We start from the raw sequence: 60,948 nt of genomic DNA, 5'->3' as shown, positions 1-60,948 counted from the left end.
GTGAACTTATCTTCTAATTCTACTAGCCCAGGGCACAGTTTACTCCTTTTCAAAAGAAGAGCTTATTGACTGCAAGAACTGAAAAGGACTGTGTTCAACTGTATGAGACAGCTTTTCTGAAAACTTACATTTTAAAAAAAATGCCATTTACATTGTTCCCACTGCACCAGTAACTCAGGCTATGAAGAGTTGGCAAGTGCAAAGCCTTGATACAAAGATCCCGCATTTTATTACGTTGTTCTTTCGAAAAGGACTCAGTACAAAGTCAGTGTAAAAAAATCAATATTCAATTTAAAACAGAAACAGTAATTTCACAAAGTCTGACATTCTCCTATGCAAAGACTGGGAGAGAGAGAAAAGAAATTCCTTAATTTAAACCTTTCTTCACCCCGCTGGGAAGGCAGGCACCAAAGCCATGAATCCAACTTAACCCCTTCTGGACTGGTAATTGAAGACAGGGTTGTAAGCACAGTTTTTAAGAAAGCTGATGGATAGTGTCGTTATTAACCAGATGAATATACACGTATGGCACTTCTATTGCCGGGTTTCTGATGCAGCAGCCTGTGATACATTTAGTCTGGGACAGTATAACCTTTATGCAGCCAAAGTCTCTTATACATTCACCATCCCTTGCCCAGTCTCCCAAAATATATTCCTGAGAAAGACATCAAAAGGAATGTCCGGCTTGAAGGGACCTAAAGGCAAAAATAAGAAGAACAAAAGCACCACGGTTACATGGTATGTGTTTTTCATAAACGGAAACCACGTGTTAAATAGTATGTCTTGGCTTCACACCATACCGACTGGTTTCTCCTTCCTGCTTTTCCAACACATCTTCTTGTTGACCTGAAGGCTGTAGATTCAAGAACGCTGTTTACTTTTTCAGGTACAGGTGTGTGACAAATATCAAAAGCCAATTTTGGTTTAAGACAGTAATAACAAACACTGCACCACTTGTGGAATGCATAAACCAGAAAGGGTACATGCGAACACATACACAAAGAGCATTTGACAGTGTCATCCTTGGCTATAGCAAGGTGACTGGTTACCCTAAACACTGGGGAAAAGCGAGTGAACACTCTGCAAAGGTTTGCTGTGGATACAGGAAGGCAGATGCAGGAACTGAAGGCCGCTGCGGGGCTCTGCCCCTTGGCGCCTCCGCTCGCCCGGCCCGGCTGCTCCCCTGGGCCCGGGCCCAGGCAAGCCCACTGAAACCATCTAAGAAACAGACCAGGCTGGCATCATTCTGGATCACAAGCTCGGCTCCCTACTTTCCTTTCCCCAGATGCTGCAGCTTGCCCATTCCCTCTCCTCACTTAACTGCCAACTACGAGTGATTTAGCACCAGGGCCTAAAGGAGCCCCTGCACGGGTAGTAAGGGGCGGAGGTGATGAGCGCACAGTGACGGTGGTCAGAGTCAGGGGCTGGACGCCGCAGCTGTCCCTTGGCAAGACAGCTTGCTATGGAGCTTTGTGAGGACGTACCTCCAGGGAAATGGAGGCTCTGAGCTGAACTTGCCAGTCCCTGAGTCACAGCGTGGGTCTCCCCCTGGTGGGTGTGGAGCAGTGGGGGGAGGGGCTCCTGCCGCAGCCTGAAAGGGACATCCTAGCTGGCATGCTCTCCCTGGGACCTACCTGGGGGGTACTTCGCCCTTCCCTACGTAAACAAACAATCCGTGTGGCGGACCTGAGGCTGTGCATGGAGCCCGAGGGCACACGTGAAGAGCCAGGTCCTGGGCGGCTCTGAAGGCTGGGCTGCCAGCCAGGTAGGGTGTGGTGTGTTTTGGGAGGGTGGGGGTGGGATGGAGCGGGGTCAGGTAGGCCATCACTGGGTTAGGAAAGAGCTACCTGCTCAAGCTGGTAGGCAAGCAGGTCAAAACCGGGGCAGGTAGATTCTCTCTTTGGGGAAAAAAATCAAATCATTAAGAGCTGTAAACTGATAGTGCACGTTTGTCGTTGTGATCTTTCTCTGCAGAACCCAAGGCAACAGAGAACAAAGACGAAGGCAGGCATCTCGTGAACGGCCCGTGGCTCCCGTGGTGCCGGATGTTTACATATACAAACGCGTGTGGACATGTCCCGTCTGGTTCCCTGAAACAGGACAAAGACGTGTCCCCAGAGGCCCACGAGTGGGATGGCCAGAAGCCAGGGCAGGGCTGGGTGCTGGACGAAAGGCAGGGACGAGTCGTAAGGCGAGGTTCCCAAGAACCTCCAGCTCCGCTTTGGTTTGCAGCTGTCACAGAAACGCCAGGGAACGGCTTCTCGAGAGACGTCCCATCCCCAAGCCAGATGTCATCAGTCACTTTTTTCCAGGACGGACATCTTCTGCTTCCTCCCAAATAAAGTGCAGATGGTCAAAGGACCCTGGTCTCTCATCTGCCAGTTCAGTCAGCAATGAAGAATAATAAAAACAAAGATGCCCCTCTGGTATACATATATATATCTCTATATATTCTTTTTTTTTTTTAATAAAGCCACAAATATAGAACTTTTAAACTGACGTCTCAGACTGTAAGCGAAGGACAAATTTGTGAGACTTGGGGTCTATGAACTCTTCTGAGAGCATGATGAATGGAATTTTCTTCACATTGACTACGAGGCTGAAGTCCAAGCATTTGAGGACAAAAACGAGTCCATCCCGCAGCCCGTTGGTCACGGCCTCATCACTGACGAGCCGCCACTGCATGGCGAGCCAGCGCTCCCGGTCGTACTGCAGCGTGGGACCCGTGCTGAGGTACCGCTCGAGGAAGGCCTGCAAGGACAAGCGGAGATGCTATTAGGGAGGGAGCACCTGCTCCAGGCGGTGCTGCTGGGGGCTGCCTGCTCTCACTCCTGGGAAAACATGTCCTCCCAACAAACCAGGATGGCCCCGCAGATCACACCCAATTCCATCAGGACTGCCCCACGGAGTCCCTGCTGGGGAGGGAAGGCTCCCTTACTTTCTCACTCTCCAACCAGAGGGTGCCAACGGTGGTAAGCAGAGACGCGAGGAAGGCAGGGTGGCTGGTACCCACGTCTGCCCAGAAGCCGTGGCTGAGGCACCAGCCGCCTCTAAGGGCCTGGGTCCCACGGCCCAGGCCACGGCTTGTACCTGTTCATAGGTCGGCCTCCTCCCATCCCGAGAGCTCCTCGGGGCAAGTGCCAAGCATGGAAAAGCACTCTGGAAAAGCAGGTTCAGCGGCCATGGCTCACGGGCCCAGCCGCTCCGCGGCACGTGGGATCTTCCCAGACCGGGGCACGAACCCGTGTCCCCTGCATCGGCAGGCGGACTCTCAACCACTGCGCCACCAGGGGAGCCCGGGAACTATTTTTTAAATTCGGATTTTCCATGTGCCTGGCATATGCTGGGGGGCTCAACAGCGTGTGTGTTATATCAATAAATACATCGATTTAGCTTTGAGAAAGAAGAAGAAAGAATGAACCAGGGATCCAGATAGAAAATATTAGGATAAAACACTCTGGTCCTAAACAGGTCACAGATGGTTTCTAAGTGGTATCCTCCAACCACACCTCACTGCTGCTGCCAGGTACATTATTTCTCATCTATAAGCATATATTCTAAGGCAGAAGGGAGAGTTGTGCCTCTACCACAACACTACTCATATAAAAATAACTCCTATGTGGGCAATTCCTGGCGGCTCAATGGTTAGGACTCAGCGCTTTCACTGCTGGGGCCCAGGTTCAATCCCTGATTGGGGAATTAAGACCCTGCAAGCCACGAGGCATGGCCAAAAAAAAAAAAAAAAAAATACAACTCTTATGAATCATAAGGAAAAGAAACAGCTCAACAGTTAGATAAATGAAATTAATAAGACAATTTATAAAAGAATAGAAAATTAAGATATGAAAAGATGTTCTATCACATTAATAGTTAAATATGACTTCAAATAATAAAAATCTATTTCCCTCCTCTTAGATGGGCAATGATCAAAAAGAATGGTAACACCCAATGCTGGCAAGGGTAAGGGGGAAATAAACGGTCTCATATCCTAAAGGCAAAAGTGTAAAACAGTAACACCCCTTAGAAGGACAATTTGGCAGGATCTGTACCTTTGATCCAGCTGTTCCTCTACTAGAAATTTATCCTTCAGAAATACTTGCATAAATGTACAAACACATATGTAAAAAAGAGATATTCACTGCAACACTGTTTAGACCAGGGATTGGCAAACTTTTCTTTAAATATAAATATTTTTGGTGTTGCAAAGGCATACACTGTCACAACTACTCAACTCTGCTGTAGTAGAAAGCAGCTGTAGACAATCTGTAAACAAAAGGGTGTAGCTGTGTCCCAATAAAACTCGATTAACAAAAACCACCAACCCCTGGTTTAGACTAACGAAAGATCTTAATCCAAATGTGCATCAGTAGGCAATCCATTAAACAAACCACGGTATTCAGTGGAATAAGACGCAGCTATTACAGGGAATGAGTCAGATCTGTGTAACGGAGATTGCGAAGTACTGACATGGAAATATAGCCAAGAGACAGCTTTAAGTGAAAAAAGCAAGTGTCCAAACTTTACCTATATGGTATGAGATCCCATTTCTGTTTTTCTTTTTTTTTTTTTTTTTATCCATTTCTGCTTTAAAAACACACACACACAAACACCTGAAAGAATATTACCCCTACTCTTTATATCAGTAAGAACTGTCTGGGTTAGGGGAATGAAAACTTCGCTTTGTACATTATACTTTTCTTTAACGTTCGGATTTTTATACAAAGATTATTAGTTTTAATTCAGAAAAGTATGCTTTTAAATGAAAAAGAAAGCAACCAGGAAACTTAAAAAAAAAGAAAAAAACCTTGAAAAAGGAAACCACTTCCATTCTATGTGGTACGAGCTATCACTTTGCACATGCAGACATATTGTACTCACTCGTAACCACAGTGTTCAAAGCTTTTTGCATTCTGTTGTTTGTAAATATTCTTTTTTTTGTGTGTGTGTAAATATTCTAACCAAGATTCTTCCATGTTTTAACAGGTGAGACGCTGTACTATGTAAGCCACTGTTCTATTTTTAACTCCAGTTTGGAGTTAATACAGATTATTTTGCAAAAATCACGTGCATATATATTCATGAGTAGAGCTGACTGTGCTGAGTATTTTTTCTAGGAGAGGGATTAGTGAGTCAGAGAATATGGGAAACATTATGGCTTCTTAATGAATATTTCCATATTGCTTTTCTAAGGATCGTTACTGGTTAGTGACAATGCAACCAGCAGTTGTATATTACAAGGCAATGTATGAACACAGGTCCTTATACTAATCATATCACTACCATGTGTTATATGTGTACTATATGCAAGCTCATTTACTTTCTACCTCATGATTTACGTGTCATGCTGCCATATTTAATATAATTCTCATACAACAATCCTATCAGGTAGATACTATTATTATCCCCATTTTATAAAAGAGGAAACAAGTGAAGAGTAACTTAGGCAAAGTCACAAACCAATTAGGTGGTGGAGCCAGGATCTGAACCCACTTCTGTTTGAAGAGAGGTCCTTTGCTGAACCCTTCCTTCTACTTTGCCTCCTCGGCCACAGCCCTCTATTAGATGCATGGTTGTTTCTTGTAACAGCCCCGAAAGTGTGCTCATGTCATAATCCCAGAGAGCATTCAGTAAAACTCACCCCCTAAGAGCCAAAACACCAAAGTGATGGCACGTTTTCTATGGCTGATAATAATGGCTACTTATTTGGTCCTTATATTATGACAGACGCTGTTTTAAGCACTTCATAAGAATGGACTCTCTTAGTTCTCATGACAACCCAATGAGGTAGATATTAGTATTATCCCCAATTTACAGACTAGCAGACTGAGGCACAGAGCCATTAGGCTCTTGGCCCAAGGTTTCCCACTAGTTGGTGGAGGTTCCAGGTTAGAGTGAGTCAACTTGGCCCCAGAATCCGCAGAGTAACCTGAACTACTACCTGGACTGTCTCTAAGTGAAAGTCTTTCCTCTGCTTGAATCTAGAGGCCTTCAAAGGCACATTTTTAAAACGACGGTATCAAAACAACATAAAATAAGTGAGAATCATTAATTCTTATTAGTTGGTGCTTTAGAGAAGCCTTTGATTTTATCATTCCTGGTAATACCCTAAGATGGGACTTTCCAAGCTCGGTGACAAGCCGCACCTTTGGGGTCATGCTGTTGGTGATGCAGAAGGCCAGGTGCTGCAGGATGCTCTCCATGCTGTGGTAGTGCTGCTGCCGGGTGGTGCGCAGGTACTTCTGCAGAGCCCGGGCCATGGAGGGGAAGATGGCCTGGGCGGCCTCCCTGGGGTCCATCACCTCCCCTGGGGCTTTCTGCTGCTCCTCAGCCTGGAGACGCTGGATGTGGATGAAGGCCTCCTCCACTGCAACCACCAGCCTGCAGGCGATGAAACACAGCAGTCAGGACCGTGGTGCAGGGCTGGAGAACAGAGTCACATTGAATGTGGGATGACTCCTCCCAGCCTGCCACCAGCTCACCCAAGGCTCCAGTCCTTAGCTGACACTCCAGATGGTTGGGAGAGGAGGGAAGGGGAAAGGAAGGCAAAGGCAAAAATAATACGTGGAATGGGGGCTCCAGGGTGAGGAGGAAGGAGGCTGGGGGTCGGAGATGACTTCTGTTCTCAATTCTGCCACTAATTTACTCGGGAAACTCAGTTCAGTCCCTTTCATCTTTACAATGAAGGGTTAGATGAAAAGAGTTTTAAGGCCCCTCAGACTCTGGCTACAAAAGGCTCTGCTTGCACTGAGAGGTGGCTGGTGGTGCGGAAGCAGCCTTACAGAGAGCCAGAGCTGTATCCCCGGATCCAGCCGCCCATACCAGCAGCCCCTGGGAGAAAAGAAGGAAGGGGCCCATCTCTGTCCACTTTGGCTAATGTGATCAGATCTTGAAAATCAGCAAGAGCCTGGGGATATAGGGCGGGCCACTCAAAGTGCTGGCTGCGGGCCAGCAGCTTCATCATCAGTTGGGAATTTTAAAGAAATGCAAATTCTTGGGTGGGCCCCACTCTAGACCTTCTGAAAAGTTAAGTATCCGTTGCCGGTAGGGCCCAGAAGCTGAGATTTGTGTTTTAACAAGTCCTCCTGGTGATGCTTTTGAATGCTAAAGTTTGAGAAACACTGGAGCAAGATTCCCTCCAAAGGCCCAAGCAGGTCATGTTTATAAACTGAAATTTCATTCTGGTTAAAAAAAAAGTCTTACAGAGAACAGACTGTGGGTTGCCAAGGGGGAGGGGGCTGGGGGAGGGAAGGAGTGGGAGTTTGGGATTAGCAGATGCAAGCTGTTATATACATAAGATGGATAAACAACAAGATCCTACTGTATAGCACAGGGAACTGTATTCAATATCCTGTAATAAACCATAATGGAAAAGAATACAAAAAAGAATGTATGGATATGTATAACTGAGTCACTTTGCTGTATAGCAGAAATGAACACAACATTGTAAATCAACTACACTTCGATAAAATAAATTTTTGAAAAAGAGTGTTAGTATGCCATTCGAAAGAAAAGTGTGTTACAGGCATGCTAGTTTTGGGGGGTGGGCAGTGTACCTTGCTCTCCGCTTCTTCACCCGCCGTTCATGTTCCGCCTCCTCATAATACAACTCGTTGTGGCTCGAGTCCCTGCGCCGAGCAGCTGCGGCGATCATTGCCCGGGACTGACCAGTGGCGTTATTACTGGGGCCTTTGGGGGAAAGGACGATGGAGGAAGGACAGTTTTAATGCCTTGGGGCTGCGAAACAGAGCAGAAAACTAGTCCACAGTCTGTCAGTACCGTCTGCCCATCCCCTGTGAAGCACATACACAAATCCCAAAAGTAACTTCCCAGAAGGGTGAACAGGACCCCTGCTCTGCGTTCAAAATGCTCACAAGAAGAAGGATATCTCCCAAAACCCCAACTTGATGAGTGGAAATGAAAAAAGAACTCCGAAGGAGATGAAGAACGCTTGACAATTAAAATGCTGGCCAAAAATAGCACAGACTGTGCTGAAGACGTTACTTACCATCTGTTACATAAAGTTCCATTTTGGCCGTAAGGGCAGCTGGAACATTCATTTCAGCGACAAGACAATGGGAGAGGATGAGAGGGATGGGGGGAACAGGACAGAGGAAAAAGAGAGTCAATGGCCATGGAGACATTAACCACACACGTGCTGGAGGGTCATGGTAGCCACAACTTTTACAGAAAATACCCATGCTTGGGGTCTTGCAAAATGTCACGTTTATTAATACACACCTAGAACTCCCGGTCTCGTTCCCCTGACCGTGGACTGCCTTAACTTTTTAGAAGGACGAGGCCGACTGTACGCTTTCTTACGTAGCATCTACTTAATGGCCTGGCTTGCTAGTGGGATTCTGCACTAGGTTTGTGAAATTTACCAATCCTTTAGGATTCACAAGCGACTGCACATCTCATAGAGCCAAAAACAAAAAAAGGGGGAGGATATTGTCACTAAAACTGACACCGCCTATAAATCACTCGACTTGTTAACAATATGATCCTCTTCTAGGTTTTGCAAAGCTCTTGCCCTGACCCAAGGTACCTGGCAAGAAATGACACCGTGTCCTGTTTCTTGCACTTAACCATCTGATAGCCCGAAACACAGCTCTGATGTCCCCAGCCTGGCCTCCGGCCTCCAGCCACCCACTCAACTCTGGTTCTCAGCCAGGACTGACAAATGCCTGTAAGAATCTCACCAGAGGCCTGAATTATAGACTTAATGGATTGGGGTAGCTGAATCTTTGGTAATTTATCCAAATTTTGAAAAGCAGCCTTTTCCTATGAGCTTTCAATGTAAGATGTTCACAACAGGAGGCAGGAAACCCACATCACTCCTGTTTCATGTAGTTTTCATAAAATCCTCAAATGAATGAATCTCCCACATATGCAGACTATCCATCAACATTTCTCTAAAAATATCTTTGTCGGGAAAAAAAAAAAAAGGAAGGGAAAGAAAGAAAGAAAAGACAAAAGAAAAAAGGAAAAATTGTTCTGAAATGAGAATGTACCATAAAGGCAGACCCTGAGAGGGGTAGAACCAAATGGAACATACAGTTTAATCTAAGTACTGGGTTGGCCAACTGCTCCCTGCACCCACCAGAGACACCACTTCAAGGCACGTACCATCTACGTTGTAGACTTTCAGCCCGGCCATGTGCTTGGCTGCTCGGAATTTGGAGGCTGTTAGGAGGTTGGGGTTATAGATGGTGAAATCTTTATAGTAATTTTCCAGAACCACCAATGCTGCTCGCTGGATACTGAGAAAAGAAGGCAAAATTAATGCAGTTTTTCCAAGCAGGTTCTATGTGAAAAAAATACTCTTGTGGAGTCAGGTAAAATAACGGATCACCAAGGATAACCGCATATAGAAGGCTCCTGGGTTTCACCACATCTTTTGTCTCCAGGACAAGAATTTAAAGATGAAACTTAAGTCCCATCGTTCAGTGGCTTCTGTGCCTTCTCCCAGGCTACATCATTAGCCGCATCCCATCTAGCCAATATGCGAGAAAGGAATGTTATACCTTCTAATTTAGATTTGCTTAGGCTACACAGAACGTTCCTCGTTTTCTCAGTTTACAGAGGAGCAAACTGGACCCCAAAAAGGTCAAGGACTTACAGATGGCTGCAGAGCTACTGAGTGAAACAACAAAGTGTAGATTCAAGTTTGTCAGGTCCTAGAGCAGTGTTTCTACCCACACCTTGTTGTCCCTGATGGAAGGAATGTAGGGTTTTCAGTTTTCTGTAGGTCAAAACAACACCCACACAGGGCAAAGTGCACTGGAAAAATACTGGCTGCAAACACTAGTTAATCCTGATTCCTACTCTTCATCCCATCCATCCCAGGCCAGCGAGAGCTCCCTCTTTCAGAGGAAACAAGATCCTTTTCCCTGAGCCCCCTGAGGCCTCGGCTGAGACCTCACTCTTTCTCGGTCTACAAGGCCTCCTGCTCCGTGGGTTGCTGTTTCCAGTCCTCCGCAGGGGTGTGTTAAGAGGACTCCACTTGCCAGTGTCCTGCGATCTCTAACCTGTCACCAGCTTGGCCACTCTGAGAGCAGCAGAGGAGCAGAGAAGAGGTAGCAGGGTGGGTGAAGGGGGCACCCATACTCAGTACTGGTCGCAAAAGAACATGCTCTTGGGCACAGATACAGGACACTCACCCCTTCAAAGAGTGACCTGTAATAACACAGCCAGGGATTTTACATACCTCATCTAATTTGACCCTCACAATCATTCAAGGGAAGAAAACCAAGGCCCAAAAATCTATGACCTGCAAACAGGACACATCTACCAAACAGCAGAGCTGGAACTCCAATCTGTTCCTTCTCCCAGATGTGCGGCCACTGTAGGACAGTGTACGTATGCACTGACCTCTCCAGGTCTCTTAGATGTTCACCAACCACCAGTGTGCTAAACTCCTCATAGCTATTTGTATCTTGCCCTTTATATTTTTCTTCTTGTTTCCCTGCTAAGTAGGTGAGCTTATAAGGATTATTTACGATAGCCTGGGCACCCGGATAGGGCTGCCTTCAATTCCTGGATGACCACACTGCCTTCTACAGCTCTCCGAGTGGCTCAGGGTTCTTCACCCCAAGACAAGACTGCCCCTAACCCATCAGCTTGACACTCTGCCAACCCAGTCCTCAGCTCCCCTTGGGGCTGTGCCCCCAGAGTTTAACATGGAGTCGAAAAACAATCTAGAAGTAAATCAGCTAATCTCCTTGAGAGCAGAGTCATGGCAATGCTTTCTTACTCATATCCCCACAGTGCCTCGATCCGTGATCCGCATTCAGTTGGGGCTTAGTATCAACCTAGATATGCACACTCACGCAGGGCTGGGGAAATCTGGGAAGACCAACTTCCAATAACAGAAGTATAAGATTCCTAAGAGCAAATCCACATTCAAAAGCCCTAGACAGTTAGTCTTCCAGTCGCCCACTCACCACTCTCATATTTAAGAACCTATGTCAGCCAAGCTCTGGGAATGCAAAGATAGGATGGGAGGAGCTTCTCCTTGCCGGCGTTATGTGGAACAGAAGCTCTGTGACCACGAACTGGAATACACAGGGGCTGAGGAAGCGCAGAGGAGGGCTTCTAAGCACCTAGGACTTGGGTAGGCATAAGAGCAACTTCCTGAGGAAGTGAAGTGGCCCTTGAGTTGAGGTCTGTGTCTCATAGATCTTTGTGAAGAAGTCCTCTTGGCTTCCAGACACCCTGCCCGGCGGATCCCCGGCTCAGCATGGCCAGCCTCGGCTCTGTCCCTGTGTCCCGTGACATTCTCCCACGGGCGGGGCACGTGTTGCTTCTCCACCTCCTGCTCCATCCTGAGGCTGACGGCGGCCTCTGCCTGCTGCTCGCTGATCACACACGGACACTCCCTCCTACGCACCTCCACCCGCCTGCCCAGGTACTGCTCTTCCAAAGTCTCTGGGCTTCTTGGAGATGAGAAGCCCCTCTACACAGAAGGAGGTCTGTTCATGAGCACGGACTTGCCTCACGCAGGCTACTTCATCCCAGGCTCCTGTGCTGACATGGACACGTCTCAAGGGGCCTGGATTCCAGCGGAGAAGTATTTCCCTGATCAAGATTTAAAACTTAAAAAGGCAACTCAGAGGTTATGCTCAGGCCCGTCTTCAAAGCAAACCCTCTTGTGGTTGTGGGGTTTGGCTTTTCTGTTCAGCCAGCCCGCAAGGAGGGGCCCAGGGCACCGCACTACCTCAGCCGGGGCCTGCAAGGCAGAGAGGGAACGGCTGGACCGGAGCCTGGCGGCCCTGTTTCCCAACCTCTCTACCCCCAAAGCCACCATGCTGCCCAGAGAAGGGGTGTCTGTCCACACCCAGCTCTGGCAGGAGCCTTGCTCTCCAAACTGGGCAAGTCCACAGTCAGCATTACGCCAGAGCCCTGGGCGGCCTGGGGAGGGCTCAAGGACTGGACAGGAACCTCCCCAGGCTCGGGAGGCTTTGCTCAGAAAACCAAACAAGGGGCAGGGCTCGGGTGATGTTTTCTTCCTTCAGCCCCGTCTCAACAGAGAGGCACCAGAAAGCCCCAGAATCAGCTGTGGACCTGCCCGCCTCCACAGGCTGACAAGCTAACACAGGATCTAAAAAAAAAAAAAAAAAAAAAAAAAGTTGAGATTTGGATTAAAATCCAATCTGCCTTTCTCCACCTTTTTTTTTTTTTGCGGTACGCGGGCCTCTCACTGCTGTGGCCTCTCCCGTGGCGAAGCACAGGCTCCTGACAGGCAGGCTCAGCAGCCATGGCTCACGGGCCCAGCCGCTCCGCGGCACATGGGATCCTCCCAGACCGGGGCACGAACCCGTGTCCCCTGCATCGGCAGGTGGACTCTCAACCACTGCGCCACCAGGGAAATCCCTCTTCACCTTTTTGAAGAGAGCAGACTGTAATATATGATGTAAGTCTTGTTGGTGAGTCAGGGTGATCACCAGCCCCAATGAGGTACTGGGCTGTGCTTTGTATGTATCAGAGGGGAGTGTCAGAGCCCTTAGGAGGCCGGGGTTCCTCCTGGTGCCCATGCTGCAGTCACCTTGAGTACTCACAGCCGTTTTTCTCATTCTTCACCATGTTCTCTCTCACTACTGGCTACCGAAGTCATTCCTAGCTGCTGACAACCTAGCTGCCTCAGGCAATGATCCTCTGTTCTCGTACATCTTCAACCTTGGTATAGAGAAAATGGGCTTTGCGGCACCGGAGTGAGGCGCTCTGCTCGGGCTAAGTGATATCCACTCCAGTACGGCAGTCCGATGTTGATTTCAATCCCAAGTCTAAGGGCTTTCTCATTTCTGTTCTGGCTCCTGATTCATGCTCTGGACTGGCTGAGTTTGTTAGATAACTTCAGGAGAAAAGAAATCTACAACTACTATATCATTTGGCATCTACTGAGGGGACACCACCCTGCAGGGCACCCTAGCATCAGCCTAAGTTATGGCTCCACAATGCCAGGATGCAGGAGCACCCCTGTCCTCAGCCAGTGTTGGGGTTCAGAAGCCCCCTGCCTCTGCTCCTTGGCATCTTCCAAATATGGCATCTCACAGGGCCAAAGCAGGGCTGATTTCTTTCAGGAAGCCTTTTCCAACCCTCCGGTCCCCACTGACCTGTCAGGGGAGTCACACAGACAAGGCTCGCTCTCTAACAAGCCCCGGGAAAGTCCCCCATGCACAGGGACACCTGCGGTGGCTTCCCCACGGTGCACGGTACTTGTTGGCTCAACCTGCACATTTAGGAAACCCTAGTAATTGCCACAGGTACAGGATCAGTTCTGAGCATGTATTTCATAAAACCATGGAGTTTCAGAGGTACAGGGGCCTCAGAGATGAACAAAAGCAAACCCTTCAACTAGCCCCAGTCTCCGGACCAGACTGCCTCTGGGGAAGGAGGGAGGCAAGAAAAACTGAGCTGGTGAGAAATTTGTTGCCTCTCTTATGACTACCACAGTCATAGACAAAAGACAGTAACCTGACTAAATGATCCTCGTGCAGAAACCCCGTATACAGGCAGGCGGAGCCTGATGTCCAGACTGACTGTGGACACGGCCACACCAAAAACCCATGAAAAGAGCACTTTCCCAATATACGGAACTCTGAGCTCAATAATTACACCCTCCCAGGGAAATGCCCCTTTTCACAGACCACATATATTTGTGGAAAACAGCGCATGAATACGCATAGCTCATAACAGAAATTCACTTGAGACCTGCACATAAAAACACAAGTATAGGAATCCCAGATACGCCTAGAAAAGGACAACATGGATGATGGACTAGCCATGATCAGGACCAGAAGAAGTTGATGCTGTTCCCAGTGCGAAAGTAACCCCCTCAACTCTACTTGGTCCAAACTTGAGCTCGTGGATGAGACAGGGCAGCAATGGATCAGCACAAATGTCTGAGGGAATTCAACAGCCACGGCTGAATCTGAAACTCACCCTTGACCACGTTGCCTTACTGGTCTATTTTCTTTTCAGGACAAAGAGGGTGCAATGGGAAATGCTATGTCTAATCAGCTACAAAACATCTTCCAGGGTCAGCGACAACTGTCATACAAAACTGCCACGGCAATGGAGGCGAGGGCTCACCCTCGTGCTACATTTCTAAAACACATTTGGAGAGAAGCACCTCTGAACACAGTTCAAATTTTAGTTCATATAACTCCGAAAGACATGTCTTTGAAAAATAAATTCTGAAAAACAAAACCAAACTAATGCCCTACGTATCTGTACCCCCACAGCCTCTCCACTCTCTCTGACTGTGGGTCTAGGATGCACACTGTAAATGGTGCAGGCTCAGGGCTCAGAGAGCATGACCCTTGACTCTTCCATTTATTCTCTGACCTTGAACGAGTTAACTCATTTCTCCAAAGCTCAGATTCTTCATCTGTAAGATGAGAATATAACAACACAGAAAACCCTGCTATAACACGGTAAGTGGGCTTCAAAAGAGTCAACTGTATACATGTATTACTAAAAGGTTAATGAAGTGACTTGGGCCAGCCCGGTGCAGGTAGCTGGTCAGAAAATCTAGTGACAGACTGCAAGACCCAAATATACAGGTTTGGGCTGAGGTCTGGAGTCACCTGTGGTAATTGTCTCATGAGCTTAAATGTTAATGGGGACAATTCCAAATTCAATGACTTTCTGAGACTTCAACAGTTGGCACTGAGGCCAGGAAAAATACTGGAGACTCAGGAGTCCACCCTCCACCTTCCTATTTCCCAAGGAGAACCTGCCTGCCTGGTTTAGGTTTTTGTTAAAGATTAAATGAGGTAATATATTTTAAAGTGCCTGACCCAAAGCAAACGGCTTATGAATGGTAGCACCGTGAGCTTACGCATCTGTGTTTGTTGGGGAGGCCAATCTGTCCCCTATGTGTACCTGTACTGCCCTCCCCACCAAGGGCTACCACGAGGGCACTACTACAGGAAGTGAGCCAGGACCATTGCTTTCCTTAGGGACTTAGACCATAAAGTCGTGCTACTCTCTGTTTTTATGCAGTATTTGCTGCCAACTCTCAGCCTCCTGAAAAATCAAACCTGTAGCTACTGAGAGGCACCTGTGGTACAAAGAGTAGAAAAAGCACTGCCTTGGAGTCAGAAGGCCTGGATTCCTGCTACTCTGTAAACCATATAAGTTACTTCCCCTTTCTGGGCCCTGTCTCTTGGCTGATGATAGAGAGGGAATACTAACTACTGCATTTGGTCGTCGAGAAGAGCAAATGAAATACTGCCAGTGAAAACATTTATAAACTTACAGGATTATACAAATATAAAACAGTATCATATTACTAACGAGTCTGAGCATTTTGTAGCAAGGGATGGGGTTGGTTGTTGGCTAAGATATTCACACAGTTCCTGGACATAAAAGCATGACCCAATCTCCACATATATATATATATATATTTTTTTTTTTAAATTAATTTATTTTATTTTTGGCTGTGTTGGGTCTTCGTTGCTGCACACGGGCTCTTCTCTGGTTGCGGCGAGCAGGGGCTACCCTTCGTTGCGATGTGCAGGCTTCTCACTGGGTGGTTTCTCTTGTTGCAGAGCACGGGCTCTAGGCGTGTGGGCTTCAGTCGTTGTGGCACACAGGCTCAGTAGTTGTGGCTTGCGGGCTCTAGAGCGCAGGCTCAGTAGTTGTGGCACACGAGCTTGGCTGCCCCGCGGCATGTGGGATCTTCCCGGACCAGGGCTCGAACCCGAGTCCCCTGCATCGGCAGGCGGATTCTTAACCACTGTGCCACCAGGGAAGTCCCTCCACTTATATTAAATCAGAAAATTCTTGAAATGAGAGTTTTAGTGTTCTCCTAAGCATAGACTCAAGAATTGAAGAAATCAGAGTCCATCTAGTCCCAACTCACAATCCAAGCACCAACTCTTTAAAACACCCCAGAAATCATTCAGCCTCTGCTTGAAAAGAAAATACGCTCTCACTTTGTACTGAAATGACCTTATTTTAAGTTCTACCCATTGGTCCACCCACAGCTTCCTTCCGCACCCAAGCCCCTCTTTCTTGTGAAAGCCCATCATATACTTGAAGAAAACAACTGTGGACATAAACCTCCTCCCTTTTAACTTTCCTATTTTGCAGATAAGGGCCCCGAGGCCTAAAAAAGTATGTGCACACCACCCCACCCCCCCATACAGAGTTGTTTATTTCCTATTCATTCACTTTCCTCGGATCTGATTGTGGCTTCTGCAATTAAACTAGCACATGCTATTAAAATCAGAAATATTAAGGCTGGAAGAGCTCACCCAGTCAGAGGCCTCACATTCCGCAGCTTTAAGTTCTCCCAGAGCAGGGAGAAAAGGTGAGATAGGGCCAGGTGGGGAAGCCTTGTTCAGGTTTTAGCCACTTCTTTTCAAATGTTAATTGAGCCCTTGAGCTCTGTCAACAAAAACAGCTTTCCCACTGTGAAAAATGAGCCAGCATTTCCTACATACCAAAGCCCCACATAAACACTAGCTAGCCGCCTTTATTCTGACGGCCTGGGTATGTGCTGACAGGAAAGCTCTGGAGAGACCGTGTACTGGTCACAGAATGAAATCTGCAAAGGCCCCCCTTCAGGGTTAGTGTTCGTTATCCTGCCAGTCAACTAAGGATGCCAACATTCAGAAAGATTCTAATGACCAGCCTTGACCACTCCATCCAAAGGCAAGTAGGAATTAGGAGCACCTGCTAAGTCCTGCTAAGTCCCAAGTGCTGGGATGGATGTGAATGACACCTCAAGGGGCTCAGACTCCCGTCGGTGACAACCACCCAAACAGGGAAGTACAGCTGAGTGACCTGGGGGCCAAGACAGAGCATGTGAGTGGGGGTGGGGAGTGTCAGGTGAAGATCCAAAGTGGAGGCAAAGCTGAGTCTCAAAAGATGAATGATGGTCACACCATGTGGACGACAGCCTATAAAGCCAATTCCGGGCAGAGGAAGCAACGTAGGCAGACACAGGCTGGTGTTCAACAATCCACCTAAATGGCTATAACAAGAGCAATGGGGTCACAGCGCTGAGTCCTAGGACAGCTCTGAGAACCCTGATGGGGTGGGCTGAAGAGCATCTCCCCAAAATCTGCATCTACCCAGAAACTCAGAATGTGACCTTATTGGTCTTTGCAGATGTAATTACAATTAGTTAGTAAGATAAGGTCATACTGGTGTCTATATAAGAAGAAAATAGGACACACAGAGAAGGCCGTGTGATGATGGAGCTGAGACTGGAGGGATGCAGCTACAAGCCAAGGAGCCCCAAGGATTGCAGGCAGTGGCCAGAAGCAAGGAGGAGCAAGGGAGGGCTCTTCCCTAGTGCAGAGGGAACACGGCGCTACCAACACCTAGATTTCAGACTTCTTTGCGGTACGTGGGCCTCTCGCTGTTGCGGCCTCTCCCGTTGCGGAGCACAGGCTCCGGACGCGCAGGCTCAGCAGCCATGGCTCACGGGCCCAGCCGCTCCGCGGCATGTGGGATCTTCCCGGACCGGGGCACGAACCCGTGTCCCCTGCAACGGCAGGCGGACTCTCAACCACTGCGCCACCAGGGAAGCCCTAGATTTCAGACTTCTAACCTTCAAAACTCAGAAAATTGGTTCAAGTCACTCAGTTTGTGGTCCTTTGCCAGTAGCTGCAGGAAGAGAATACACTTGTATTTAGGGAAAGCAGGATGGAGGCAGGTAGAGGGCAAGGCTGAGCTAAGGTTAGGTGGCCGAGGCGCTGCATGAATGGCAAAGGGGAGAGGGTGAGGAGAGAGGACGAGGGAGGGAAAGGTCGGTGGGGGCATGGGGGGTAGCACAGAGGGTGAGCCAGCTGAGAAGACCCAGAGAACAACGGCCGTAAAGGAGCCTGGGTATCACGGCCACCGCGTCTCTTGCTCTTTAAGGCATGCCTACCCAGTAGGTGAATTTTAGGCCGGAACCCAGGTCTTTGAGACAACTTGAAAATGCAGGATCCAAAATGAAAGTTGACTCAGCTTCTTGGGAAAATTCCCACCCTGGGAGAGAGCTTGATGCCCTCGGTTTCACCTGACTGCTACTTCTCCCCAGGAGAGTCAACAAGGGTTACATCTTCCTGAATGTGTGGGTTTCACTGCTCCCTGGACTTGGAGATAAACTGACTTTGTGACCGAGGGTCAGGAGCATTTGCAGTAACATTCGTGTGAGTCCCAGAGAGGCACATATAATTAGCCTCTGAACGTTGCTGCCACCTCCTCTGCTGAGAACCGGACACACGAGTGTTCATACCTCCTGGCCCTCCTGTCCTTCAATCAAAATGTTTGTCTCACAGCTGCATTGGGGGCAGTAGCTTACACAAGTCCTGCACAGATAACAGGCAGTGATCACCTGGGAACCTGAGGTCAGGGAGTGGCAAAAACTGGAATCGGCTCCTGTTTACTGACAGGTCTGGTTAGGATGCAGGAAGATCTGGGAGAATGGCAGGATGTTCTGGGACCTTCTCCTGACAGACCGGGGCGGTGGGGGGGGACACACGTGGCTGCCTGAGATCTTGAGATGCGAGGCCCATCCTGAGAGGGGACAGTGGCCAGCGTCCCTGTCCTGCTGGGGAGGCCCATGGAAGCCCTTCTCCAGGCCACATGGATTCTCCAGGGACCCAGGTTTGCCGGCTCCTCAGCTTCAGCGACCAAGTTCTCTGAATCGAGATTCGAAAACTGGCAGGTGTCCCTGGACGAGGCTTTGAACACCAGCTGCAGACAAGCGCTACAGGGGATCCCCATTGAAAGATAGCAAACAGAGACCAGAAGCCGCATAGTCCTATGGGGGAAGGAGGTGAAATGTGCTATCTGGCGGGGCACACAGGGTACTTCTCCAAGCCCTTTGGTGTCCCGCTTTAAGTTCCTGCTAAGAAAGTGTAACCTGGGAAACACCCTCTCTAAAAGTCACACTGGGAGGAGACCACGTTGCCAGCACCAGGAGTCTGTGAGCACAGAAGTGGCCAACAGCTACATACAACGCCCTGGTCCTCCTGGTCGCAGCAACTGAAAAACGAGAGGTGTGTCATTCCTCTAGGCTGCAACACGGAGAGACCACCGGGTGGTTCTGAGCGTGCTGACGACACTGATGAGAAAGCCCTCACCTAGGGGATGATCCAGTCATATCTGGCTGTCCCATAAGAGAAAGATGCTGGCAGACCCCTTGCGCTGGGAGGACCTACGAGATGTGCTTCCCCTCAAGTGGCAGGTTTGGCTATGGCCACATCTCCCCAGAGAGCTCGCAGCCCACTTCCAGGCCAGGGCACAGGCCCCTCCCACAGGATCTGCACCTGCCATGCCTGCAATGGGAAGTCGGCCTTCCAAGCTTTAAATCACTGAGCTACATCACACCAGATCAAAGACGACCACCTGTTCTGGGTGCCTTGAAAAGCAGATTTAGATCAGGACCAAGAGCAGCCCCAGACCCACCCAAGATGCTCGGCTGGCCTGCTCTTATCCAGCCTCACATCCTCTTGACACCGGTACCTCTGGCCCTGGGAGGAACCGCAGGCACCCAAATGGAGAGGTCTGGAGGCCAAGGGCAACCAGTCTAGCCAACGGATCTCTGCTCACAGAGACCAAGCGAGGCCAGTATGGGGCAGGACAGGGAAAGGGGACCCTGTTCACTTGCCCTCTTGAGTGTTAGTGTACCACACACACTGAACCAAATCACACCCATCAATCCATGCGGGAGCGTGCAGAAAGCCAGGCAGGCCGAGGGGCAAGTCCTTGGGAAAACAGACCACACACCACTCCAGTGCGGATCCACCACCTGCCGCCAGGGGCGGGGGTGTGGGGACGGCACCATGGAAACCAGGTTCACGTCCAGGGCTCCGTCCCGTACTCTCCGCCTCGGAGAGAGGATCTGTGGGCAGACGCCGTGCGAGGGCAGCCTTCCCAGCTGTGGCTGCTGCCAGTAGGCAGCTGAGCAAACACAGGCCCACAGTGTCCGGCACCTTCCACTCTCATTAAAGCCACTTTTAACAGGCACCACGGGGCCAAACCACAAACGGCAGCTCTGAGCCCGCCTTCGAAATTCTCCCACAGGAGAGCAGAGCCTGAGCAAAACTCTGCACACGCTACTCTTTAGCTCTTACTCATTTTCATCCTTTGTTTCCTTAGGGAGTGGGGGTGGGGACTGCTAATATCTTTACTGAAAAGCAGCTACGCAAGAAGGCACATTTCCAAAACTGAGACTGCATGGGAAACCATGATCATAAAAAACATGAACCAAGACCTTTGGCGGTCATTTTAAAACACGCCCTCACTTCACAGGCGATGGAGTCAGGCCCTCCCGCGACAGTTGGTGCCGGTCTTGAACGTGGGAGGGAGGGGCCCACAGCCCAGCGTGACAGCCAAGCCTGATCAGTGGGGTAATCACCAGCTTTGATATCATTTGACCCATAGTCACAGACGCGAGATTTCCAGTGGAGCTGGATATATCCTGGCGTTACTGGAGTAACCTTAACCTCCCCAGGAGACTCTCCTTTTCACACTTCTAACTAGAAAACCAAAGTGCCATCGAGAGAAACAAGGCCCCCACTCAAGCTGGGAAGAGGCAGGTGAGATCTGGAGAGAGGACAATAGGAGCTCTGTTTCATGGGGTTAAGCTCTGCTCATTGATCCGTGGTTTCCTGGGGCTTTAGGGTCAAAGGTCACCAGGGTGCCTAACGTTCCTGTCTTAGCTCGGGCTGCCATAACAAAATACCAGAGACTGAGGGGTTTAAACAACAGAAGCGACTTTTCCTACAGTTCTGGAGCCTAGAAGTCCAAGCTCAAGGTCTGGCCAACTCAGTTTCTGCTGAGGACTCTCTCCCTGGCTTGCAGACGGCTGCCTTCTCACTGTGCCCTCACATGGTATTTCCCCAGTGCGTGTGCACCAGGGGAGAGAGCGTGCAGGCAAGCTCTCTGGTGTCTCTCCTTCTAAGGCCACTAATTTAAAAGATCTATGAACTCCCTTAACCTTAATTACTTCTTTAGAGGTCCTATATCCAAACATAGCCACACTGGGGTTTAGAGCTTCAACCAATGAATTTGGGGGTAACATTCCACCTCTGGTTCCCCCAAAATTCATGTCCTTCCTGCAAAACATAATCCCACCAAGTTCTTTGCCATTTTATTACAAAGGTCACCTTTTCTCCATCATCCAATAACATGTTCCTTGTTTCCTCATTTCTAGCTATGAATTTTTCAAGGAACACATTCAGTCTGTATTAGTTCCTTTTCAACACAATGCTACAATCATACATGATCATAAATTTCCACTGTTTGAAAAGCAATCTAAGAATCATTTCTTCTAAAGCATGGGTGGGTTCTGTGATCAGTAATCAGAACTTTGATTAAATGGTCCACAGTCAATGCCAATTTGTAAGATACTTTTAGTCTCAATGAATGAAGCATTGAGTTAAAAAACCTGCTGGCTGAATTAGGTACAGTGGAGCTTCGGCAATATGAATATCTTACAGAATGGGTCACTGTGAATAGACAAGTTTCCCAGAGGACTGAGACGAGAGTTAAATCTGCTTTTGTGGTTTCTGTCCTTGCTGATGACTACCAGCTATCACCCTCCATTGATGTTCATGTACCTCCTTATAGCAGCTCTTTCCCTGACTTGAAATATGTTACTTCTGGACTCTTGGAGACCTCAAAGTCAATAATTAAATTTTTTAGAGCTCTAAGAATATGCAGACTCTGAGAATGAGGGCCTGAGGCTGTTGTGGGAGCCTGCCACACAGTGAACCCCAATGAACCAATGCTTCCAATATCCCCCACCTGGTGCAGTCTTTGCCCCTTAAATCTGGGCTGGGGCTCTGACTTGCTCTTAGAAGAGGATGCAGTGCAAGTAGTACTGGCCGAGTTCCAGGCCTAAGCCTTAAAAGAGAGCTTAGAGAGCTCTGCTTGTGTGTTCTTAGGAGCCCTGAGAAGTTGTCTAGCTACACTAATGAAGACACTACTCCCCCAGAGGGAAGGCCCTCTGGGGAAGGAGAGAACCACAGAATACCTGGGACAAGAAAGCAGCAAAATCCCAGTGGAATCACCACATGACTGCACCGGGACCACTGGCCAGACCAGCCAAAGAACCTCCCAGCTGAGCCCAGCCCACAGAACTATGAGAAATGATAATAATGTTGCCCTAACTACTAAGTTTTGGGGTGGTTTTAACAGCCATAGTTAAAAGAGGTCTTCTTCGGCAGGGGGACCCAACCCCCAGGCCACAGACCAGTAGCGGTCCTCGGCCTGTTAGGAACCGGGCCGCACTGCAGGAGGTGAGCAGCGGACGAACGAGCAAAGCTTCATCTGCCGCTCCCCATCGCTCGCATTACCTCCTGACCCACCCCCACCCCCACCACCGCTCACATCCGTGGAAAAATTGTCTTCCATGAAACCGGTCCCTGGTGCCAAAAAGGTTGGGGACTGCTATTCTTCAGGACATGTGACAAACAGAAAGTTAAAAATGTTTGACCAGGGGACTTCCCTGGTGGCGCAGTGGTTAAGGATCCGCCTGCCAATGCAGGGGACACGGGTTCGAGCTCTGGTCCGGGAAGATCCCACATGCCACAGAGCAACTCAGCCCGTGCGCCACAACTACTGAGCCTGCGCTCTAGAGCCCGCGAGCCACAACTACTGAGCCCGCGCGCCACAACTACTGAAGCCTGTGTGCCTAGAGCCCGTGCTCCACAAGAGGAGCCACCGCAACAGGAAGCCCCTGCACTGCAACAAAGACTAGCCCCCGCTCGCCGCAACTAGAGAAAGCCCGCGGGCAGCAATGAAGACCCAATGCAGCCAAAAATAAATTAAGAAAAAAAAAGTTTGACCAGACAAAGGTTCAAACCTACTTACTACTGTGGTTATAAGGCAGAGGCTTTGTTTGCTGAGCAACTGAATAAAAGAACCAATGGAGCTAAGGAACGACCATAGAGTGGGTGCCGGCCATCTCTGACAATCCTCTTCACACCCTCCTTTCCAGCCCTGAAGCTATGATTTAAATGAGATAGAATAAGGTGTACAAAAATATCTAGCACCCAGCCTGGTTCATGGTAAGCGCTCAAAAAATGCTTACAAGTCCACTCATGCATTCTTAAAGCAGTGATATGAACATGAACACATCTGTTCAGGGGCACCATGGTGAAACGGTTAAGATCCTTCTGGAACCAGCCTGGGCTCAGATCCTGGCTCCCACAATTACAAACTGTGTGGCCATAGACAACCTACATAACTCCTCCAAGCCTCAGTTTCCTCACCTGAAAATGAGGGTAACAGTGCCTACCTCACAGGATTGCCGTGATGATTCAATGAGTTACATGTTAAGAGCTTAGAAGGTGCCTGGCACATGTTAAGGTCTATGTCAGTGTTAACTGGTAAGGTTTCCATTGTTGTTGCTTTGCTCTGCATCTTGGATTCAGTCAGTCAATTCCACTGGCTGCTATGCTCTAATATTTACAGGATTTACCTTTAAAGATTTCAAAACTGAGAAATCATTAATGAGGATCATTAAATGTCATTTTAAGTCTCTTTTTTCTTCTGGGTTTCTCCCCAGATACAGTCAGATCAAAACCTAGTGCTTGGTGAAATCCTGGAAAAGTTAGCAACTCATTGCGAGAACTTGGCCAAGAAAAGTGACACGTGAGGTATGTGTGGAGAATTACGAACCCAATGTGCCAAGACCCCAGGATGCTGCGGAGAACACAGGGATGGAGTGTGATGCACAGGAAGGCGTTGGTTCCTTGCGGTCTCAAGCAGGTCCCTGAACCTATGGCTCGGGGCCCTCAGTGGTAAAGGGGCGACACCACTACAGCACCTGCCCCCACCCCTGACAGCAGCGAGGAGGGGAAAGGGAGACATCCCTAAGAGCCCTGGTAATCCCTACGGCACTGGGCAAAGGTTAGGATGTATCTTAATCTACTTTGGGGTCTCACTTTGTACAACTGGAACATTTTACATTTCTGAAAGTTTTCAAATAAGCCCAAACTCCCGTTCCTGCCAACAAGCAAGGTCCCTGCAAGTACCTTTTATGAGAGCTAAGGAGAAACATATTTTAAGACACTAAAGAATAGATATTTTTCTGACTATTCTCAAAAATAGCTCAGTTGACTTTATAAAATCACCTTTGAAAACAAAACAACAAAAGAACTCACCATCGCTCTGCATCTCAGCCCAGTAGGCCGCTGCTCCGGGGAGGGCCTTACATAACGGAAGAGTAGACTGGCCTGATTCTGGGAGGGTCTGGGGATGACCTGCTATTCTGATCCCCGGGACCTGCTTTGTGTCTATTCCAATTCCCCCTTCCCTCCTGTTTCGACACTTTACAAAAGGGCTTAGAAGTTCTATTTCTGATCCAGTGACTCTTCCAGCCACCGATGGATTTAGACCAGATTTAGCCCAAGGCTCGGCGGGTGACAGGCCCACAGGGGCCAGCAGGGAGAGATGGGTCCCAAGCCCGCCCCAGATCTCGCAGCCTGGCTGTCGCATGGGTGGCTGGCCCTGCCCGAGGGCTCTGGGAGTAAGGACACCTCTCCTTCCCTGGCCATCTTTCCACCCCACAACCAGGGTCTCCATGTGAGGGGCAAGAGGGGCCTTAGGAAGGCAGGAGAGGAGGAAAACAAATGGTCCTGCAGAGGGGCTGGAAGGAAGATATGGGGCCACCCCCAGGCCGCCTTCCATCTCCCTGGGGAGCTAGGGTGAGTGGCTTCAGGGATAGCAAGTTAAGGACTAGGCAGCTGTTTGGTCATGGGGAGGACAACCCTGAGGGGTCCGCGGCAAGCCCTGGGCCACACGGCACTGTGGGCCCTGCGTCTCCTGCCCAGGTCTACGCCTGGCTGGCGCAGCCACGTGGTGAGGAACCGGGACGACCCACAATTTTCTGAACATACCGTGGCACACTGCCCTGGGGCTGTTTTCTGTGTCCCCTCCCCACCTCCACCCTGATCCCGCACGCAGAGCAAGCAGTCCTAGAGGGAGGAGGGACACGGGAGCCCACGGAGGGAGTCAGCCCCACTGCCTGGACTACCTAAAGTGGGAAGACTCCCTTCCCTCTTCCACCTCTGCAAGTGGGATTCACACAACTAGAGCTGAGCCAAAACACAAAACCACGGCAGGCCTCGCTACGGGCCAGTGTATTAACTACTTACATTTACAGAGTCCCAAATGTCACTCATCTCTCTGTGACCAGAGCTGGATTTCTCTCCACCCTCCTGACCTTTAGCAAAACCTGTCCAATCCTGAGACAGATGTGTGGCCGGGCTTTATCTCCGTCACTGCCTGAAGTCCACCCCATCCTCCTGTGTTCCCGTTGCCCATTCCAAGGCCAGCGTCTGCAACTATGCACTGCACAGTGTGGCACTGGTCCCCCTCCCAGGAGTTCCGGGATACAGCTTCGGAGGCAGCCACCCTGTGTCAATGGAGCCCCCAGGTCCGGGCTCTGTACGCAGCAGACGTTTAATGCAAGTCTGCTGGTCATTCTCCAATGTAAAATATGGGGAAAGAAAGCTGCCTGAGATGGACAAGCAGCAGAGACTTACTTGCCTTCACAGCCCCTCTGGCATCTGCAAAGGACTCAATGCATCTGATTTCGCTGCGTAGAGCCTGTGAATCAGACGTCGATTCCCTCCAAGGATCGGTCCAAGTGGCACAGGCCTTGAATGCTAAACCACCCAGTCCTCAGGCGGTACATCTGAGCCAGAGGAATGAAAGAAGATTCGTGCCAACACCAAGATGGTTCGGCAGTATCACGGACTCCAAACCGGGGTTGGGTCACCTCCCCGGGCCCCAGCCAAAAATATGACAAAGCCCACTGTTCTGATCTCCACTAAGGTGCCCTTGCCATCTTGGCTGCTTTGCAGTATCACAGCAGTAATAGCTACAACCAACAAAGTGCTTACCATACGCCAAGCAGGTTACCCACGTCGACATACATGTTGATGCAGAGGAGGGAGGAGAGCCCTAGGAGAGGACAGTGTCACACATCCCAGGTCATTCTCTCATCCGGTAACCACCTGAGTGCCAACCGTGTGCTATGCTCTAGGCCAGGCACTGAAGATGCAAAGAAGAGTAAGACACAGCACCTGTCCTCAGGGAGCCCACAGTTTGTGGAAGAAAACACAGAAAAATAGGCCAATGACACCAAGTGAGAGATGCCATAATGAGGGCATTAACTTAGGTCTGGCTTCATGGCGTCTAGGGGATCCTGAACAAAGCTAGTCATGTTCTTTTGTATAAATTACTTAAATTCCCTAAATCCCCATCTCTTCATCTGTAATACAGGGATTAATAGTACCCACACCAAAGAGTTCTGTGAAGACAATCTATACAAAGTGCTTACTTCGGGGTACATAAAAACAAAATAAAATAAATAATGATGATCACTCTTTTAGTTAACCACAAAATAATTGATTTTATGCACAGATTTAAAATATGACATCTTAATGTATTTCTAACTTCTTCTCACGCGCATACATTTTTAAAACGCTCAACTCTTCCAAATTTGTACTTTGAGTCTTTACTGGAGGATCACTAAGGTGACCATGTAAGTTGTTGCCCAAACCAGGACACTTCTGAGAGTGGGGAGAAAAGGAATGATTAATAATTCCACTGGGACAATGGGGTAAACCAGATGTACCATTATGAACAAAATGGAACCGCTGATGACTCTATCGTTCACAGGCCAATTTCCGGGGCAAGGTCAGCAGCCATCACTAAGGCTTCCATTCTCCATCATTTTTAAGAGCTGCCAACAACTTTGGAAATAGGCCCAACAAAACTCCAAGCTGGAAGAGAGCCAGTACCTGTGCCACCCCATCTAAAAATCAGGAAAGTCAATGCACATGAACAACCCCACCTCCACCCTGCCATACACACAGCCACACACACACACACACACACAGCCACACACAGCCAGCCAGCCACACACACACACACACACACCCCTCCCAAAACCTGAAAAAAAGACTCAGAGCCCGGTCCTGGCTCTTGGCACCTGCCGTCACCCCTCACTTGTTGAAGACTAGCTGTCTTCTAGACGATCCCCCTCACCTCAGGTGTCCAAAGCTGTAGAAGCGGGACTCGCCATCAGTGGAGCGGACCACCTGCAGCGTGAACATGGGCTGCAGCTGTCTGAGCTCCAGCAGGACAACGGCCAGGTAGTGGATGAAGAGGAGGGCGTCCACGAGGGAGACGGCGTATTGCACGATGCCCTGGTAATTTCGGTCCCGAGAGTCCAAAATGCGGACCCCGTAAAAAAGCCAATAGGAGACCACGAAGAGAAAGATGAGGACCAACAAGAGCGCACGGAACACGAAGATCCGCGGCACGTCGGCTCTCTGCTTGCGGAAGAACAGAGCCCAGGTCCCAATGAGCAGAATCAGGAGCTTGAATGCCATGGAGATGAAGAGTCCCTCGCAGATGGTGCCACAAGGCTCCAGCTCCTCCCGCCACAGGATGGGGGGCAGCAGGATGAAGGCAATGGGGGTGAGGAAGACCAGGAGTCCGAGCACCGTGGCAACGGTGAGGCCCAGGTAGCGTCTGCAGTCCAGCCCCACGCTGTCCTCCATGTCCTTGCTGATGCGGGCGATGTCCTCCTGCGAGATGCTATGCTCCGAAGTGCCTGTGATGGCCGTGGTGGTCTCCCCCCAGTTGTCATCCTGACAGGGAGAGAACAGTGAGGATGAAGAGCCACATGGCAGGTCACGTGTAAAAGCCACAAAGCCCGCGGAGGCACAGGGGACAGGGAGGGCCCACCTCCTTCAACCAACCCACATGAGTGGGCTTCCTGGGAAATGGAGGCTTAGCTCTTTAAATAGAGGAAGTTTTTAACTTTAACAATTTTCACTGAAAATTTTCAAAATGTATTATATATCTACCTTTTCAAACAGAGAAAACATAATTTGACCTGTTTGTGTGTTTGGGTGATTCGTGACTACAACAGTGATTATCATCCACTGTGTTGGCGTCCCTGAGAGGCTCGGGGATAGACGATCCTGCTGTTAGACTACCGTGTGCGAGCGCACCTACCGCCTAAGGAGAGAACCCTCTGCACTTCCTTCTTAATTCACGGCTGGGCGATAAAGCCTTACTTTAAAGCCCAACCCCTGAGTGGGGAGCGTTACTGTGCCCTCCAGGAGCTCTGAGGAGGGAAGATCTTGCACAGGAGGGAAACTTACATGGCTACATACATATCAAAAGCCTCCTGTAGTCGGTACGCACATTTTTTAAAACTCCATGATGTTTTCCGTAAGTATCAAGCAATCTGACAACATTTCTCATTGAACAAGCTAAGCAGATGCAAGTATCTCTGGCCAGGACAGCTCAAAAATTCCTCCCTAAACACATGTTCTCATGGCAAACTAAACATCAAGAGCATAAAAATACTGAGATTGGGCTTCCCTGGTGGCGCAGTGGTTGAGAGTCCGCCTGCCGATGCAGGGGACACGGGTTCGTGCCCCGGTCTGGGAAGAGTCCACATGCCGCGGAGTGGCTGGGCCCGTGAGCCATGGCCGCCGAGCCTGCGCGTCTGGAGCCTGTGCTCCGCAATGGGAGAGGCCACAACAGTTGAGAGGCCCGCGTACCGCAAAAAAAAAGACAAAAACGAAAACAAAAACAAAACTGAGATGACTACAATGTGTGCCTTTTACTTTCTTGCTTTCACTGTCTCACTTTCTCTTGCTTTTTAAAGTCTGAGGTAGTGTGGAGTGATTGTCTCTTCATTTAACATGATCCAGTTGCCAGGGTTTTAAACAATTTCTCTACTTCTCTAGCAACTACGACATCGTTCCAAAGCAACAACAGAGCAAGAAGACAATGAAAAGCCACATTGGGTCCAAAGAGGTTTTTGCCTCAGAAATTTGTGTACGTGACTTAACTTGGAAAAAACAGTCAGCCACGGTGGTAAGTTGGGTGCAACTAATGCGTAAATACCAATTTAGAAAAATCTAAGTTAACAGCTGAATCAGCAAGATAGAGATCTCACAGCCAAACGATAACCTCAAATCTAGTAACAATCAAAAAAATTAGGATTCATGAAACGTATAAGCTATGGCAAGAAATAGTGGTGGCGGCAGGGAAGGTCTGGACCTGCGAACAATAGGTCTTCAACTCGCAAAGTTACAAGTATCAAGTACTATGAGGGAAGTTACTAGTTAAGGTAACAGCCAGAAGCAACCGCTACTCTCACTGCTGGTAGAAGTTTAAAATGGTACAATCACTCTTGAAAACTGGTCTGGTAGTTTCATATATAAATGTAGATTTACACTTAACTGTATGGCCCAGCAATTCTACTCCCAGATTTTTACCCCAGATAAATGAAAACATATGTCCACAAAAAGATTTGAACCAGAATGTTCTTAACATCTTTATTTTCATGCCCAAAACGATGCAACCCAAATGTCTGTCCACCGGGAGAATGGATAACAAATTGTGGTATATTCATACACTAGAACATTATTCAGCAAAAATAAAAAAGAATGAAACACAGCCAAACATGGATGAGCCTCCAAGTTATTATGCTGAGTGAAAAAAAAGTCCAAAACAAAAGAATATGATTCCAATTATATTAAATTCTAAAACAGGCAAAACTAATCTACAGTGATAGAAATCAAAACAGGGCTTGCCTTAGAGGGGTTTGGGGGCAGGGATTGACTGGGAAAGCATAAGAGAACTTTCTAGAGTGAAAGAAATATATCTTGATGGGAGTGTGGGTTATATGGGTTTATTCAGCTATTACAACTTTTCAAACTGTACACTTAAGATCTGTTCATTTCTCTGTGTGAATTTACTTCAATTTTGAAAAAGAAAACAACACAAGCACGAGAAGAAACAGCCACACATTCAAAGATGGACAACTTGCTTTAACATAAGGTGAGTTTACAGATCAGTAAAGTCACTTTGTAACACTCTTAGTGAAGGCAAATATTGGATTCCATGTTTTGTATTGGGCCTAATATTCAGCTGATGATCAGTGTTGAAATAATGATCACTAGTACTGTGGTCACTTTGTTATGTAGCTGATTTAGCTTCTCACCCTTTTTCCTGCCAAAGAGTTGCTAACTAAATCCCCTGTCCATTTTAAGAATATGTGCACATCTGTGCCTAAAAAATGAAGATATCCAACAATCTTCCCAAGACTGAGGTTCTTAGAAGAGAAGGATCTTAGATCTTCTATCTCAATCCCCTGCATTTTCAATGAAGAAACTGAGGCCCACAAAGGTTGTGAATGCCCAAAGTCAAGTCACATAGCCGCTGAGAAGTACAGCCTCCAAATGCCCACTTCAATGCTTTTCCCTGGTGTAAACACCAACGGCTTCCTAATGTAGCTTCCTAGAGAGCTACAAGATGTAGAGAAGATGACAGACGAAATGCCTTCACGGTGGGCCACCAGCACCTCTGAATTCACATCCAGGAGGAAACTGACCCCTGCAGCACTTAAGGGTGGCCCCGTCTTAGGATTGGCCCCATCCATCCAACCATTCCTCTGGCCCTCTGGCTCTCCATCCCTATGACTGCCCCAGAGCCAAGGCAGGCTGTGCAACAGTAAGGACTAAAGGCATTTACTTACCACTGAACAAACCCCACATTCAACCACAACTGCAGCTTTGGCTTCTCAGAGCATCTTGCATGCTCTGAAGAATTCCAATTTCAGTCCATATATCTGCTTATAAATGCACATCTGTCTGTACCCATAGGTACACACAGATACGTGCTTATCTATATCTTTACAGCTGTGTGGGCACACATCAGTTTATTTGGGGCTAAGGCTAGACATGCATATACTTCAAGGGGCTGTGCAAACATGTTTCTGAGTATAGCTCAGATGTTTATTCAAATCAAGTAGACTGTGAGACAGTTGGGACCCAGAGAGAACACACACAATGTTTTAAAAAAATTAATAAATAGTCCATACTTTAAAATTGGATGATTTCACATAAAATCCTAACTTCCAGCTTTTCTTAAATATTGCAAGACCCAGGAACACTTAATTCCTGCATTCCTGGTGTTTCCTTGACAGAGGAAATGCATTCTCCAGGTGCCAGATTCCATCACTCCATGCCACAGCCCTGACACTGACATGCCACACAGATTGCTATTTACTCCCAAGCTAGCCTGATTTATTTTTGCCTCTTCTGTGTAACCCAGGGTCTATTTCACTCACCTATGTTTCCCTAGCAGGCATCTAAGTGTATAGCTCCAGGTTTAGTGAGGCTTCCTCTGGGCTGTCCTAACCTCTCAGCTCTTCTTCCCAACATGACTTAGGGTCTCTGGAGAGCGAGTTTCCTTCTCTCTTACACTGTTCTACTTTGGAATGAGTCTCCAGAGCCTGCAGCCTGCAACTTTCCCTTCTCTGCTCTGTCGTCAGCCTTGCTGGCTTCTTTTCAACACCACTCAAAGGCCAACCAATCACACTTCAGAAGAATCCTCAAGCTAGCCAATGGTAGGTCAGGCTGTCCTTAGACCAACAAGAAACCACAGGATATAGATAAACTAATTAACATGCTAGAAAAATAAAGATAAAAACCCAAGAGAACCTATTACAACAAGACTTAGGAAAACATTTACAGAAAAGAGGCTTGATTGAGTGCCAGTGTACTTACAGACTGCCTTTGATCCTTACCTGAGCTTCCTCCGTCCGAGTAGAATCATTTGCCAACAAGGGCTCTCCGGTGGGAGCTTGAATGGTGACAGATTTTTCTGACCCTCTGCCATCTTTATTCCGGGGTGATTTGTGCCTCTCTCTATTTCTTTCCCTGAAAAAAAATAATAAAAGATAAATCCGCTAGCACATTTATGCCATGTTAATTAACCCTCATCAAAACATGTTATAGGACTTCCTTGGTGGTGCAGTGGTTAAGAATCCACCCACCAACACAGGGGACACGGGTTCAGGCCCTGGTCCGGGAAGATCCCACATACTGGTGAGCAACTAAGCCCGTGCACCACAACTACTGAGACTACGTGCTACAACTACTGAAGCCCGTGCACCTAGAGCCTGTGCTCTGCAACAAGAGAAGCCACTGCAATGAAAAGCCTGTGCACTGCAACAGAGTGTACCCCTGCTCGCCGCAAGTAGAGAAAGCCCGTGTGCAACAACGAAGACCCAACGCAGCCAAAAATAAATTAATTAAATTAAAAAATATATTGTTAAAAAAAAACGTTATAAATTTCATTTTGAATTTAAGAAACTTCTACACACACACACACACATACACAAACACACCCATCCCACCCCCCGGCAAAGAGTAAGCTGATCTTTACTCCCTACCTACTGTTTTCTTTCTGCCACTCCAAGACCCAAAAAAAGACTGTCAATTCTTCTCTATCAACAGTGACCATATTTTTTCAAAGCCTAATACTGTGAACTTTAGAATTTCTGTAGGTAAGGCACATTTCATTGTAAAATTACTGACTTGAGTTGATCATAATTCGCCTAAGCTTATTTTCTAGGACTTTTTTCTGTTGGGACAACACAGCAAAATACTTAAGCTTTGGTCTGTCCAAAAAAATCTGGGACACACTGTCACCCTACACCTTTGGACAAGAAGAGAAGAAAGGAAACCCTAAACCAATACAGAGAATCAGTTACTTCCCATTACTACAAATTCAAAACTAAAAGTCATTCCCATAGATTCTAGATGAACTTAAAGCAGCCACAGAAACAGGCAAAAGTTAGAGCAAATGACCCCAAGAGGTACACACACGTGTGTGTGTGTGTGCGCATGTGTGTGTCTTTTCAGGCCCCCTAAGGAAAGCAGGCTGTTGCATGGTTTTACCCCAGATGAACTTCCTGGGTGGTCTTCCAGGGTGACGGTGAGCGCACCCTGCTGTGGATCAATGCTGAAATTAGGAAAGGAATCAACCACTGTGCAAAGCCCAGGGGTCATGACCTGGCCATTAACCACCTATGGAGACTGGCACCCCTACCCCCAACTGTGAAGAGTCAACCCAGGAGCCCCTCCAAAGGAGCCCCTCAGTGGCCAAGAATAAGTTCCCTCAAACTCCGTCCCGCAGGCCGCCCTGACATCAGTCCTCCTTCCTTCACCTGTGCGCCCTCCTCCCCAAGGTCTCCCAGGCAGGACAGAAGCATCGCACACACACACTACAGAGACAGACGGTCAGATTTTGGTTCTGCCCCTACCTGATGTGTGAGCTTGCACACGTTACTGAACCTGCCAATGAAAGAATGTCGCTCACCAGTGGCTCTAAAAGGATGAAGTCGCTAGCCCCTGCTGTTGCTGACCTTCGACACACCCTGAAAGGAGTTCAGGGCAGAGATCAGGAATGAGGCACTCTGTGCTCTGGGAACACTGGCAGAACAGCCCTTCAGACAGTTAGACGTTTTCAGGAGAAAATGTTCCGAACCCAATTTCTCGCATCTTCTCATACCTAGAAAAGCACTAAAGTCATTAAAGGAGACGTCTGCTCCTCATGACCAGCAGCAACCTTCTACCAAGATGTGTGCCTGCTTGCATGTACCCCTTTCGTCAGGTCATATAGATGCTGACCGCCCCCACTACCTCTTCAGAGTAGTTCCTCAGAGCCATGTGAGAGGCTGTCTCCCAGGCTTTAGTCTTCAGGAAGCCCCAAATAAAAGTGACCTCACAGCTCTCATGTTGTGTTTTATTTCAGTTGACAAGCCTCTGAAAAACCTCAGTTTCATCATCTATGCAATGGGGATAACGATCTCACCACATAGACACAGGGATGTGAAATAATACTGTGGCTATTATTATTGCTATTACTATCCACACATGGCAAAGAATGGTGGCTTGACGTGGTGAAGCAGAGTATGTGTTCCTTGGAGACAGACGAAAAAGCAGCTTTTAACACACAATCAAACCCCCTCCCCCTGCACAGCATCCCTCCTATTAACCTACTACTTAGCTAACAAAACCACATGCAGACTTTCTGTGGTCAAGCTTCTGCTTTATCAGTATCTCCCTAGGATAAGCCCTGGTTAATTCCTTCAAAGGGCAGGGAGGCTTCAGTTGTCCCAGAGACGCTTTCAGTGATACCATCTCTAATCCCTGTAGCGTAATTTATCACTACAATCTATTGCTAAATTAGAGTCCAGAAATAGATGTGTTCTGGTCAACTCTGGTGTTTTATTTTAACTGGGCAACTAAGGAAACAGCTAAGAGATGTTGTTTGTTTATCCAAGGGTGTGTCTCACTGCCAATCACTCCACTGCCCACCCCAATTTAAAGAGCACTTTACCAAGTGCTTTCTTATATTAATCTTGTTCAATCCTAACAATAACCCTATGTGGTATTATTGTCTGCATTTTATAAATGAGGAAACGGAGGCTCACAGAGGTTAAGTGACAGAGCTGGATGTGAACCCACCGCCTCGATTCAGACCCGCTCTGCGGCACTGATTTGAAGAGCAACTGGAAGATTTTGTAGCGTAAGTATTCCTTATGCTCATTCCCACACCCTGAACTTGATGAACTTACCAGAGCTATGGAATCTGCCTTTGAAGCTACTGCTAGAAGTCATGACTGGACCATGACCTTGGAGAACACAAAGCAGTGCACCCAACACTCTGGCTGCCAAAGACAACCACTTCAAAAGGACTCACTGTGAGAAACAATAAGCAATTGGGGAAAGTTTTCCCATGTGTCTGATCAGTCTTAGCTGTTTAGACTAAGTCTGGAATCACTGTTCCCCAGGACCCCCACCTTGGCCAGGCCAGACCGAGGCACTGCTCCTCTTACTGTGTTTCCACTTCCCCAACTGCTCTCACATCTATCACTGTCCTGCCATCTGCCAAGTCACGTGCTCCCCTAACCCATCAATCTCTTCACTAGTCCCACGGGTCAAATCCTGTGACAGCACAAATTCCACTGGAAATCAAAATTCTTCCACCGAGTGCCAATTCCTGCAGGCTGAACACTACCAGGGCCGGAGCGGGTAGGGAACCACCCAGGGCTGGAAACAGCCTCTCAGGGGCCAGCCCTTCCTCGACCCGACCCCAACTGGCCCAGCCTTGGCCCTTAAAGGGCCCGACAGTCCCCAAAGGAGACGCAATCTCTACAGTTCCCCTGGTAACATCAGAGATAAACCAGCCTATTACCTGACAACCCCAGGAAGGTTCCTCATCCTCCAAGCCCCAAACCCTAAACCACTGCTTCTCACACGCGAAATGCGCAGACAAGCCACCTGGGGTGTAGATGAAGTACAGATTCACTGGCCCCATCCCCAGAGAAACAGTCCGGAGGGGAGAGACACCGGGAATCCGCCCTTTTCATCAGCACCCCAGGTGATTAGGAGGCAGGTGGTCCAGGAAACTCTGCCCAAGGCTCTCCCACCCAAATGCTCCTGGGGGAGGAGGTTGTTGGAGCAACTACTCAGAAATTTCCCTGTTTGTAAAATGCCCTGTATACAGCGGGGGCTCAATAATGGGAGATGTGAGTGCAGCGCTCAGCTACACAATGTTGCAGCGTACAGCGTGGCTTCTATACCAAAACAGCATTAAGTGCATGAGGTGGGAGCAGGACTCAGGACAGTGTGCATCAGGCCCAGAGCCAAGAGCCTTCCATTCACTGTCAAGTAAGGGGCCGACGGAAAGCTCACCCTATCCACTCAACGTGGGCTGCATGTCGTGCTGGTCCTTGTCAAGGGAGAAAGACCTGTTGTACAGCTTTTATAAAAATCACTGGTCCTGAATTACTGCCCTGAATTACTGTCTGAGCCCAGACTACATAGAGAAGCCCAACAAAAAAGGCTGCCTTCCAAGTGCTTTCCAGCATGCAGGGCTATGAGCCCAGTATGGCTGCCGCTTCACTGCATCGGTACCCAAACGTTCATCCCCAGAGCTCCAACTGCCGTGATGTCAAGGACGTGCCAAGTACCCTCCAGGAGAGGGCCCGCCAGTGGTGAAGACCACCAGTCCACGGTGTCTAAGAGAAACAGGAGACAGGGAGTAGGCTACCAAACCACTGAAAGGATTTTTCAAACACACGCGTACTTGGTGTTTCTCCAACTCCACCCGAGTTGTCTGGATCAGCTACGCATCTTTGCTGGGCAGGTGTGTCAGCCACAGGAATCCTTGTATCTTTATCTCTGAGCCTGTCTCCATGCATCCTGTGCCCGTATGAGTAAAGATAAGTCAGGGGTTGGGGGCAAGCAGTAACATGCTGGAGGCCTGGGCATGTGTACGTACCTGCACGTGTGTGAGTGTGTAAATGCTTGTTTTCAGGCGATTCCAGAGCTCAGCCCTGGGGGTGCTGCTGTAAAGCCCGTCTCACTCTGACCAGAATTCCCGTCGATTCCTAGACCGTTCCCACTTACAGTCAGCATTTCCTGGGAAGATGATTTTGCCCTCTTTCTGTTGTTCGTCTATTTCTACTTGGGGAAAGCCAGCCCCACCGGTTACTCTTCCCTTTCCTTCTCTACCACCACCCACTACCTGTCCTTTCTCCACCAACTGCGACTGCCGGGGCCTGGCTGCTTCCTCTCGGCACTGCCTTGGGTGCGAGGGCTGGGCACAGGACAAACTGACTTGGAAGCGGCCTCGGAACAAAAGCACAGACCCCCCCCTACCGCTCAGGCAGCCTCTTTCGGACAATGCATTTTAGTACATTAGTCACATGGCTTACCCTCCACTCCCTTTCTTCCCTATCAGTTACTCTGCCGCTCTCCACCCAGCACAGCCCAGGGAGGAAAGCATGGCTTCCAGAGGAGGACTAAATGGGGCCTTAAACCTGAGGGTCTCTACCAACCTCATAACTTCAGGCAAATAGTGCTGTCTTTCTGCGTCTCAATTGTATCACCTGTTGAACGGGGGTCCCACCTCCCACCGGTTCTGGGACTGCTGTGAGGATGGGGGATAACGACCAAGGGTCCTAACAGGCACTCTCAAACTGGTCATGAACAGGTACTGGCAGCCGCTGTATTGAACTCGGGGAACTGGTGCTCCAAAACCCAAAGGTTAGGCGAGGTCGGCTGGAGTCTGTGCCGTTTTCCCAGCAAGTTAACTGGATACCCTCTGGAGATGGCAGGTATCACAAAACCAGACCACTAACCTCTTTGTTAGAAAAGAGTCACTTGTCATCTGCTTAGAACCCAGCCAGTCCTCCAAAGATGATCTCGGTGTCATCAGACAAATCATGTTTGCTGCCCTTCACGATTCCCCGCTGACAGTTCTACCAAGATTCCTAAAGAGCAAGCTCCCTCTCCTTCCCTACTCTGCCATTCAAATTCCCAACAAACCCCTGAGCAAAGCAGCCCTCACAGGGACACTCCTGGCTGACAGAGACCCTCTGCTGGGTCCAGGGCACGCCTGGGGGAGGCTACTACTACTCCCCAATACCACCCCGACAAAGGACTCCTGGCACCTACTCTCTATGGATTACCACCTCTGCCCCACAGTCACTATGCCCTACGGGGCTGCCTGTCAGGGAATCCAACTCAGAGGCTGTTGCTTTTCTAAAGATGCCAGGAAGTTCACCTATAAATCTCGAATCTCTCACCCTGAGCTCTTCTGAGTAGGCATTCAGCAACACCCTTGGTTAACTTATTAAAGGTCTCAGCTTGTATTATTTGCCAAGTACTTTCCGCAGGGGTCCAAGAAGGCCCTCAGAGTTCTGCATGCTGTTTTCATTGAAAGTCACAGTCTCCTAAAGTTACAAGAGCACTGCAGTATCAATTTCTCGGGGCCCCAAGGGGCCTGAGGAAACAGCAGTGCAGAGCAATGACAGTCGGGACACGAGTCTAGATAAAGGAGGCCAGAGATGGTTCCTCCTCTGAACACTGCAAGGCGTCCCTCTCTACTCATCCCCAAGCACCAAGAGAACCCCAAATTCCCACTCCACTCATCACAGTGTAGGATGGGGAAGCTTGGCACACTGACAAGGGAATTGCTTTTTCCAGTTAAGTTCAAAGATTGGACATTTTTACACAGCTGTTTCTAGTATTTTAGAACAAACCTGATATGTTTACCCACTGATTGAAATTTGTGATTAAATGTTGCTCCCCAGAGGGTTCCTGACTTTCTCAGGATCTGGGTTCTGGCATGTTACTTTACGCCTCACTCAGCAGCCCTCCTTGCTGTTTCCCATGCTGACTAGAAAGCCTTGTCTGGGCTCCAGCACAAGCTCATTTACCTCTTTTCCCCAGATTGTTATGATTATAAGAGCAATACATGAAATTTAGAAAATAAGGAAAGTTAAAAACACACACACACACACAACTATAATCCCAAGAGTTGCACACCTAGAGACAGGCATGGTCAATCTGCTACCATTCATTGTATCATAAGAATATATAACCATTATATGCACAAAGTTTTGAATCTTGTTTTTTAGTAACATGGCATCATATGTATTTTCTCAGGTCATTAAATAATCTTTGAAAGTCCTTCTTTTACACTCATTCCATTTCTACTTTTAATCACAAAATATACACTTGTAAAAGACTGAACAAGTGCAGAAAGATAAAGCATAAATGAAAGTTCCTATCAGTCACCATCCTGTGTGGACCCCTTCCCTGTGGATGACCGCTCTGGGCAGCTCGGACACTATCCTTCCAGACCCCTTTCTGCGTGTGTACGTCCATACATGCTAACAAACGAATAAATCAATGAGATATCCATATCTTACTGCTGTCTTACAAAACAAAATCCTGCTCTGCAGTCAGCTGCTTGTATGGGGAACTGCTCGGCAGTCAGGGAAACACCACTATAACCACCATTCCCAGCCATGGCAGGGCTGTGACCACAGGTGGGCCTTTGAGTGTGGTGCTGAAATGCCAAGGCCATTGATAGCATTAATACAGCCACTGGTTAGTGACCTACTATGTGCTGTGTTAAATGCTTCACAAGCATCATCTCATTTAATCCTCTCAACAGCCTTGCTATACCCATTTTACAAATGAGGGCTCTAAATAAGAGGCAGCATTGCAATTTTATCAACTGCGCTCTTCACCAGTACGGTACCACCTCCTCATTCATTCATTTCCTCGTTTCTCTCCTCACCATTCTGCAGGTCTGTAATACTGCAGGCCTTATGAATACCAGTGCCCACCTGTTCATTCCTCACAGAGGAGAGGAAATTTGGCCCCGTCACCGAGGGTCAGAGTTTTCAAAACCCAGGCCTGCTCACTGGGAAGACTAGTCAGAGAGAAATAAATAAGGCACTGGGCCAATCCTGCCACTTCAGTGGATAAGCCTCAGGCAAATGCATAATGGATAATGAGTCAGCAGCTCTGGGTGAGAAGCAACAAATTAACACTTTTTTTTTTTTTTTGAACTTTCACTGCATTCTTGGTAAAGCTTTGAGAGAACTGTCATCTATGAAAAGTACTTAGAAATGAAAAACATTTCCACTGAAGGGAGAAACTTTAATTTAAAATCAACTGTGAGAACTTAAAAGTCACCAACTGTAATGGTGGCTATAAAATGTAAATTGGTCGTATAGTTCCTCCCCATGCCTGTTAAACGCTCTTGGACTGAACCTCCGGAGTCAACTGCCCTGCAGGGGGACTGTTTGAAAGTGAGCCCAGGCAGCCTGAGCAACCCGCGAGTTTCCCCCAAAGGAAAAGTGGAACAAGCAGTAGCTTACATACCCTTGTCTGTGAGATTTTTTCGAATGACTAGAGTAGTAAGAGTATCCAGAATACGTGGATTCGGTATCCATAGCAACGGAGAGCTTGCTCTTGGTGAAGGAGCAGGTACTGTTTCTCCTTAGAGGTAGAGAATCTCACCTACTGGACTCCTCCTCAGACCTCAAAGGGCCTGGGAATCAAGGACTTACTCTTCGGCAGGAACGAATTCTGGGAAAACAGGAAAAATAAAGGATATCAACCTTCAAAGCCAAACCCGAGGGGCGAGAAGATAAGTGACAGTAGCAACCTCCTCTCTGGGGTCTCTGTGATGGAGTGAGCAAGGGTGAGGCTCCTGAGTGCTAAATGCTCCACTCAGGTAGCAGCCAGCTTGCCCAGGTGTCTGGGAGGGGGACGGGTGAGTGCCGGGCAAGCCCAACCCCTGCCCCGCAGCAGCGGGGAAACCCGAGGTGGGAGAGACCTGGCCCTTGGCCATCTCCCAGACACAGCCAGCCTTCCTGGCATCCCGGTCCTAGACACCGTGCCCAGCTCCCACTGCCAGTGTGCTGGTTACAAAACAATACCCAGGGAAGCAGCTTTTAAGGGATTTGCTCAGAGTTTCCGAATCCACTGGGGGGAAAAAAAAAAATGGCTCTCAATCTCTTTAATCCAGGAATCCAAACTCCTGAGAATTTATCTCAGGGAACTAATCTCTTTTTTTAAACGAAAAACTATTATTAGCACATTGTCTGAAATAGTGAAAAGCAAGAAACACTCTCAATGCCCCCCAAACAGAGGACTAGGTCAGGGAGACACGATTCATTCACCCAAAGAAATATCATAGAGCTGTTTAAAATGATAATTATGAAGAACAGAAATTTGTACGATGTAGTGATAAATTTAAAAAGCAGGCTACGTACAGCATTGCAGGTAGACGCTGAAATCTACATTCCAGTTACAATCACACAAAATCACTTATGTAAGGACAAGGATGACAGAACATCAGAAAATGAAAGCAGGCGATTTATTAGCTGCAGGTTCCTGGGTCTTTTCCCACATTTTCGTTAAATATTGCTATGCAATAAAAATAAATTGGAAATGTTTCCAAGTACATTCCTGAGCCCCACATGCTAAACCTTTACTTCGAGACAAAGGAGTTCTGCACCCCTCACCCCAGAGCTGGTCTCCACCCCACAGGGCTCCTCCTTCCAGCGCCCCTGGAAGCTGACACTGCAAACGGAGCCAGTGAGATCAGCGTGAAGAAAAAACAAAGAAGCCGCAAATGCCATACCTCTACCCACACTGGGAGGAGGCCAAGGCTCCTGAGCAATGACCTGCCAGCCTGGAGGGAATCACCCACAAACCACCACTGGCCAACACAGTCTGAGCCTCAGTCCCACCTAGGTTGTTTGCCCTTGTCATTCATTCCCTAGGGTCTGTCACCTAGGGCTAGCTAGCCTCCCTTGTCCTGATGTCCTGACTCATTATTTCATGGCTGCTCTCCTCCCGAGACCCGGGGTCTAGCCAGGGCTGCTCACTGTCAAGTACAGCCTGGGATAAGTCACCTGCCTTCTTGAGCCTCGATTTCCTCATTTGTCAAATGGGGATAAACCCACCAGCCATGGACTTCACAGGGTTGATCTGGAGACATAAGCTGATACGGTATTAGGAGCTGGGTTCCAATCCCAGGCTTTACTCACCTGTTAGCTATACGACCTCAGTCAAATTATTAAATCTCTCTGAACCCACATCTGTAAAAGGTGAATAAAAGGGCTCATGCGAGAAACAAACAAGCTACAACTGTGACCACTCCCAGCACCGGCTCCGATATGCTGGATAAGGGGCATTCGGGGTTATCAAGACTCCCGCGACCAGTCCCCAACCTAGAGGCTCTCCTTGTCTCTCTCAGTAAGAGAAAGACACGGAAAGGAGCAAGACAGAGTGGGTACCCATGCTCACCTTCCCACCTGAGGCTCACCTGCGGCCAGACAGCGCTGGGCTTGCATCCCAGTGCAGTCCAGGGCTTGCTAACTAGCTGTGTCCCCCTCGGAGCCTCAGGTGTCCTCATCCGTAAAATGGAAATAAGGCAGCCTATTTTGTGGGGTGACTGTAAAGAATCAAATGTGGGAAAAAACCCACTGTGGGCATTTTAAAAACATGTTAGTTTTGCTCTTGGACCTTCCCCCACTTTTCTAGAAGACTTTAAGAACAAGCTCATCTTTTTTATTTTTCTCCCTACTCTTCCCAGCATGTTCACTAGCAATTTCAATGAGCTTTCAGCACCTTAGACTCTCACGTCCTTTCTGCTCTGGGCTATGCTGCTTGTTCTTCTCCATACCTGGCAGACGCCAGCCTCAGGAGGTGAGCCAAGATCTCCAGACCTGCCCTGAACGAGCCTCTTTCCCCAAAGGTCCTTCACCCAGCTCTCTGCGGACCTGCAGGTTCCAACATCCGGCTGCCTGGCCCAGAAACCTGACTGCTGTCTTCTACACCCAGAATTGACCATCCACAACGTCTATACTTCTTTCTGCCCTCCAACCCACTAACTCTCGACTCTCTTTTCCATCCCAGCTTCTAGCTATTTCCGGCTAAATGCTGCTGGGGTGTCTCAGAGGCAGGTGGCCCAGGCCCCGAAGACCTGCACGGATCCTATTCACGCTCCCCGGCCGTGACACCGCGGGGCAGACACTTAGCTCTCTGAGCTTATCTCCCCACCCTCCCACCCCCCTGACACCCCCGTAAAATGAGGCCATTTAATATGATCTCTTCCTAGGGTTGCTGTTAAGCATGAAAGGAAGCTCCCAAAATAAAGCCTCTGGCACATGCTAATGCAAATTTCATTCCCCTACTGCAAGAAGACGTCATCCTTGGTCCTTATTAAAACCTCCGGCCATCCGTTAAGGCAACTCCAGGCATGTCCCTCAAAGGAAATCATGGGCTCCCAAGTGCTGTTTGGGGGAAAGCTTTACCTCCACTCTACCAGCTGCCCTTGTCTGGTTTCTCTCTCACAATTCCTATCTATACTTATCAAAGGGTCGGTTTGCATATGCTGCCATTCCCTCCCTCTTGTCACCCCAATCCTCCATCTCTGACGCTCCACTGAAACAGCGCTAAGTTGGCCAGAGATTGCCAGGAGCCAAATCCAAAGGTCCCACCCTTGTCCTTCTTCCCCCCCGCCCAGATCTTCTTAACCCATGTATTCATTCATCCGCCTCCACGTTTAGTGGGGCTATGAGAGACCTGCTAGGCGATGCTAGGTTACAGCAATGACAATGGCACACAGCACACGGCTGCCCTCGCGGAGCTCTCTGCTGTCTGTCCTCCTCCGATTTGATGGTGTTTGTGCTACTCCTCCTCCAACAGTCCTCTCCCTCTCCCCCATCAAGTTATCTTTTAAGACTCAAAACTCACCCATTATTCTCCTCCGTCCATGGATTTACTCTAGGATAAGCTCCATGGAGACAGGAGCTACTGTTTACCTACCCCAAGATACACTGAACATAAGAGGTACCCAAAAAATACTTACTGAAAGGATAAATCCCCAGTGCACATTTCCTACTCAGATGCCTCTTGCTCCGCTTGGGATTCCCATCACCCCCACGATGCTCTCCGGTGCCCCGGACAGTTCTTTTCAATTTCCTCCACTGGCGCCATGCGAACATCCTATTGACCCTATACAGCCAACCCAGCACCATTTTCACAACTCTCTCCCCGCTTCGGCCCACACATTCTATTGTCCCTAAGTGCCCTCTGTCCCGTTATCCATCCCTCACTCTCCCAGTTCTCAGGCCACCCACTTCCTCCAGGCTCCACGGACACAGGGCTAAACTATTCCAAAGCCTGCAGGTTTCCTCACAGAATCCAGTCTCTTGAGAGTTCGGGCGCCTTCTGCGTCACACTCTCTCTATCAGAGCTATCAATTCTTGTCCCAGATCTCAGCGAGGATTAAGAAGCAGCGACCAGAGGCAGACGGACAAAATCCAGAGCGAACTCATCTCAAAAGCCAATGGAAGGGTTTCGACATCATTAACAGAAAAACACATCCTGAAGCTTATCATTGCAGCAGTTCCCTTGTATGCACAAGAAATTAGCAGAACTCAGATAAGGTCAGAGGGAGGCCTTATCAGGAAGATAATAAAGGAAAGGAAAGGAATCAGGTTCTCTGGGTAATAAAGTGATAGGCTGCTGCACTGGCTTGAATAGGATAGGGTCACATAAAGGTGTAAATGTGGATCCTGGAATCTGGAACTATCTATCTATCACACTGACCCCTGACATGACCCAGACTGTGCCTGGCTCTGGTTGGGCAGCTGCCAGAGTGATCTTTCAAATCACGACGTGGACGTCACTTCCCTGCTTAAAACCTCTCCACGGTGTTCCTCTGCACTTCAAATAAAACTCAAAATCCTTCACTTGGTCTGCCAGGCCCTGCCCACTTCTCCAGCTGGGCTTTCCTTCTCTACCCGAGGTTCTCTAAGGCACCCGGCTCTCTGCAGCCTCAGTACATCTGCTCTACTCACTCTTCACCCACCTCATTTTGCCCAATTCCTACTCATCCCTCTCAGCTGAAATACAGCTTCCTTCAAGGGCCTTTCCGGTCCTCCGGCCTCACCTGGCCCTTTCCCACCTCCCTGTACTTCTTGATATCCCAATTTCCAATTACACAGGGACTGGCTCCTGCAGAGACAGTAAGCTCCACAAGGGCAGGGGCCTCTTTCATTACTCCCGCTCCAGCTCCTGGAGCACAACAGGCTCTCTGTAAATGTGTGCTGAATGAAGGAAGGGTTTAGGTGGCACGTATCGGGACGTGGAGCCCATAGGTTCACTGTGGAAAGAAACCTTAGAGGTCGTCTATTTTAAATCCTCAGTTTTACAACCGAAGAAAAAGACGCAGAGATTACATTCCACAGTGATAGCCGAACCACCAAGAGTGGAGCTTCTCTGCTGCTTGCACAAGTCTTACTCAGCGGCAAAGGTTATGTGCCAGACACAGTAAGAACTGGCATCAGTCTCTGCCTCCCCCTGTCCTCCTGTCATTTATCCCTTCCGGGCTGCAAGCAAACACCAGGATAGGGCTAGAGCTTGTCAAATCACATCTCATGAAGGTCAGAGGGCAGTGTTGAGACAGGCTCAAGAGCACTTTTGACTAAGTGGCAGCATCTTAAATCTGGAATTCCCCAACAAAAATGTCAGAGAACCTCCTTCCCCCCACCCCACCTTTATTAAAAGCAAAGTGGGGATCAGAGGCCTCGAAGAGAATCTGCCCCTAAAGTCACATTCACTCACAAAATATACCTGACTCCTACTTGAAAGGAAAACACAGGGTTCAGAAAATCATATGAGGGAAATAATATGTTATGGTAATGACAGTGGTAAACATAAGCTAACCTTCTCAGAAAAGGAAATTATAAAAATGTCAACAGCTCTGCCTAGAGCTATTAAGTGAACTTGGGTTGGAGGGTAGAAAGTTACCTTGCAAGGGGTACAGAGACACACGCTGAATTTAAAGAGCCATTCTACTCCTTCTGCAGTGGATATACTTCCAAGGGAAGCAACTGTGTTTATATATACTGTGCACATCACTTTGCATATTTGATTTTTATCATATATATAATTCTAAAGGGTTTACACCATTTATTATTTTTATTGTTTTCAAGCTAACATTTTTCTCAAGGTACCCGTTTTTAATTACGTGGCACTCAAGGGGAAAAGGATAATTTAGATACTTTTGTTTAGTCAACTTTTCTTCTACAGGGGACAAGCAATGAGCACAGGTTTTGAAGTTAGATTGTCACTGTTCAAATCCTGGCTCTGCTACTTATCAGCTGTGTGACCTCAGATTAATTACTTAACCCTTCTGTGCCTGTTTCCCTAATTATAACAACAGAATTATATTTTACTTACCTTATAGGCTCAAGGCGGGTTAAATGAGATCATTCATAATCATTCAGACTAATGCCTAGCACACGGTAAGCATTATTACTACTTAGTAAAGTTAAATTCCTTCCATTGGAAAGAATACCTTTGTAAGGCACATTACTTATGTATCATTTTCATTAAACGTATGTATTTTTTTTGGTCTATGTGAGTCTACTTTAATGAATCCCATTAGCTATAGTTAACTAGTTTATTGATTTCCATTCTTTTCCTTGCAGGCCTTCTTTTACCGTCCCCAGGTTAGAAATGAGTATCACAGAAAGCTCTGTGTGTTTTATTGGGTTTATCTGGAGGACCTCAGGGTTGTAAGGGAGGATGGGAAGAAGTATTTTGCTGAACTTGTGGTCTATAAACCATAACACATCATCCAGGCCACTGATGTGGGGATCAGAAGGATTGTGGCATTTGCAACAAACCCAGTGATTCTTTCATTACAACAGTGCTCTTATAAATGAGTGATTCCGGGCCACTATTCACAAGAAAAGAAAATGTCAACCTCATTTTACCAATGATTTCAACTCACCTTCCCAGAATATCTCCTCTTGGTTCCAGTCATCAATTACCTCTGAAACACCCTTAACAGCTGGGTATAGATTTCCAAAAGCTGTGAATGGTTAATGTGTCTGGAGTTCTTACGATGTATATTTGTTTTCAAGTGACCCCCGCCCCTTGTCCCCTGCCAGATTTTTAAGCTTTGGAAAAGTAATTTCGAAAATACTACCTCCCCTGTAAATTCCAGGACGCAGGGTCCAATGACTGCTGTCCAATAAAGTGGTATTCAGAAGGACACCAATGGAGACAGACCTCAGCTGAACATACATGCACCTTTTCATCAGGCTTCAGGTGAGACCAAAGCCACTACTAGAAACATGGTCCAACCCCACGTCCACCTAATCCTGCCTTGTCCACCTTCTGGAAAATGGCACAGCACGATGTCCATACACAGCTAGTCCCCTAGCCACAGCTAGTTCACTTTATAGAGAGAGAAGGGCCATAATAATCTAATGGCTCACAGTTAATCGAGTGCTTCATATGTATTAGGAACTGTTTTAAGTCATTTGCATATAATATCTCACTTAACCCTCAGAACACGCCTTATATGGGAGAAAAAATAAGAATTTCATGTTACAGTTAAGAAAACCAAGGTGGCATACCTGGTAAGTGCTGGAGCTGGGCCTTGAACTCTGAGAGTCTAATTCCAGAACCTGTGCTCTTGACTATGGAAACTATATAACAATGTAGCAATTACCAAACTTGTTTATTTACAGGGAGGAGGGGAGGCAACCATCACAAATTGTCCCAAACCACACATAACCCACAAAGAATTCTGCAATTTCAACTCCTACTCACAGGTTCAGTGTCCCAAGCATTGTGGGGAGTCCAAAAGAAAAGAAATGAATCTGAAATAGTTCTAACTCCAAGGAGCTCACAGCTTAAAGGTAGAACCTGCCTATTAAAATACAATGTGATAAGTGCCCACTCAACCCAAATGCTGCTGAAGTCTGGGATAACAAACAGGGTGTGTGTTTGTGTGTGTTGGGGGTTGGAGGGGAGAATACCTTCCTCACTCAACATTTGTTTATTCTCCAGTGGACCAGGGTGACCTGGCATTGCTGCTTGGTCAGGAAACCTTCCTTTACGGTTTCATCCTTTTCCTCAAGTACACAAGGCAATGAAAATGTGTTGCCTGGCAAGCAGTCCTTACAAATATGCCATTCTCAAAATTCTCCCATTTTACTTACAAATTAAGTTGCAACCAAGTCACACTGCCAACACTGTAACAGTGAAAATTTCAACCTAGCTGTTTCAGTAATTATATTGGGAGACATCAAAGTCTGGGAATGCTAAATGCTTATGGATAGGTGAAGAGTGTTATTTATTTGAACTGGAGAATAAACAGTTTCCTCCCAGAAATCAAACCCCAACTATATCACATTGATTTAATTCAACTCTAAAAACTCTAATTAGTGGTTACATAAAATGACTAATTATATCTCCCTGGATTCAGTTTCTGCCATCTCACTTAAAGAGCCTAGGAGCTGTGTAATCAAACAACCCACCCACTGGAAGGAGAACGCTAATTAGCATTGTTGATTGGTGACACAAGTTATAATATTTTTCCAGCAACCCTGTAAAATTTATAAACACATCAGTGAAAATGCCAGATTCTTTACAGTTTGTTAGCTTTTGGAATAGATATCCAAAAATACATGTATTTCCAATCACAGCCCCGCAAAAGGGGTTTAACAAAATGCACGTGCCAGCCACAAAATCATCATAATAAAGAGCTCTAACGTTTCTTAACAAGCGGCTAAACGAGCTCACACCACCTTCGCGGGGTGGGCTTTATACCTGGTTTGAAGCTGTGAAAACTGAGCCACAGGTTTCTCGGCTCCAAGTCTCACTAGCTCATCTCCGGGCCGCCAGGCCGCGGCTCCGCCCCACTCCTGCCTCCGCCACCGACGCGTTTAAATTTTTATAAAGCTTCACACTTCCCCGGACACGTTTGCTTGGGGCAGTTTAAAGCCTGCAGGAGGAAATGAGGTCCTGCCCGTGGCGAAGGCTGCCCCGAGGCGGTGAGATTGCCTCCAACCGGGACGCCTCGGGCAGAAACTAGCCGGACGCCTGCTGCTCCACCCCGGCGTTTTTGAAAGTAAACTCCTACCTGCCTGTTGCGCTCTCCGATGCGCAACCGGACTCGCCCCCCGCCCGCCTCCAGGGCCAGCTCCCTTCTGTAAGCGAGGTGGGAACACAGGCCAGCTCTGTGCTGGTTTCTGGCCCAGGGTCGGGCGGGCCCCCGGGCGCGGGCTGTTCCCGGGTCGAGCTCCGCGGCGGGGTGGGAACCACGGAGCGCGCCCGGCTCCCGGGGTGCGCAGGGCGGTCCGGCCCCAGCCCCGCAGGGCCGGTGCCTCAGCGCGGGTGCCTGCAGGAACGCTCGGCCACTCCCTGCCGGCCAGGGCGCGCACCCCAAAGTGCAGCCACGGTAGAAGCGAGCGTCCGAGGCGTGGGGAGGAAATGCCCGGACCGAGGAAGTGGGGTGCGCGGGGAGCGCGGCCCCGGGGCGGGAGGGGCGCACCTCGCGGGGATGGGAGAGGAGTGGGGTCCCGGGAAGCACGGCTCGGGCTATGGACCGCGGGAGGGAAGGAGGCTCCCGGCCAGAGGCGGGAGAAGGGCAGTGAACCAGGGTCTGAGTCCGGGGTGGGGCTGCGGGAGGAGGACTCAGGGGGTCGCTGGTCCGGGTGGGGGCGTCTCCCCGCGGGAGGTCTGCACCCCGCGCCCGCCGCCCCGCCGCGCCCGGCCTGCGGCGGGACTCACCTCCGCGCCGGCCGTGCGGGCTCCGCGGCCCGCGGTCTCGGCTCGCAGCGGCCCCGACTCTGCGGCCTGCACTGGGCTCCTGTAGAGGCAGAGCCCCGCCGCCGCCGCCGCTGCACTGCTGCTTTCCGCTTCCTGTCCCGGCGCCGCCCCGCAGCCCGAGCCCAGCCCTGCGAGCCCGGCGCGGCCGCGAGCCAAGAGCAGCGAGCGCGGCCGGCCCAGCCGAGGGCCCGGCCCACCTGCAGCGCAGGGCGGGGCCCGCCGGCGTCTCCCCCCAACCCCCAGGCGCAACGCGCCCCGGACACACACGCACACACACTCAAACACACATACCGACTCACACACCCATTCAGGCACACTCGTACCCACACAGACCCTAGGGGCTGACCACACACACACACACACACACACACACACTCATCCACACGTCACAAACACATGGTCAGGGATTAACCCCCCCAGCACCCCAACATACTTGCACGCTCAAACTTACACACTCATGCACACACAGACTCACAATCATGCACAAAATTCAAGGCTGTCTGCCCCCAATGGAGCCCCAAAACACATTTGCCCAGCAGCCCAGGGACTAACCCCCTACACACACACACACACACACACACACACACACACTCAAATACACATATTCCAAGAACCAGCCCACAAATGTCCATATATACCCATACCTCAACCCACATACACACTCACACTTAAACTCACATGCAGCTCAGGAAATGATCCCACATATAACCATGCACACCCAGACCCCCTATAGGCCCCCAAAGCCGACCCTACCCCTCCTCCTCCCTTTAACAGCGTGGTCACTGCCCCCCAACCCCAGTATCCTAGAAGCTACTGGAAGAGCACACCCCTGAAGGCAGGCAGCCCCAGGTTCCAATCCTGATTCAACCAGGTCTGCTTCTAAGTCTTTGTTTCCCTGTCTGAAAGGCAGAGAGGAAGATAAAGCCAGCCTTTGCAGGACAGCGGTGAGGATTATGAAAAGTGGCTGGTGCCCAGTAGACACTGAACAGTTGCCAACTATTTATATGAATATTTACTCTTCTTACTTAGTTGTCTTGTGTGGGTGAATAGGGTTAGGGATCCATGTGGAGAGTCTGGAGTCTGGCTGGGACCCAAAGCAGCTTACATGGCAGCGCTGCCCAGTAGAGGTGGCGTATAATGAAGTAGTGTGGGCAGTGTGGTGGGGAAACATACCCATGCTGAACTAGCCTTAGTTATGGAACTTTAGCCCCCAAAGCCCTCACTCTTCCCTCACCACCTCTTCCCCATCCTCCCTAGTCCCCATTCTCTCTCCCATATATATTATTTCTTGAGGACATTATATGTTCAATGTAGGTGATCTTCATGCAGCCCCATCTGGCCACCAGGCTTACTGCTCACTCTTGGCCGTGTAAGGCATCTGACCCTCCCCCTCGCCAGCCTCATACCTGTCTCCTGAGGGCAGCCAGCTTCCTAAGGTTAAAGCCCATTGTCTGTCCACCTGAATCAGTGCTCAGGTGCAGAAATGTAGAGTTTTATAAAAACATGTCTCTTTCATCTTTAAAGTGTAGACCCTTCAAAGTTATAACAGGCCAGGGTTTTCCAATTGTAGTTATGATATTACTGAATAGCCCCCATGAGATCTACAGGTCCTCAATGGATTTTCATGAAAAGTGATTTTAGTACACTTTAGTGTATTATGTCTACCTTACCATGTGGTGCTTTTGTGGGAAAGAGAGGTAGTGCAAAATAAACCCTTTTTTAAGATAATAAATTCCATCTACTTTAAATGCCATCTACTGTTTGTTTTTATCCGACAATCTCAAGTATTCGAGTTTAAAAGATGAGTTGGAAAACTTCTCAGGACCTGGATGATGGTATAACCTGGCTCCCGTTACCTGTCACAAAGTGGGTCAGCCTTAACCTAGGGTTCGGTTAGCAGGCTTACAGAACTCTTGCCTAGACTCTGGCTTAACCTTAATCGGTAAAAAGGGTAATATTGGGGGCTCCATCTGCCACTCCTTGGTCTTATCATTTGTGCCAAAGTCAGTTGGGGAAAGGGGGGACTATGTACTGGGTGCTCTCAAGACAACAGCGTGACTGTAATTCCACAAATTCATGCATATATCTCTCTCCCTTCCTGCCCATTCTTGCAGATTTCCCAAAACCTGAAATGCTACCCACTAAAGTTCTTCCTGCTACCAAGGTCCAACACAAATGCTGTCTCTATAAAGCCTTCTCCAGTTCTCCCAATGAGAAAACATTCTCTTCTCCTTATTTGAATTCTCTGGATTTTTATGTTCACCTTCTACCGTGTATTGGTTATTTTGTCTCCTCAATAATGTGTAAATGCTAAATCTTTATCTCTTTTCTATCACAGGTCTTTCCACATAGTAGCCATTTTGAAAACTACTTAGCAAATGAATGAATGGCTATAAAATACCACTTGTCCTGGGAAATTAATAATCTAATCAGGAAATAATCTAATTGGAAAGTAATCTAATTGGCAAGTTATGACATGTGCACATAAAGATAGTTAACAACCAAAGAATATATAAAATGCTAAATGCACTATTGGTACACTTTTTACGAAGTCACTTATCCAGCCTCAAGAATTCTGAATACACCTGAAAAACAGGAGTTAAGTGAGAAAGGCCTCTGATCAACTGAATAGATTGCATAAATTTATGCTTTAAAACAGATAGACTTTGGGACTTCCCTGGTGGTGCAGTGGTTAAGAATCCACCTGCCAATGCAGGGCACAGGGGTTCGAACCTGGGAAGATCCCACATGCCACGGAGCAACTAAGCCCGTGTGCCACATCTACTAAGCCTTCGCTCTAGAGCCCGCGAATCACAACTACTGAGCCCATGTGCCATAGCTACTGAAGCCTGAGCGCCTAGTGCCCGTGCTCTGCAACAAGAGAAGCCACTGCAATGAGAAGCCCACGCGCTGCAACGAAGAGTAGCCCCAGCTCGCTGCAACTAGAGAAAGACTGCACGCAGCAATGAAGACCCAATGCAGCCAAAAATAAATAAATAAATAAAAATTAAAAAAACCCAAAACAAATAGACTTTATACATAGGAGAATCTCTCATGCCCTCACTTAAGACACTGTTTACATATAGTTTACAAATATTTCTATAAACTTTGTCGTCTGATTCCTAAGCCCACTGTAGGTTAGAAACACATTAAAAGAGAGCAGGAGGTGACCTCAGGAGATCCCAGGGACCACAAAGGGGGGTCATTGCAAAGACTGTTTAACTCCAAAACTCATGCCCTTTCCTTTTACCAGTTACTCCTCTTGGTACATTATCACATCACAGAATACTGATGACCCTGAGTTATAAAAGTTAGATGGATATTCTGTAGATAGTACCCTATTTAAGAAGACAGGGAAGATGTTGAAAAAAAATTAGATTTCCATCCAAAATGTTTGAAATGTTAACTACTGGTTCTTTAAAAGTCCATTTTCTGTAAAATCTACATATGTGTAATATCTGCTTATAGGTTAATAATGCCAGTGATGAGGTGCTAAAATATGGGTTATTAGTGCCCACAGGGAGAGTCACACGGGTCTGAATGGTCAAGGTCAACTTGTCCATGAGGACAAGAAAAGAAAAGAAGGAAAAGAGGAAAGAAAGAAGTGGAACGAGCACAGGTGGAGGACAGTGGCTGGAACAGTTACTGGCTTATCTCAAGTACTTGCTTAATCAATATGAGTTGAATAAATGGGTAAATAGTATTTCTGTTTGGAGTCTGGGCAGGGGTGTGGAGAGAACAGTGTCTGAAATAGAGTCAAGGGCAGTGAGCAGAGTGGTTAAGCTCAAGAAAAGGGCTCATGCTGAGACATAGAGGATTCCAAGTTGAGTGGCTAGGATTAGAAGATGGAGAACTTGGAATCCAATATTAGTATTTGAACTTTTTAAAATGGGCTAGCAATGTGATAAAGTATTCATCCACCCAGCCATTCATTCAAAAACACATACTTAGTACCTACTAGAGGCAGGCAATGTATGAGCTACGGAGAAACAAAAGTAGATAATGTAATATTGATCCGTGATTTGACAAGTTAGTCAACAAATATTTATTGAGCACTTATTTTTTTTAATTAATTAATATTTGGCTGCATTGGTTCTTCGTTGCTGCATGTGGGCTTTTCTCTAGTTGCAGCAAGAGGGAGCTACTCTGTTTTGGTGCGTGGGCTTCTCATTGTGGTGGCTTCTCCTGTTGCGGAGCACGGGCTCTAGGCGCTCGGGCTTCAGTAGCTGTGGCACGTGGACTCAGTAGTTGTGGTGCATGGGCTTAGTTGCTCCACGGCATGTGGGATCTTCCTGGACCAGGGATCGAACCCGTGTCTCCTCCATTGGCAGGCGGATTCTTAACTGCTGCACCACCAGGGAAATCCCTGTTGAGCACTTATTAGTTCCAGTCACTATTCTAGGCTCTGGGGATACATCAAAATAGACAAAAGCTTCTGCCCTCATGGAGTTTATATTCTAGTGAGGGGAGATGGGCAAATGAGCAGCATGTCAGATGGTTTAACAAGTGCTCAGGAGAGAACAAAGCAGGATGGGAGACGGGGTGGGGGTGGGGTGTGCCCCTCGCTGTCCTGGAGGATGTCTTCAACATCCTCCTGGAGGATGTCTTCAACTGCAGCTTCAACAGAGCCTCACAGTGGAAGAAGAGAGCGCTGGGACCGGAACCAGAGCAGCACAGAGAAAGGGGCCAGCTTAGCCTGAGGAAGCGGCGTGGCTTCACCCGGCCATGACCCTGGAAGCAAAATTTGAAGGATGAGTATTTGACAGAGGAAACAGGAGGAAGCATTCTGGGTACAGGCACAGAAACCTGGCAGAGTACGCTCAGGAAGCCATGTCAGACGGTGTGCCGCGCTGATGCGCTGGAGGAGAGTGGGGGCGGGGTGGCACAGGAGGCCGTGCAGAGCCGCAGGTCTGGAAGGATGAGGCACCGAAATGCCGCTGGTGTCCGGAAGGACAGGAAGGAAGCTCTGAAGCAGCACGGCTCCTCGGGGGCCTGCCAGCAGTTTGGCCTGGGGAGAGCATACGGGAGGAAGCAGGTCTGGGATGGGTGGGAGGGGGCAGCACGACCTGGAAAAAGCGGGTAGAGTCCGGAGCTCGCAGGGCTCTATGTGGTGAGCTTAAAAGTGTGGGATTTGGGCTTCCCTGGTGGTGCAGTGGTTGAGAGTCCGCCTGCCGATGCAGGGGATCACGGGTTCGTGCCCCGGTCTGGGAAGATCCCACATGCCGCGGAGCGGCTGGGTCCGTGAACCATGGCCGCTGGGCCTGCGCATCCGGAGCCTGCGCTCCGCAACGGGAGAGGCCGCAGCAGTGAGAGGCCCGCGTACGGGGGGGGGGGGGGGGGGAAAAAAAGTATGTGTTTTATCTGGTAGGCAATAGAGAGGCGTTGAAGATTTTTACGGAGAGGAATAAGATGAGCTGACTTTGCGGTTTGGAGAGTGGCTTCTTGAGGAAAGAGTGAAGGCAGAGGGACCAAATAGGAGAGACATAGGGAGCCTGAAGTGATGAATGGGCCTGAGTCACTGCAGCCTTTGGAGGCAAGTATCAATCACAAACAGGGAACAGAGAGGAAGAAGAAGTTCAAGGAGAAAAGGTAAGTTCAGTTTTAGGTATGTTGAGTGTAAGTATCTTTGGGAGGTGCAGGTGCAAACAATAAGAGGTCACATTTATTGAGCATTTATTATATGCCAGCACTGTTCTGAGTATTTTATAGGTCTTACTCATCCTTCACAACAACCCATGTTTTAGGTATTATATCATCTATATCCATTTTACAGAGAAGGAAACTCAGGCATAGAAAGGTTAAATAAACGGCAGGAGATCATGCAGCCGCTGACAGGTGGCGCCAGGCTTTGACCCAAGTTTTGCTGACCACAGACTCCCCGCCTTTAATCCATCAGCTATATGGCTTCTTGGCAGTGTACATTTAGAGCTCAGGAGGAGATGGGCTACTGACAATGAATACAGTTTTCAGAGATTACATGTGGTTGACAATGAAGTAGAGAAAAGAGCAAGAGGTGGGTAGAAAACTGCAGAACGTGTGAGGCAGAGAGATATGACAGGGACAGGCAGAGGTGACAGGTGTCATAGTTGTTTTGTTTCGAAATAGGAAATCCTGAAACCTGTTTATAGACCAGGGAGGAGAAATCTTAAATTTCAAAATTTAGGATGGGAGGGGTAACTTGGGGGATGGGTGGAAGGACTAGCCTTGTAAATGTACAGACAGAGGTGAGCCTAATGTGAGCGTGGAGAGTCAAGGGCGTCTCAGTATTCTCCATGAAGTAGGAAGCAGGAGGCTCTAACAGAGCCTGGGAGGCCAGGAGATGGAGTCCAGAGAGAGGAGGTATATCTGATGGCTTCTCAGGGGCCCTTTGAACATCTGATTGCCGCGGGGATGGAAATCACAGAAAATGCACATTCCCCTTTATTTTTGCAAACTATTTGAATGGACTCACAGACTCAAGGCCTCTAAGGGACCCCAGACATTGTCCTTTCTACAGCCTCTTCCATGTCTAAGAATTGTTATCTTTAATGAGTTGAGTTTGAGGTGAGAGTGGGATGCCCAAATAGAAACATGAAAAAGCAGAGGAAATGATGAGACTTTCTATATAACAGCTTTCTTGGGCTTGGGAGTGTAGTCTATGGACAAGAAAGCAAATGTGCTCTGTGTAAAGGGGGACCTAAACACGCAGCCATGACCCATGGACCAAGTGCACTAACGCCCCAGTGGGGCCAGGCCCTGGCATCTGTGCTGGTCCACAGGCCTGGGTGGGCAGCTGACTCCCAGGCCCAGCGGCTCTCATTACCAGGGGAGCTGGGAGGCAGCGTGATGTCAGGTAGAGCTCAGATCTCAGAAGCAGGATGCTGCCAAGGCTTCAGTCAACCCTTCCTTTTCACTTGTTATCAGTGAAAAGGAGAGAGGCCGGGGCAGAGAACCTGATGGAGACACCAGTCAGAACACATGGCTCTGGGGCTTCTAAGTGTTCCCAAGGTGATTCCACTTGCCTGGGCTGTGCAAAGGATCACACTCAGGGCCAGTCATGGGCAGGGATGGACTGGCTAATAATACCTTCTGGGGACTGGAAGTTTCTTCTTTAATGTTGTTTTTAATCTGGGGAGTCATCATCAGTAATTCATTACCTATTTATAAGAAACACTTGAATAACACCCTGCATACTGCGTTAAGCTAATTACTTGGACTAACACCAGGTGGCGTTATTTCCTAAGGGTGAACCAGCCTCTGGCACTCCTGGCCTGGGCTCAGACTCCGGGCTGTGGAGCAGACACAGGTGTGGAAGGAAGGCCTCGGCTTCTGGCCCACAGCCAGATCCACTCACCGCAAGTCACCAATAGTCTCCATGGTTGCTGCAGAAGGGGAAGGCCAAGTCTGGGCCTAGATGGACAGCACCATTAATCCATCTTAGGGATCAGGGTTTGAGTTAATTATACCTTTTTATTTTCTGCATTTCTAATGCTTTGACATCTGGGGGCCTTGCTGCCCCAGGAGAGACTTCCCCCCTCAGGGCTAGCTAATTCCTAGACATAGTAAAGACTCACAAGCGATGCTCTTCATATGCAAACCAACCAATCCAGAACCCATACCCCATCCTTCTCCTCTATCCAACTCTCACACTCTGGACCACTATCCATCTGCCCTAATCCCCCCAGGGTCAGGTATGGGACAAGTAGAGACAGGCCCTACACCCCAGAACCTGCTGAAATTATTTAAACCAGAAATGCTTAAGCTTGCTTACCCTGCCTTACTTGTTCCCTCTCACGGGAAAATAAAGGCTCTGGCCCATGTTTTCCTTCCACTCTCCCTTCCTCCTCACTGACCCTGGTGCTTCTCTGTGCGGCCCTGCCTGGTGTAGTGTACCCCTCCTCTTGGAATTGTCCTCTCAAAGGCAATTGTCTCCTGATCTGTTGGCCTTATCATACCTGAATAATAATAAAACCTACATTTTAAAACAGGGTTTCTATTGAAGCTGCTCATTTGTGAACCATATAAATGATTAGGCAGAGAGAAGGAATTAATATTTATTCTGTTTTTTATTATGTGGCAGGCATTGTAATAGTCATTTTTAATCTATTATTTAATAGTATTTTCCTGGTAACACTGTAGTGTAGATGTTTTTTTTTTTTTACAAAAACTCAAATAGTTTAAGTGCCATTTCCAAGGTCACAGAAGCTAAACCCAGGCTTTCTGGTTTTCAGCCAGACTTTCCCATTGCACTGGCTGTAGATAATTAAGACAGATTTCTTCCTGCTGTTACTTTATTCCCTCTTCCCTTCTCTGTTTAATGATCACTGCTTACCCCATCCTCTACCACTTTTCTTTCCTTCTACTTTTCCATTTATTTATTTATTAGCAACTGTTTATTTTCCATCAACCTATTCCTTCAGACCACTCTGTGACCTCAGGTCGAGTAGCAGTGAACATGGGAGCTGGAGCAGTCCATTCACTCTGAAATCCCTTCTAGGTCACAGCCTTTTCAGCTGAGGCCTGCTCTTCCTTTTCAATCTCTTCAGGATCCCTGTAGAAGCAGAGATCAGGCATGATCTCTGACGGGTGTTCATGGGAGGTGGTGCCACGCATGTGCAGAACTTCCCAGGCCAGCACCCAGCACATCAGACCCACTGAGTGGGCTCTCTTATTGCTACACAGGATGGCAATGTCCACATAGCACAGAGGAGAGTCTATGTTACAGGGAGCAATGGTAGACAGGTTAACGTAAGACTCCTCTGTGAGAGTCTGGTGTCGGCCCTGGGATCAGTAACCACCGGAAGTCTTGGCTCCCCAAAGGCTGCCTGGATCTGGTTAGTGAAGGTTCCAGGAATGGAGCACCCACTATAGGAGTGGCTCCGATGGCAGCAGCAAGCTTCAGCACAACTCGCTGGCCAGACGATATGACACTGACATCAGCCAGGTTTTCAATGGCAACAATCGTGCAAGCTGCCAACAGAACCTTCTCCCAAGTTCTCTCCAGATTTATGATATAGATGCCACGTAGATTCCTTTTGTAGGTGTGCTGTTCCATTTGGATGTCAAGGTTGGTGACACCTAGGTGGGTTCCTGCTGCAAGGAAGTTGAGGACATCCTCCTTTATTTGCAGGACATCAAGGGCTTCAGATATTGTGAAAGTTTCCCTTTAAGTTGTTATGGGAACGCAGAACAGCACCATATGGACCCCTGTCTGGGTAGTTCAGAAAGGCCCTACCTTTCCCCTTAAACAAAAAAATTTCTTGGCAATGTTATGTGTGTGTGTGTTTCTTAACTAGGTGAAAATCTGAAAGACAAATCATAAATTCCAGAATATAATAAAATTTCTTCTTTTAACTACAAAAACTTTCAGTTCTGAACTTATAATTATTTTTACATTTTAAGTGCGATAATCCAATTTCAAATATGTACTTTGTTTTAAATGCTTTTTTAAAACGCCAGGGCCAAGATAGAGGAAAAGCTCTGGATTTATCCTCCCATGTGAAATAACTATAAATTCAGACAAAATATATGAAACAACAGGATTCAAGAAATTGGATCAGGTAACAGAAGACAGTGATCCCTGAGATGCAGGACACCAACTAGGTCATCCCCATGGTGGCCCTAACTTTCTGCCTAAAGAGTTTTTAGGCTGTGGTATAAGGAGGGGGAACCAAGCAGAGCGTAGTGGGCCCCCTGCACTGAACAGGTAGAGCTAATAGGGTTTAAGGAGGCAAAGTAATAGAGATGAGAAAGCTGCAGGTAAGGAGAACTGTAGAAAAACGCAGAGGCTCCCCTCAAGTACTCAGTTGAGTGCTGTTCAGTGTATGTGTGTGAGGAAAGAACACCCTGAAAGGATAAAAGGGGGCAATACCTAGAGTCACACAGTAAATAGTATCTGTTATGACCAGCCAGGCTGGCAAACCTCACAATCCATGAAGCACTGGGTAGTGTAATCAGACTGGTCTTGCCTCAGTAGTGGGGCAAAAACACCCTAGATTAAATGCTGCTCTGGTTGGGCCAAACGAAGCTTAAAAGCAAAACCTGAAAGCATCAAACTGTTTCCAAGTACTTTATGTTCCAAACAAAGGTCAAGAACATTTATGAAGTACACAAATATGCAGCATCCAGCAAAGTACAGTAACAGGGATCCTGTAAAGATTACCAAACATATAAGGAAGTAGAAGAATGTGGCTTAAAAGGAGGAGGAAAATCTATCAATTGAAACACCAGAATTGACACAGATGATAGAATAAGTAAAACTAACAAACAAAAACCCCTTTAAAACGGTAATTCAGAAAGCTAGGCGTGGTACAGCCACTGTGGAGAACAGTATGGAGGTTCCTTAAAAAAAACCAAAAATAGAGCTACCATATGATGCAGCAATCCCACTCCTGTGCATATATCCAGAGAAAACCATATTTTGAAAAGATACATGTACCCCAGTGTTCATTGCAGCACTATTTACAATCACCAGGACATGGAAGCAACCAAAATGTCCATCGATGGAAGAATGGATAAAGAAGATGTGGTATACGTATACGTGGAATATTACTCAGCCATAAAAAAGAATGAAACAATGCCATTTTCAGCGACATGGATGGACCTAGAGATTATCATACTGAGTGAAGTAAGTCAGACAAAGACATATACCATATGACATTGTTTATATGCGGAATTTAAAAAAATGGTACAAATGAACCTATTTATAAAACAGAAATGGAGTCACAGATGAAGAAAAAAACGTACTGTTACCAAGGGGGGGAGGGGGGGAGGGATAAAGTGGGAGATTAAGATTGACATATACACATTACTATATATAAAATAGATAACTAATAAGGACCTACTGTATAGCCCAGGGACGTCTTCTCAATACTCTATAATGGCCTATATGGGAAAAGAATCTAAAAACGAGTGAATGTTTGTATAACTGATTCACTTTGCTCTACAGCAGAAACTACTAATACTCCAATAAAAATTAATTTTAAACAAAGCTGGGGGAAAATTAAACATGATAACCAGAGAAATGGAAGATGAAGTCCAAGTTGAGCTTCTAGAGATGAAAACTATAATGTCTGAAATAAAAAATATACCAGGTAAGATTAGCAAAAGATTAGACATAGTAGGAACAAAGATCAGTGAATTTGAAAATATAGCAAAAGAAACTATCCAAGTTTGTTAACCTCTTCTTATGCAATGTGTAATCCGTTGTTAATCCCATCCAGTGTACTTCTTCATTTTGTAGTTTTCATCCTAAAAGTTTGATTTGTGCCTCTTTTATATTGTCCATGTTTCTACTTAAATTTGAAATGAAATAACTATTTTAATGTCCTTGTCAGCTAAATTTAACATCTGTATCAATTCTTTGTCATTTTCAAATGGCTGATTGATTTCTTCCCCCTCACTATGGTCATATTTTTATGCTTCTTTGGATGTCTAATAATTTTTTATTGGATACTAGACATTGTGAATTTTTTTGTTGACTGTTAGATAGTTTTGTATTCCTATAAATATTCCTGAGCTTTGCTCTGGGATGCAGCTAAGTTATTTGGAAGTCGTTTGATCCTTTTAGGTCCTCCTTTTAAGACCTGTTATGTGGGACCAGAGTCATGTTTACTGTAGGGCTAATTGCTTCCCAATACTGAGGAAGACATTTCTGAGTACTCTACCCAACACCCCATGGATTATGAGATGGGAACAGGCACTATTCCTAGTTAGTGTGAGTACCAGGTACTTGTCCCTCTAATCCTTTTGAGTGGTTCTTTCCTCAGTCTCAATACTCTCCTCACATTAATACACTCATCAGTATTCTGTAGAAGTCATTAAAGGGACTCTCTGAGAACCTCTGAGGTTCTCTCTCTGTGCAGCTCTCTCCTCTCTGGTACTCTCTACTGGAAACTCTAGCTACCTTAGTTTCTCTGGACATTCAGAGAAATGTCTCCTTATCTCATGCAGTCTTCTGGGCTTTTCCAGGTTTGCCTTTCCTAACCACAGTAGGATTTCTCCCAAGAGAGTAAGCCTGGGCAATCATAGGTCTCACTTTGTTTGTTCCCCATCTATCAGGGATCACTGTCCTCTGTTGCCTAATGTGAAATGTCTCAAAACCACTGTTTTGTGAATTTTGTCCAGTTTAATAGTTTTAGGCAGGAGGGTAAATCTGGTCACTGTTATTCCA

The 60,948-nt window shown here is 47.8% G+C and overlaps 1 protein-coding gene and 1 pseudogene across 3 annotated transcripts; both read right to left on the bottom strand.

Moving 5' to 3' along the window:
- Positions 1–2,490: 2,490 nt before the first annotated feature.
- On the bottom strand, positions 2,491–47,970 carry VANGL1 (VANGL planar cell polarity protein 1). Of its 3 annotated transcripts, XM_065885415.1 has the most exons (9): positions 47,796–47,970; positions 45,967–46,047; positions 39,531–39,737; positions 31,583–31,715; positions 27,013–27,620; positions 9,127–9,260; positions 7,554–7,686; positions 6,144–6,378; positions 2,491–2,751 (listed from the first exon to the last, which is right to left on the bottom strand). In XM_065885415.1, exons 3-9 carry the CDS (start codon positions 39,599–39,601, stop codon positions 2,491–2,493), a joined length of 1,575 nt encoding a protein of 524 aa, XP_065741487.1. In that variant the 5' UTR covers positions 39,602–39,737; positions 45,967–46,047; positions 47,796–47,970. The 3 variants fall into 3 exon arrangements, with proteins under 3 accessions (XP_065741487.1, XP_065741497.1, XP_065741505.1); XM_065885425.1 differs by lacking the exons at positions 45,967–46,047; positions 47,796–47,970 and having other exon boundaries at positions 7,554–7,679; positions 9,123–9,260; positions 39,531–39,601; XM_065885433.1 differs by lacking the exons at positions 45,967–46,047; positions 47,796–47,970 and having other exon boundaries at positions 31,589–31,715; positions 39,531–39,601.
- Positions 47,971–57,179: 9,209 nt separating this feature from the next.
- The window catches only part of LOC136134871 (small ribosomal subunit protein uS2-like), a 4,828-nt pseudogene continuing 1,059 nt past the window's right edge, over positions 57,180–60,948 (bottom strand).

This window comes from Phocoena phocoena, chromosome 1 (genome assembly GCF_963924675.1).
Source record: "Phocoena phocoena chromosome 1, mPhoPho1.1, whole genome shotgun sequence".
Lineage (NCBI taxonomy): Eukaryota > Metazoa > Chordata > Mammalia > Artiodactyla > Phocoenidae > Phocoena > Phocoena phocoena.
Note: the sequence above shows the minus strand (reverse complement) of the source record. Positions and strands in the feature narration are given on the sequence as shown.

Bases quoted from the DNA above. Each gene is read 5' to 3' on its own strand.
- VANGL1 (XM_065885415.1), bottom strand. From the start codon at position 39,601: ATGGATACCGAATCCACGTATTCTGGATACTCTTACTACTCTAGTCAT. The intron at 31,716-39,530 runs GTATGTAAGCTA...ATTTTTTTTCAG, and splicing joins AAAAAATCTCACAGACAAGG to GGAAAGAAATAGAGAGAGGC. The intron at 27,621-31,582 runs GTAAGGATCAAA...TCTCCCTGTCAG, and splicing joins CTCGGACGGAGGAAGCTCAG to GATGACAACTGGGGGGAGAC.